Consider the following 71,558-nt stretch of genomic DNA (forward strand, 5'->3'; position numbering starts at 1 on the left):
TCTTTCTCATCCTGCCCCGTAATTCCTCATTTAAAGAACTGTGGTGATTACACTGGCCCACCTGCATGACCCAGGCTAACCTCTTAGGTTTAAGGTCAGCTGATATGCAACTTGAATACCATCTGCAAGCTTAATCCCTGCTCTCGTGAGCTGTAAGATGCTCTGAGTTTCCGGGGAATTATGGCACAGTTGTGCCTTTGAGTGCGTTGTTCTGCTTGCTGCCGTGACTGTCAGGCAGTAATAAAACCATTTAAGCTTCAACCATATCGCTGTCGCAGTGCTCAGTAAAGCTCTCCCTTCTTCCTCATTTCATCTGCACAGACCTCACCTTGCCAGACCTCGTGTCCCTTTCTCTCATCTCTGTTCACGCACTAGGTCCCCTTCTGAACTGCCTGCCCCCACCATCTGAATTCCTCCTCACCCTTCAATCACAAGACACCTCTTTGGTGATGGCATTTCTGACTCTTCCATGCCATTTGTTCCTTCTTCCGTTGCTGGCCTTTCTATACCTCGCTCGTCTATTCCACAAGTATTAAGAAAAAAAATGTATTGAGGAATACACGTGTCAGAAGAATGAAATGTCCCTGCTCCCATGTGTTCTGCATTTTAGTAGTGGAGATAATACACAGGTAAATAAGAGAAATAGTTTCAGGCAGTGACAAGAATTGTGCAGCAAGGGTGGAATTAAATAGAAATTGGGCCTTTCTCCAGAAGGAGAGGACGCTGAGAAACCATGTGGAGGACAGGAGTCAGCTTATGATGATCTGAGGGAAAAGTGTTCCAGGCAGAAGGAACAGCAGATGTGAATGCTCTGAGCTGGGAATGAGCTTGGGAGGTTGGTGATGAGGAAAGGAAGCCAGGGAAGCAGGAAGTCAGAGAGAGTGGAAGGCGAGGTATTTTTTTAATTTTTATTTTTAACATTTTGGCCATGCTCCATGGCATATGGGATCTTAGTTTCCTGGCCAGGGAGCAAACCCCTGCCTCTTGTGGTGGAGCTAGGAGTCCTAACCACTGGGCTGCCGGGCAATTCCCTAGAGTTTTAAAAATAGAAACCAATAGGCTACAAAAAAATTCATGATGACTTTAAAATAAAACTGACAATGGCTAAAACTGAACATGATAAGACTTATTGTTGACTCAAAAATAACAGAATTAAATCTTGGCAAAATGAAAATCTGAAAACTTGATAAGGTAGATGGACAAAATAAGTCATTGACAGAAATCTTAATAGTTGAAACTCTGATTGGGAAAAAAAATAATGAATCAACTCCTTTAAGACTTTCGGGGAGAAATTTGATTTTTATGGAAAGAGTTCCAGCAAACAAAGTGAAAATGGGAACAATCTGAAGTGGTTCAACTTCACCACACACAAAACTGGTCAGTGATTGATTAGTTCTACAATAAATGATTCAAATCAAGTTGGCCTAATGGATTTGTCCAGTTAATACTTTCCTGCTGAAAATGTATCAATGTCAAGATAATTCTGACTAAAATGTACTCATAAACTTGTCAAAGAATCAACTCTCTGTGGGTTTGAAATGACTGCCATTAAAAAATCCTATGGAATCATGCTGGGTGAAGTGAGTCACACAGAGAAAAATGTCACTCCGATGTGGAATCTAAAATAAACGATATGGATGAACTTATTTACAGAACAGGGACAGACTCACAGACATGCAGACAAGCTTATGGTTCCCGAAGGAGAGGGGGCGAGGGTGGAGGGGTGATGTGGGAGACTGGGATGGACATGTACACACTGCTCTATATAGATGGTGCGATCACTCACCCAGAGCCAAACATCCTGGAATGCAAAGTCAAGTGGGCCTTAGGAAGCATCACTACCAACAGGGCTAGTGGAGATGATGGAATTCCAGTTGAGCTATTTCAAATCCTGAAAGATGATGCTGTGAAAGTGCTGCACTCAATATGCCAGCAAATTTGAAAAACTCAGCAGTGCTTACAGGACTGGAAAAGGTCAGTTTTCATTCCAATCCCAAAGAAAGGCAATGCCAAAGAATGCTCAAACTACCACACAACTGCACTCATCTCACACGCTAGCAGGGTAATGCTCAAAATTTTCCAAGCCAGGCTTCAACAGTACATGAACCGTGAACTTCCAGATGTTCAAGCTGGTTTTAGAAAAGGCAGAGGAACCAGAGATCAAATTGCCAACATCTGTTGGATCATAGAAAAAGCAAAGGAGTTCCAGGAAAACATCTGCTTTATTGACTACACCAAAGTCTTTGATGAGGGCTTCCCTAGTGGCTCAGACGGTAAAGCGTCTGTCTGCAATGCAGGAAACCTGGGTTCAATCCCTGGGTTGGAAAGATCCCCTGGAGAAGGAAATGACAGCCCACTCCAGTATTCTTGCCTGGAAAATCCCATGGACCATGGAGCCTGGTAGGTTACTGTCCATGGGGTTGCAAAGAGTCAGACATGACTGAGGGACTTCACTTTCATTTTCAAAGCCTTTGACTGTGTGGATCACAATAAACTGTGGAAAATTCTGAAAGAGATTGGAATACCAGACCACCTGACCTGCCTCTTGAGAAATCTGTATGCAGGTCAAAAAGCAACAGAACTGGACATGGAAAAACAGACTGGTTTCAAATCGGGAAAGGAATACATCAAGGCTGTATAAGGTCACCCTGCTTATTTAACTTATGTGCAGAGTACATCATGAGAAATGCTGGACTGGATGAAGCACAAGCTGGAATCAAGATTGCTGGGAGAAACAGCAATAACCTCAAGTATGCAGATGACACCACCCTTATGGCAGAAAATGAAGAGGAAATAAAGAGCCGCTTGACGGAAGTAAAAGAGGAGAGTGAAAAAGTTGGCTTAAAGCTCAACATTCAGAAAATGAAGATCATGGCATCTGGTCCCATCACTTTATGGCAAATAGATGGGGAAACAATGGAAACAGTGACAGACTGTATTTTTTTAGGCTCCAAAATCACTGCAGATGGTGATTGCAGCCATGAAATTAAAAGACACTTGACCCTGGGAAGGAAAGTTATGACCGACCTAGACAGAATATTAAAAACCAGAGACGTTACTTTGGCAACAAAGGTCCGCCTAGTCAAAGCTATGTTTTTCCAGCAGTCATGTATGAATGTGAGAGTTAGACTATAAAGAAAGCCGAGTGCCGAAGAACTGATGCTTTTGAACTATGGTGTTGGTGAAGACTCTTGAGAGTCCCTTGGACTGCAAGGAGATCCAACCAGTCCATCCAAAAGGGAATCAGTCCTGAATATTCATTGGAAGGACTGATGCTGAAGCTGAAACTCCAATACTTTGGCCACTTGATGTGAAGAGCTGACTCATTGGAAAAGACCCTGATGCTAGGAAAGATTGAAGGTGGGAGGAGAAGGGGAGGACAGAGGATGAGGATGAGATGGTTGGATGGTATCTCTGACTTGATGGACATGAGTTTGGGTGGACTCCGGGAGTTGGTGATGGACAGGGAGGCCTGGCGTGCTGCAGTCCATGGGGTCACAAAGAGTTGGACGCGACTGAGTGACTGAACTGAACTGAACTGATGTATAAAATAAATAACTAATAAGAATCTGCTGTGTAGTACAAGGAATTCTACTCATTACTCTGTTATGGCCTATATGAGAAAAAAAAATTTTTAAGAGAGTGGATATATGTAGATGTATAACTGAATCATTTTCTGTACACCTGAAACTAATACAGCATTGTGAATTAACTATACTTCAGTAAAACTTTTTTAAAAATTCCATAGGTTTTGGCACTATAAATAAAACATACAACAGAAAGTGACTTACTCTATGGCACTGTGAACTCCACTCAATACTCCGTAATGACCTATATGGGAAAAGAATCTTAAAAAGAGTGGATACATGTATATGCATAGCTAAAGCATCCTATATAATTATATCCTGTATAACTAAAACCTGAAGCCAACACAACATTGCAAATCAACTGTACTTCTTCATACATTTTAAGGCTAAACTGGCAAAATCAAAATGGTAAGCTCCAAAGTTTTAAAAATATAAAAATTGATTTTAATTCATATTTTCAAGTATTTTTAATTCATATTTTTATTGTAGTAGTAATAAAAATTTTGAAATATTTTTGAGAATATACAAAGTAAAAAGAAAAAATTATCCATAATATCACTGAAACAAAACTATTGTAAATCTTTTGATATATTCTCCCAATCTTTTTATGTACAGATATTTTTAAAAGATAGTTGTAATGCTATTTCATATGCAATTTTCACACTGATTGTCACTTAACAGTAAATTATCAATATTTTCATGTTATTACTTCACCTTCATAAACATTCTTTTTAAAGACTGAGGAGAATTCAAATTTTCTTATGTTTGAGCAGTTAAAGATTTGCCAGGTTTACACTAATATACTGTTGTTGTTCACTCACTCAGTCGTGCCCGACTCTTTGCGACCCCATGGACTGCAGCACACCAGGCTTCCCTGTCCATCACCAACTCCCAGAGCTTAGTCAAACTCATATCCATTGAGCAGGTGATGCCATCCAACCACCTCATCCTCTGTTGTCCCCTTCTCCTCCCGCCTTCAATCTTTCCCAGCATCAGGGTCTGTTCCAATGAGTCGGCTCGTCATATCAGGTGGCCAAAGTACTGGAGCTTCAGCTTCAGCATCAGTCCTTCCAATGAATATTTAGGACTGATTCCCCTTAGGATGGACTGGTTGGATCTCCTTGCAGTCCAAGGGACTCTCAAGAGTCCTCCAACACTGCAATTCAAAAGCATCAATTCTTTGGCACTGAGCCTTCTTTACGGTCCACCTCTCACACCCATCCATGACTACTGGGAAGGCCACAGCTTTGACTGTATGGACCTCTGTTGGCATTATTATATAGTGATGTATAAACAGTGCTGTATATCATTTCACATAAAGATTTTTCTATTTTTAGGATAATTTTGCTAGGATTGAGCGCCAGAAATGGAGTTTAGTGCCAAGACTTCTTTATTCTTTCAGTTTGGAAGAAAGAGACTGATTTTCACCAGTGATACCCTGACCACAAATGGAGACAGTGAGGAAGCAAATCAAACACCTAATAATTCAGATGCTGTATTATTTAACTGTTACCCTGGGAGACTGTGGTGTTTAAGGGGAATTGGACGTTTTTTGCCAGTTTGTTTTAACTGAAGTGTAGTTGATTCACAGTGTTGTGTTAATTCCTGCTGTACAGCAAAGTGAGTCAGTCAGACACATGCATTTATCCTTCTTCACATCCTTTTCCATTACGGTCCATCATAAGATGCTGAGCAGAGGTCCCTGTGCTGTTCAGTGGGATCTGTTGTCCACCCACTCAGTTGTGTGGCTTTATATATATATCATATACATGTAAATATTAGAATAGTATATAATAGTTTATACCTGCTAATGAAAGTTCTTGTTTTTAAACTTTTATTTTCATCAAACTAATCAATTCACCTATTTTAAGAAATCATATGGCCCTATCTGGCTTATTATAAATAACAGAAGTACCTGGCCCTATTCGCCCCATCCTTCAGTCCCCAGCTTTCAGCCTCTCAGTATCTCCTTCAGTTCAATTGCTAAGTTGCGTCCGACTCTTTGTGACCCCATGAATCATAGCACGCCAGGCCTCCCTGTCCATCACCAACTCCCAGAGTTTGCTCAAACTCATGTCCATCCAGTCGGTGATGCCATCCAACCATCTCATCCTTTGTCGTCCCTTTTCCTCCTGCCCCCAATCCCTCCCAGCATCAGAGTCTTTTCCAATGAGTCAACTCTTTGCATGTGGTGGCCAAAGTATTGGAGTTTCAGCTTCAGCATCATTCCTTCCAATGAACACCAGGACTGATCTCCTTTAGAATGGACTGGTTGGATCTCCTTGCAGTCCAAGGGACTCTCAAGAGTCTTCTCCAGCACCACAGTTCAAAAGCATCAATTCTTCAGCGCTCAGCTTTCTTCACAGTCCAACTCTCACATCCATACATGACTACTGGAAAAACCATAGCCTTTACTAGGCGGACCTTTGTTGGCAAAGTAATATCTCTGCTTTTCAGTATCTAGGTTGGTCATAACTTTCCTTCCAAGGAGTAAGCATCTTTTAATTTCATGGCTATAGTCACCATCTGCAGTGATTTTGGAGCCCCCAAAAATAATGTCTGAGACTGTTTCCACTGTTTCCCCATCTATTTCCTATGAAGAGATGGGACCGGATGCCATGATCTTCGTTTTCTGAATGTTGAGCTTTAAGCCAACCTTTTCACTCTCCTCTTGCACTTTCATCAAGAGTCTTTTTAGTTTCTCTTCACTTTCTGCCATAAGGGTGGTGTCATCTGCATATCTGAGGTTATTGCTATTTCTCCCAGCAATCTTGATTCCAGCTTGTGCTTCATCCAGTCCAGCATTTCTCATGATGTACTCTGCATATAACTTAAATAAGCAGGGTGATAATAACCTGGAATGGGTGAATTTAACTCAGATGACCATTATATCTTCTACTGTGGGCAGGAATCCCTCAGAAGAAATGGAGCAGCCATCATGGTCAACAAAAGAGTCCGAAATGCAGTACTCGGATGCAGTCTCAAAAATGACAGAATGATCTGTGTTCATTTCAAAGGCAAACCATTCAATATCATGGTAATCCAAACCTATGCCCCAACCAGTAGCGCTGAAGAAGCTGAAGTTGAATGGTTCTATGAAGACCTATAAGACCTTTTAGAACTAACACCCCAAAAAGATGTCCTTTTCATTATAGGGGACTGGAATGCAAAAGTAGGAAGTCAAGAAACACCTGGAGTAACAGGCAAATTTGGCCTTGGAATACAGAACGAAGCAGGGCAAAGGCTAATAGAGTTTTGCCAAGAGAACGCACTAGTCATAGCAAACACCCTCTTCCAACAACATAAAAGAAGACTCTACACATGGACATCACCAGATGGTCAACACTGAAACCAGATTGATTATATTCTTTGCAACCAAAGATGGAGAAGCTCTATACAGTCAGCAAAAACAAGACCAGGAGCTGACTATGGCTCAGATCATGAACTCCTTATTGCCAAATTCAGACTTAAATTGAAGAAAGTAGGCAAAACCACTAGACCATTCAGGTATGACCTAAATCAAATCCTTTATGATTATACAGTGGAAATGAGAAATTTAAGGGACAGAGTGCCTGATGAACTATGGACGGAGGTTCATGACATTGCACAGTATCTCCTTAGTATTTCCAAATGATATCTTTATAATGCTATTGCTTTTACTCACAAGTTTCAGGCATTATCTATTGACTTTCTATTGAATTGGCCAAAAAGTTTGTACAGTTTTGTTTTGTTTTTCTGTAAAGATGAGAATGAAATAAATAATTCTCTAGCACACATATTTCTTCCTCCGCACCTTGACATGTCTGGGTCTACTCCTCCCCCCACAACACACATGTAATACCCTCCTCTTCCTTCCATCCTCCTAATCTATGTTACATCACCTTAGTAACCTTCTAGAGAAGATGTCTAGAAAGGGAGTTTTTGGAAAATTTATCTGTCTTAAATTATCTTTATCCTACCCTTGCACGTGACTGATGGTTCAGTTGGGTTTTGCGGTAAAGTATTTTTATTTCAAAAATTGGAAGGCATTCCTCAGGTGTTCAGTGCCACTGTTGAGAAGTCCCATGATAGTCTGATTTCTATGTGATCATATTGCATGTGATCTGATCTTTCTTTCTGGATGTTTTCTATTATTCTTTCTTTGTCCCTGATGCTTTGAAATTTCACCATGATGTGCCTTGAAGTTAATTTTTTTTTTCATTACCTGTGCAGCATAATCTGAGAGTATTATAATCTGGAAACGCTTTCATTTAATTCCAGGAAAATTCTCTGGAATTATTTCTTTGATAATTTTCTTTCCAGAACTCCTACGACATCTCCTGGATTCACCTTTTTTTTTTTTTCAAGATTTTTTTTAATTGAAGGATAATTCCTTTACAATATTGTGTTGGTTTCTGCCAAACGATGTGGACTATTTTTAAAGTCTGTATTTAATTTATAACAATATTGCTCTGTTTCATGTTTTGGTTTTTTGGCTGCGAGGCCAACCAGGGACAAAACTCTTGCACTGGAAAGTGAAGTCTCAACCACTGGATGGCCAGAGGAGTCCCTCCTGGATTAATCTTTAAGTTTTTTTAAAAAAAACTGCTTGTAAAAGTCCATTGTTTTTGTATTTCTGTTCTGCATAATTGTTTCTTTGCTTTCTAATTTTTCCAATAAAATTTTATATACTGTCTTTATTACTCAGTAATTCTTGCCTTTTCTGTTTCTTTTTTGTAGCATCCAGCTCACGGGTGCTCTGTCTTCTCTTATCTCTCCTATGATAAAGTGCTTTTCTTGCTTCTTGTATTGTTCTTAGTTTCTATGTCCTTTCCATATGGTAGCCTCTTCCCTCAAAAGTCTAGTGATCCACTGTTCTCTGTTTATATCTGAATGAAGCATTAGAAAGCTGATGTGTGTGTGTGTGTGTTGGGAAGCTCTAGAGAGCGGCACTGATTGTTATGAAGCCTCACTGGAGGGTGGGATCTGGGTGGGACCTACTGCTTCACGTATGCAAACGTTGAACCAATCCCATTGTTTTCATACTCACCGTGGACTCAAAGATTTCCTCTGGAAATTCCCAGCTGTTGGTTCTACTGCTCACAGTGTGTGCGTTCAGTCATGTCTGACTCTGCGTCCCATGGACTGTAGCCCTCCAGGCTCCTCTCTCCATGGGATTCTCCAGGCAAGAATCCTAGAGTGGGTTGCCATTTCCTTCTCTGGGGGGATCTTCTCGACCCGGGGACTGGACCACAGTCTCTTAACGTCTCCTGGGTTGGCAGGCGGGTTCTTTACCACTAGCGCCACCTGGGAAGCCTGTTGGCTCTCCTGGGTGGTGTTTGTCTATCCACAGGTCTGTCGGGTCCCTGTGACGTTAGGGGAATTTGGACATGTATGAATTTTCAGTGTCTTGATCTGCTGATTGCCCCCTTTATTAGTCAGTCATCAACTGCTGAGTAGCCAATTACCCTAAAACTTACCAGCTTAAATGACGACATCTATTATCTCACATTTCTGCGGATCAGACGTCTGCATGCAGCTTAGCCGGGTTCTCTGCTTCAGGGTCTCCAAGGGCTGCAGTCAAGGTTCTGGGTGTGGCTGAAGTCATCTCCAGGCGCAGCTGGGGGAAAGATCCGCTCTGACCTCACGCACTGCTTGTTGGCAGTATCCAGTTCCTGGCTGGTTGTTGTTCAGCCAGCAAGTTCTTGACCACAGGAGTCTCTCCACAGGGCAGCTCCTAACATAGCTAGCCATTGATGCGGGTGAGCGGATAAGAAGAGCTGGAGAGAGAGTGTGAGGAAGACATGTTCAGTCTTGGATGACAGAATCTCAGTGGCGGCACCCGTTGCTTTGTCATATCCTGTTCTTTTTATTTTTATTTCATAGTGAAGTACCACTGATTTACAGTGCTGTGTTAGTTTCAGGTGTGCAACAAAGCGATTCAGTTACACGTGTACATGTGTCTACTCACTTGTTTTTGAGTTTCTTTTCTCATTTTGGTTATTACAGAATATTGAGCAGAGTTCCCTGTGCTATATATAGTAGGTTGGCTATCTACTTTTTATATAGTAGTGTTTCTATGTTAACCCCCAGTTCCCAACTTATCCCTCCTCCGTATTCTAAGTTTTTAAAATATTTTTTTGATGTGGACCATTTTTAAAGGCCTTATTAAATTTGTTACAACATTGTTTCCCTGTCATGTTTCAGTTTTGGAAGGCTTGAGGCATGCAGGATCTTAGCTCCCCAACCAAGGATTAAACCCACACCCCCTGCATTGGAAGAAGTCTTAACCCGCTGGACCTCCAGGGAATTCCCGCCGTATTCTATTTTTAGAAGCAAGTCACTCTGTCCAGCTCACACTACTGGACCGGGAGGTTGGATTACACAAAGTGGTAAACACGAGGAGGCAGGGATCACCGGGGACTGTCTAAGAAGGCTGCCTACCCCATCCCTACTGATTCTGCTGCAAAGTCTCTGCTTCCTGTAGCAGAGGGCTGGCTTCCCCAGGTTCACTGTGCGCGCGAGTCACCGGGAGCGCTTGTTAGCACGTGGCCCCCATCCAGTAACTGGAGAGGGGGTGGGGTGCCGCAGTTCTTCATGGCGGCCCGGTGGTCTCTAGAGCGCAGGCTCAGTAGCTGAGGCACATGGGTTTAGTTGCTCTGCGGCAAGTGGGATCCTCCCAGATCAGGGATCAAACCCGCGTCTCCTGCGTTAGCAGGTGGAATCTTCACCACCGAGCCCCCAGGGAAGCCCTGGAGCTATATTTCGTACCTGATGTTTCTGCTTTCTTCACCCCCACCCCAGGAAAAATTACTGTAGGTTATTTTTCTGTTATTTTTTAATTCATTTTTTAACTGAAGTGCAGTTGCTTTACAATGTTGTGCTCATGTCGGCTGTACTGCAGAGTGACACAGTTTTATACATAAATACATTTTCTATACTCTGTCCCACTATGATTATCACAGGGTACTGAATACAGTTCCCTGTGCTACACAGTAGGACCTTACTGTTTATCCCCTGCTCCCTTACTGTAGGTTTTTCTTTTCAAACTATGCTAGAGAGTATTGAAGATGATTGGGCGTTTTTATTTATTGAACTGTCAAGCAACTGTTTCTTACTTTTTAAAAATTTGTTTAGTGTGTTATTAAATCAGTGGAGTACTTAACAAAATTCAACTAGGGTGTCCAGATGGCATTAGATATTTTCCGATTGTATTCAATGAGGCCCCTTGGCCAGATGACTTCTGTTGAGGATGGTCTTGGATTTTGCTGTAACGTTGTAAAGATTACACCCATTATGTGTGGATTGCACTCTTCCTATCAGATTCTTCTCTGAGGGAGCTCTCCCATTCCAGTGCCATCAGACATTATTTTGTTAAATAGTTACTTATTTATTTGACTGTGTTGGGTCTCACTTGTGGCATATGGGGTCTTTGTTGTGTCAAGGGGGATCTAACCTCAACAACTGAGCCATTGTTTGGAGTTGGAGCCTTTCCAGGCCCACTTGCTACCCGATTCACTCCTTTCTCTTCATACTGAGCCTCAGAAAATGCCACCAGGCAGAGGTTGTGGAAATGCTCACCTCAAGAAGTACAGCGTCTTACAGAGGACACTTGGAACAAGGTCTGCGAGTCAGGGTGGACTGTGTGCGTCACTGTTCCCGGTTTGAACAACGATAGCGGCGCGATAGTCTCCATCTCACACGTGACTCACAACAGGACCTTGATGGTCCTCTCATGAAGAGGTGAAGTGTGTGTGCTGGTCCTTCAAATCTGGGTGTGCTCCGGACTTCCTTTGTAACTAAAAATGCAGCAAAAGTGGTGTTGCGTGACTTCTGAGGCTCGGACAGAACAGGTGATGTGGCTTCTGCCCTGTCCCTGAAGCACTTGTGCTGGAGCCCTGAGCGGCCCGACGGACGGGGTGCCCAGTAACCCCCCCGAGAGACAGGCTGGGCTGGGCCTCAGGGGGCCGGTTCCTTAGGCCCTGCCCACTGTCTGATCGTCAGGAATGACAGACCCTGAGCCGGAAACGCCCAGCCAGGAGGCCTTCCCTGCAAGTCCTGACCCACAGGCACCACCCAATGTCATGAAGTGATTGCTCCATTTAAAACCACTACGTTCTGAGGGGCTTTCTTGCACTGCGGTAGTAACCAGACTACTCCCTGGAGGAGGGAAGGATGAACTAAAGCATTATCAGTGAGGGGGTCCTTAGCCACTAACAGGAAAGACAGGCTCTGGCCAACCAAAGCAAACTTAACAGGATCCATGCCCTGCTCCAGGGGATCTTTCTGACCCAGGAATCAAACCGGCGTCTCCTGAATCTCCTGAATGGCAGGGGCATTCTTAACTCATAGAGCCATCTGGGAAGCCTCTAACAAGATACAGGTCCAAACTAAGAAGTTGGAAAAAGCAGATGAAAACAGAACAGAAGGAGGGCGACCAAATCAAAAAGCAGAAATCAGAGTAGAACAGAAGACAAATACTGTATAGTGAATCAATAAAGCCCCAAACTGAGCCTTTGAAAAAGCCAGTTAAGTAGATACACTTGTAGTAGGACTAATGGGGAGAGGGGTGGGAAAGCACAAATAAACAAAATTAAGAATGAGAAACCACAAAATTGATGGAGGTTTGAAAGGTAATAATTGAACAACTTTAAATCTGAAAACTTCAATAAATTTGAAAACAAACATCATAGACAAATTCCTAGAATAATAATTCCACGCATCGACTCAGGAAGAATAAGAAAGTCTCTGAAACTGTAATGACAGATATGGTTGCCATGAATTACATGTGTCTTTTGACCCTTGAAACATAGCTAGTGACACTGAGGGACTGAATGAGTATTTTGTTTTAACTAACTTAAATTTAAAAACTGGAATAGCGTAGAGTACTTTCTGTTCAACACAACCTTGACTGTTTTGGTAGACTGTGTTTTGCTTTATTGCATCTCATAAGATATTGTTACTGCATTGGAGGGTGTTGGGTGTGCACCTCATTTCTAGGATTGTGCATAAACACTTCACTCATCTTGGTGTCCATGGATTAATTCAGATTGAGTGATTTTTTTCTATGCACAATGTAATACTGAAATGGGTTTAACTGAATGTTTTATGAAGATATAAGATGAGAAGACATGGATCACATAGTGATGATACCTAGTAATGATAAAAATTCTCCAGGCCAGGCTTCAACAAATGTGAACTGTGAACTTCCAGATGTTCAAGCTGGTTTTAGGAAAGGCAGAGGAGATCAAATTGCCAACATTTGCTGGATCATTGAAAAAGCAAGAGAGTTCCAGAAAAATATCTATTTCTGCCTTATTGACTGTGCCAAAGTCTTTGACTGTGTGGATCACAATAAACTGTGGAAAATTCTGAAAGAGATGGGAATACCAGACCACCTGACCTGCCTCTTGAGAAACCTGTATTCAGGTCAGGAAGCAACAGTTAGAACTGGACATGGAACAACAGACTGGTTCCAAATAGGAAAAGGAGTACGTCGAGGCTGTATATTGTCACCCTGCTTATTTAACTTATATGCAGAGTACATCATGAGAAATGCTGGGCTGGAAGAAGCATAAGCTGGAATCAAGATTGCTGGGAGAAAGATCAATAACCTCAGATATGCAGATGACACCACCCTTATGGCAGAAAGTGAAGAAGCCTCTTGATGAAAGTGAAAGAGGAGAGTGAAAAAGTTGGCTTAAAGCTCAACATTCAGAAAACAAAGATCATGGCATCCAGTCCCATCACTTCATGGGAAATAGATGGGGAAACAGTGGAAACAATGTCAGACTTTATTTTGGGGGGGCTCCAAAATCACTGCAGATGGAGATTGCAGCCATGAAATAAAAAGACTCTTACTCCTTGGAAGAAAAGTTATGACCAATCTAGACAGCATATTAAAAAGCAGAGACGTTGCTTTGTCAACAAAGGTCCGTCTAGTCAAGGCTATGGTTTTTCCAGTAGTCATGTATGGATGTGAGAGTTTGACTGTGAAGAAAGCTGAGCGCCAAAGAATTGATGCTTTTGAACTGTGGTGTTGGCAAGACTCTTGCGAGTCCCTTGGACTGCAAGGAGATCCAACCAGTCCATTCTAAAGGAGATCAGCCCTGAGGGTTCATTGGAAGGATTGATGCTGAAGCTGAAACTCCAATCCTTTGGCCACCTGATGTGAAGAGTTGACTCATTTGAAAAGACCCTGATGCTGGGAAAGATTGAAGGCGGGAGGAGAAGGGGACAACAGAGGATGAGATGGTTGGATGGCATCACCTACTCAATGGACATGAGTTTGAGTGAACTCCGGCAGTTGGTGATGGACAGGGAAGTCTGGTGTGCTGCAATCCATGGGGTTGCAAAGAGTCAGACACGACTGAGAGATTGAACTGAACTGAACTGATACGTATGTAAGTCATCATTGGTCATTATGTTGTAATGTTTATTATTTATGTGTAATATAATGAAATTGTGCTTCTAGTTAAAAAATAAGTATTTAAAAATTTTTGTTTACAATAGAGGCATGATTGGGCAATGATTCTAGAAGCTAGTGCTGTGACCAGAGCAGTAAAGAAAAATAAAAGCCTCAAGAAATTACATCACAGCTATCATGAGGTTGAATAGCAACTGCAATTTGCTGTGAGCAGAGGAAACCCCCAAAGCTGTCTGTTGACATCTGATGATGTCGCTGTTTTGTGACTTACGCGCTGTGTGTGCTTGGGTTTTTGTGTGTTTTTTTTGGTGTTTTTTTTGTGTGTGTGTGTGTGCTTGGGTTTTAAACATTTCCCTGTTTTCATTTCTAGTGGTTGACAGGACAAATATAGTCCGTGAAAAAGTGCTCTGCTGTTTTCAAAAACTTAAGAGTGTAGAGGAAATGCCAACCCACTCCAGTGTGCTTGCCTGGAGAACCCCATGGACAAGGAACCTGGTGGGCCACAGTCCGTGGGTCACAAAGAGCCGGACATGACTGAGGGGCTAACACACACTAAGGGGTTCTGAGATAAAAATGTTTGAGAACTGCTGATCTAGGGCACAGAGAAGGCAAAGCTAAGGTGGAAAGTTACTGAGGTGCTGGGAAGCAGCAGGGCTCATTAGAACAGTTGAAAATGAGGAAAAACGCTAGACATCTCCAATTGGCCTTGACTATTAGGAAACCATCTCGTTCCCTTTCCCCGCCTCCTCACGTCTCTCCTGCACCCAGGCCCTTAAAGGAAGGGCCCTGCTTGACCTGCTGTACTGAGTTTGGGATCAGAGGACTCTAATGGTAGGCTTGTGGTTGCTGTTAAGTAACTAAGTCGCGACTGACTCTTTTGTGACCCCATGGACTGTAGCCCACCAGGCTCCTCTGTCCCTGTGATTCTCCAGGCAGGAATACTGGAGAGGGTTGTCATTTCCTCCTCCAGGGGGTCTTCCCAACCGAGGGACCAAACCTGCATCTTCAGCTTTGGCAGGTGGGTTCTTTACCACAGAGCCTCCAGGGAAGCCCACTGTAGGCGCCCCACTTCTTTATCTGCATCCAGACTGAATGGTCCTGTGTGCAGTTTCCCAGGGCCTCGGTGTCAGTGGTTGATAAGGTGATTTTCTCAGGAAATCTGCCTCTTTTAACAGATCACGTTTGAAGACACAGTCACTTTGGTCAAGAAAGTGATTGTTTTTGTCAGAGGAAAGAGAAAGGAGGAGTAGGTAGGAACCCACTCTGAATAGTCTGGGAATTCCTGTGGACTGAGTCACAGGCTCCATAGGGTTAAAAATGGAGGCTCCTTAGAAGACCGTAGCGAAAAGTGGGCTCCGTGGCAGCTCTGGAACTCTGGGGACCGTCCCCCGGGGCGCTGCTCTGCCCCTCCTCTGGCTCTGAGGAGCCCCACGCAACTCCAGGGGCCAGTGGTGTGGCTGTGACCAATCAGGGCTATCTATGGCTTTGCAGGCTCTGACAGTTAACCAGCAAGCCACACAGGATGGAGGCAACCTTTAAGAGCTGGGAGGCTTGAAGATAACAGATTTTATTTCATAGGCATTATCATGGAAGAGAAACCTTATTTCCATTCTTCTTTTCCAACTTAACTGGTAGCATCTTCTCTATTATTGTTTTAACTGGAGGACAATTGCTTTACAATGTTATGTTGGTTTCTGCCTACAAGCACCCCCATCAGCCATCCTCCCTGTTGAGCCTCCCTCCACTCCTGTACCCCGCCCCTCTGCTCATCACAGAGCACCAGGCGGGGCTCCCTGTTGCACAGCGGCTTCTCACCAGGTATCTATTCGACACGTGATAGTGTATGGATGTCACCGCTGCTTTCTTCATTCATCCCTCTCTCTCTCTCTAAAATATACTCTACTTTTTAGAGCAGTTGCAGGTTCATAGCAACGTTGAATGACGAGTACAGAGTTCCCACAGACCTGTCCCCCGACACACACACACCTCCTCCCCCACAATCAACACCCTACAGCACAGGGGAACATTTGTTACCACCGGGGAACCTATATTGACACATCCGAAGTCCACAGCTTATATTAGGGTTCCCACTAGAGGCGAAGAATCCATCTGCCAATGCAGGAGACATAAGAGATGCGGGTTTGATCCCTGGGTCAGGAAGATCCGCTGCAGGAGGGCATGGCACCCCACTCCAGTATTCTTGCCTGGAGAATCCCATGGACAGAGGAGCCTGGTGGGCTATAGTCCATGGGGTCACAGAGAGTCAGACACGACTTAGGGAAACAAAAACAACATCCATGGGGTCACAGAGAGTCAGACACGACTTAGGGAAACAAAAACAACATCGGAGGTCCTGGAACTGATGCCCTGAGGAATCGCTGAGGGAACCACTGTGATGTCGTCTTTGTGATTTCTGCCTTCTGCACTGTTTGGGTCAGCTTAATTTTACCTATGCAGAAGCAAGTGGCGGTTGACAGAAAATGGAAAAACAAGCTACAAAGTGTAGCCTGGAGGTCTTGCTCCAGCATCGCAGAGGGTGATAAAGCCTGAGCCTGGTGGGCTACAGTCCATGGGGTTGCAAAGAGTCAGACATGACTTAGTGACGTGATTTATCCACTAAACAGCACTGGGCAACAGAATAGCTCAGATTTCTTAATGGATTAAATAGAGGTATAAAAGGCAATGAGAGAGACAGACAGAGGGACAAGGAGAGAAAAGAGAAACTTGACTTGTTGGCTTCAGGAACTGGCAAATTTACCAAAATGTGAAGATTAAGATGGAGTGGTGTGTGTACTCATGGGGTGGTGGAGGGAGAAGGGATGTCTCACACATTACAGTTCCCTCAATGCTGTACACTGAAAATTTGCAAAGAGCAACTGAGGAAGACATTTACATCTACAAGGGCCATCTTACCGTATTTCTATCCACGTTCTTCAGCCCATCTTACTTTTAAAAACATTTTATTTTTTATTAAAAATATTTATTTATTTAGGCTGCCCTGGGTCTTAGTTGCAGCGCATGGGATCTTTAGCTGCGCCATGCCAGATTTATTTCCCTGACCAGGGATGGAACCTGGGCTCAGTGTCTCAGCCACTGGAGCACCAGGGAGTTCCCTCACTTGCGCAATTCATTTAAATTGCAGACATCAACACACTTCCCTCCCCAAACCTCAGCACACAGGCCATGTATTTCGTTTCTTCCTTTTGACAGGAAGAAAAAGGCACCTGTTTACTCCTGAAACTTGAGCTGCCAAAAGGACATCAAGGTGGCGTAATCAAACGGGCTACTGGGTGCAAGCGCCTGAAGCTCATTCAGAACACAGATGTCTGAGCTCTTGGACTGGATGAAGTCACCGAGCGGTGCAGAGGAAGGAGATTCCGGCAGAGGTGTCTGTGGGAGTCCCGACCCCCGGGGCGGTCAGCAGTCTGCCCAGCCTGGATCCTGAAAAGCGGGTCTGCTCCGCGCCACCCCGCGGTCCTAGGTGACCATCGGAGGTGACCCGCGGAGTCACCAGGTGCGGTGGGGGGAAGATGTCTAGGTCACCATCGGGGGTGACCCGCGGAGTCACGAGGTGGGGGGGGGGTCCTAGGTCGCCATGGGAGGTGACCCGCGGAGTCGCCAGGTGAGGTGGGGGTTGCGAGGTAACCATCGGAGGAGACCTGCGGAGTCCTCGGGGGGCGGGGTGCAGGGTTGGGCACCCCCGGCCAGGCGGGAAACCCGGAGGCGCGGTGGCCGCGGGTGCAGGCGGCGGGCGGGGCGGGCGGGAGGGCGGAGTCGCCGCAGCGGCCGGCCGCGGGCGGGGGAGGGTGTGTGCGCGGGTCACATGGTCGCTGCTGCCCTCCCGTCAGCCGCCCTCGCCGCCGCGGTGCGCTGGCTGCAGGAAGCCGCCGCGCCGCCGCTTTGTTGTCGGGGCCCGCGAGGAGCGCCGCCCGCCGCCGCGCGCTCTCCCCGAGCCAGCTCTCCGGCCCCGGGGCCCGGCTGCGGGCCCCCGCGCGCCCCGCCCATGAGGGCGCCCCGCGACCACCGCCGGCGGCGGCCCGGGGCGACGCGGCGCTGAGGCGGCGGCGGGGGCGCTGCCCGCTCTGCGGACGGGCGGCCTCGGGCCTCCCCGAGGGCACCATGGAGGTGAATGCGGGTAAGAGCCTACAGGGCCGGGGGCGCGGCGGCGGCGGGCGCGCGGGGCCGGCGGGCGGGCGAGCGCGGCAGCGGGGCCCCTCACGGGCGGCGGCGAGGGGGAGCCCGCCCGGAGCCTGGCGCTCGGCGCCCCCCGGGCCGCCCTCCCAGCCGCCCGCGGCGCCGCAGCGCGGCAGCCCGGCCCCCCCTCACATGGCCCGGCCGCGCGAGCCACGTGCGCGCTGTGTTTACGTTCGGCGGCGCGCGGCCGCCGGTTGGCTGGGCGGGCGCGTGACGCGGCATTACATAATGGGCGCCGGGGCGGCGGCGGCGGGCGGGGACACGTGAGGCCGCGCGGCTCCGTGACCCACATTCGCGGGCCGCGGGGGCCCCTGGGGGCGGGCGCGCGCCGGCGGGAGGCCCCGCCCCGCGGGAGGCCCCGCCCCCGCGCCCTCGGGCTCTGACGTGGCCGCCCCTCCCCCGCGGGGTCGCTCGCGGAGGAGAGGCCGCGCGTGCGCGCGCCCGGGGGACCCGCGGCCCGGCGGCCGGGAGGGCGCGGACGCCGCAGTGCCCTCGGCCGGGGCGGAGCGGAGAAGGCGGGCCCTGAGGGGGACCCTCCGGGGTCGCCTGGGGACGGCTCGCCGCGGGTGGCGCTGCCTCATCTCCACAACAAAGAAGAACCCTCTGTTTCAACGACCTCCTCGGGGACGCGGTCGACCTTGTGGAACACCTCCCGTGACGAATACGCCCACGGCGCCTGCGGGCCGGGAGCCTCACCCTGGCCGGTCCCGCCCGGTGACCCCCAGTGACCCCCAGGTTGCTGATCTTTCCTGAATCCGATAACAGATCCCCCACCCCCGCCCCGCATCCCCGAGGGCTGGAGATCTTAGTTTCTCAACCAGGGTTGGAACCTGGGCGGTGAGAGCCCTAACGGCTGGACAGCCTGGGAATTCCCATGATAACAGATATGACCTTATTAATCCTTTTCTTGTCCCATTTCCTGTTGCTTGCCCACTAGGGAGCAATATTAGGGTCCCTCCTGCCCTTTTGTCTGTCTCCTCCTCCCCCCCCCCCGCCCCCCCCCGGCAAACCCCCAAGGAGAGCCTTGAATCCAGTGAGGCTGCAGAAGCAGCCCGTGATTAAGTTATGTTCGAAAAACGATGCCCCTGGTAACAAATTGTGAACTTTCCACCAACAGTAAATAATAAAGTCATTTTCTTGTCTGTTAATTACCCGTGGGCCTACATAACCTTGAGGATAGTTTAAGAATTTGAGTAACTGTTAAGGAATAAAACTTTTACTTGCTAGGGATTTCAAGATTACGAAATTCATCCTCATCTATCTCAGTGTGAATGAATTCTTATAGTTTTGAGATCAGATAAGGTTAGAAAGTTTTTCTCAGATTTGAACCTTCCTGGAACATTATCACTGATCTTAATTTTGATTTTACGGTGTGATTACAAACTGTAACCTTTTCTTGGGATGATTGCTGACTCCCCCAACCCCCCTTCCATATCCAGTTCACATCCCTTGGTCCTAGCTCCGTTTTGTTTTGTCCCCCCCCCTCCCCATCATCCTTGTTGCCCTTTGGGATGTGGCATTCAGAGGTGGAAGTCGTAGAACGGTTAATGACTGCTGTAAAGGAGTTGTCTGGCAGGTTGGGCTTTTGTGGCATACTGCTTTGCTGACTCACAGTAACCTTGCCGTCAACTAGACCCTTTTCATGTGAACTGTTTTGCAGTTAAGTTTCATCCGTTGTGCAGATAATTGTTTGACCTGAACTGTAGGAACTTGCAATTATCTTTCTTAAATTTTCTCTTTCTCCATTTGGCTCCAAGTTCAAGCTGTTATCCAGTATAGTGTTTCTGCCATCGCTCTAAGGGAACTTAATAAGCATTCTCTTTCATTTCCTTCATGTATAGCTTGCCCAGGGTGGGGCCAAATTCAGTGCTGGTGGCAGGCCTCTGGCCCCTCCCTTTGGGTTGATATCATTTTATTAGTCAATACATATTCACCCAGTGACCGTTTGGTGAAGCTGCCCTATATATCATGACTCATTGTGTGACCCTTTCTGTGACAAATACAGAGGAGAAATAGTGAAGCTGTGGAAATGGACTCAATACATTTTTGTCACAGATTTTGACTGAAGTTCTTTAAATGCCATTCTACTTGATGTTTTTACTATAAAGAGAGAAACAGTAAGATAATAGGAAGAATTCTAAGTGAAGAAGGAAGTTGCCTGGCTAGACAGTGGAGTTGAGGAGTTCAGAAGGTGGCCTGGAAATAAGAACCTGCAGAGAAATCTGGGTCCACATGACATATTCAGAATTGAAGGACAAGAATCTGGATAGGGAGGGTTAGAGTTGTTTGAACTATTGGGATCCAGCTCTCCCAGGATATGATGGAGAGTGTCTGTGGAGCGTGTATGTGACCTGTATGGGCCCTGTGCGTGTGTTACTACTTGGAGCCGCCCCTTAACGCTGTCGGAAGGTGCTGTTGCCACTGTGGAAGGGGAGGGTCTAAGTTCTGTGAAGTGAGTACCATACCCTTAGGGGCAGGTCCGTGAAATCCCCGTGGGGAGCACAGACGAATGCCTGTGCTGCAGGCACAGTTGGGGTTGAAGCCCCCGTCACTCCTAAAGGTGTATGCGAGGCCTGGGGGTCCTGCCCCTGGGGGTGAGGGGACGCTGAGTAGATGGGCGCAGTTTGCGTATAAGGGTCAGCAGAGCCTCCCAGTTTCATCATTCCTTTTTTTGAATCTTGTTGCTGGTCCATAGGGGTTCCCCCCAGGCTCTAGATTACTCTTGTCCCCCTTGTCCCCTCCCCACCTTTCCAGCAATTTACTTGGAGACAAGAACTGTGTTTTTCAAAATGAGACCTATTTGTTTTTGTCTTCTTCAGTAGTCTCTTCCGTGGCACAGCATTCAGTCACTCTCATATTCTTTAAAACTCCGCGTATATTCTGTCACCTTAGCTCTCGACCCTTGGCTTCTACAGCACCCTTGTACGCTCAGGACTTTGTGTGGACTGTGGCTCACGTTGTGTTGGGACGAAAGGTCGACAGAGCTGTCTCCCCAGGTCTGTGAAGTGCTCTCAGGAGGGCACCATCTTGCTCTCTGGAGCCCAGACAGTGGGACCCAGCCGGAAGCTTAGGGCTTCGATAGGTCCACTCTGTCATACCGTGAGTAGAAGTTATTGAAAACCTGCTTTTAAAATGAGAGAACTCATAAAGCTTCTTGAGTCAACATGTTTTGTTCTAAGTCACAAGGCAAAAAAAAAGTCCAGTCGTGACCTGATCTCAAGCGTGTATTTTCCAGGATGGTGGGCAGAGGGAGTGGGGTGGTGGTGATGTTGGGCCAGCCTGGAATCTGGGTGAGAAAAGCCCAGGCTGTGTGAGGACCGCGAGTGCCTCCCAGCGGTACAGAGTTGGATGCTGACTTCTGGATTGTCTGAAACTGACCACTGGGTAAGCCCTAGCCTGGGAACCTGGCCCAACTCCAGGATTCTTTTCAACTAAAAATAGAGACAACTCAGCCTCAGCTAATTTTAGCTTGAGGCATCTGAGAAGTATATTCTGCCTGTTTTTGGAGGTGTTGGGACTTGCTGGTTCAGGGATTTTACCTTCTTGCATTTTCGTTAAAAACTCTCTCTGTAAAAAGGCACTTATTTTAATAGTTCCCTTTTATGAACATCATTTCATTTCAATCTTATACTGACTCTGGCAGATATTCCCATTTTGTATTAATAGAAGATGACCTCAGGTTTAGAGAGATTGGAAGTAACTTGCATGCCAAGGGCTTCTCAGTAAGAGGTAATAGTCTGTGCTCTGGAATCGACGTTCAGCCCTGGCCCTGCCGCTTGGTAGCTGTGTTAACCTCTCTGAGCTCCTCTTCTGTAAAATGGAATAATGGAAGTTAGTTGTACAGGGTTCTTATGAGGACTAAACGTGGTGTGGAATCATGTCATTTCATTCTTGACGTTTTATTTACTTTTGGCCAGGCTCCGTTTTTCTTACTTTTGCGTGGAGTTTTCCTGGCTGTGGTGAGTGGAGTCACTCTTGGCTGCGGTGCGTGAACTTCTCATTATGGCGGCTTCTCTTGCTGCGGGGCACGGGCTTAGCGGTTATGCACACGGGCTTCGTTACTCTGCGACAAGTGGATTCTCCCCAGACTGGGGATAGAACCCGTATCCCCTGAAAGGCAGGTGGATTCTCAACTACTGGACTTCCAGGGAAGTCCTTATTTTCAATATTCTTGCTGACTTGTAGTCTTCACTTCCCTTCTTCATTGGATTGAGGAGCTGCTAGATGTACATCTTACCTTCTAAGAAATTAAATTTTAACCTTCTTGGGTTGCTAATCATCAGGTTGGCAGCGTGATGTCTGGTTGATGCTAAGACAACTATGTCAGTGTTGAAGGTCTTGCTTAGAGAATGTAGCTGCTCCTTGACGGGTCATCTTTGGTTCCATGGTTCCTGGCACAATTGCTGGTTGTAAATTATTATTGATTCCCTAAAAGACAGGAATTGCATCTTAACTGAATTGATAAGAGCGCACTAATTTTTCCTGGGTTTGATTTTGGAACTTTTGCAAAGGAAGGTGTGTTTTGAGTAATTAATACCTCCCATTGCCCGGTCAGCTTTAAAACACTGCTCAAGCCATCAGAACAGCTCAGATCTCCACTCAGAAGAGCTTGTGGATGTAAATAGCTGCCTGAAATCCTGGCCCTGGAAAGGTCTAACTTCCTGACCTTTTATCCTCTTGAGACATTAGTGGATTTGCTACCTAAAGTAGTAGTTTAGTCTCTAAGTCATGTCTGACACTTTTGTGACCCCAGGAACTATAACTCACCAGGTTCCTCTGTCCATGGGATTTCCCAGGCAAGCATACTGGAGTGGGTTGCCATTTCCTTCTCCAGGGGACCTTCCCGACCCAGGAATCGAACCCAGGTCTCCTGCGCTGGCAGGCGGATGCTTTACCCCTGAGCCACCAGGGAAGCCTCCCACTAGGTAAAGTAGTCCTTTAGAAAAGATAAAAAGCCGTGAGCGCTTCCTTTGGGGATGTGTTGAGGACTAAGGATAATCTTTTTCTTTGTATCCTATTCTCAGTGGAGTTAAATATGAAAAAAATATCAGTTGCTACCACCCGAGATTTCTAATGTGATCTTCAAATCTAAAATTTTATGAAAGCAGTGGTGATTTTACCTAGCAACATGACTTTTGAGAGACTTCAAGGTTGAAATCTTTTTCCTTTGGATTCACAGTATGTTAGGGATATTCAGGCAGTTAGTGAGAAGACCAGCCTTGAAAATTATGGGCCAATTTGTGCTTGAATTTACTAATTGTAACCATTCTTAAACTTCTGCCTGCAAGGGCTTGCCTTGAGAGCTTGTTCAAAATGCTCATTTCTGGACTTCCTGGGTGGTCCAGTGGTTAAGAACTGGCCTCACCACGAGCAACTGAGCCCGTGAGTTACAGCTGCTGAGCCTGTGTTCTGAGCCCAGGTGCCCTTGAGCCTGTGCTTCGTAGCAAGAAAGGCCACCGGAATGAGAAACTCACACCCTGCGACCAAGAGTAGACTCTGCTCGCCGCAACTAGAGAAAGCTCAAGTGCAGCACAGCCGAAAGAAAGTTCCTTCCTCAGGGTGCCTTCTCCACTCGGGGCAGGGTCTTGGAAATGTGTATCTTGAGAAAAACACTAGGCGGTTCTGATGCGTATTTTACATCATCTCTTTGGATAGTGAGAATAAACTCAAAGTTAGGTCTCTTTCTTGTGTTTGTGGTATTGAAGAGTCTTCAGATTTTAAAATCAGTGGTTAGATAAAATTACTGTTACTGAGATTACCCTTGGTTGCTTTTTCTCCCATTGAGTACAGATGAAGTCACTGACCTGTGACAGTGACCCTCAGACTTCCCTGTGCATCGGAATAGTGAGGCCTGAGAACCTGCATTTCTAACCGAGTTCCAGGCGATGCTGAAGCCACTGGTGCAGGACCACACTCTGAGAGTGACTGGTGTGTATGGGTAGGGACCAGGTTGCAGGACAGGTATCAATCCTAAAGCTTGGGCTTCACTCTGGGCAGGTGGGAAGTGCAGGTTAAGGGCATCTGGAAGTGGGTCAGACTTCAGGAGAAGCGGATTCATGCCTCCAGCTTCAGTGCTGATGTCAGGCGTATGCTTCTGGAATGGAAAAGTGGATGGAATTGTCCACGTTGTATTTTTTGTCTTTTTAAGACTCAAGTGCGGATAAACAACAAGGTCCTCCTGTATATAGCACAGGGAACTATATTCAGTATCCTGGGGTAAACCATAATGGAAAAGAATTTGAAAAAGGATGTGTGTGTGTGTGTGTGTGTGTGTGTGTGTGTGTGTGTGTATGTAACTTACCGGGGTCCAGCCCCAGTGGATCCAGGGAATTCGAAGCGAGGACGGTGTTGGCGAGGAAAGACTTATTTATTTATTAATATAAGATTAGATTAGGGAGAAATAGTGTAGTAGGAAAATTAAGTGGAGAAAGAAGGCTGAATAACTTGGTTTACATGGAAAGCCAATAAAGTTCCAGACAAGGAGCTTGCACCATCTACGTTAGGCCACCGGCGTCCTCTTGAATATCGGGGAGTGCCCCGCCTTGGGCTCCCCCTCGTGTGGATCTTAAAAGCCGGGACAAGTAAGTAGACATGGTGAGCCTCCATGCCCCAGATGGGAATTCAGCCAGAAATTAGAGAGGAAACACAGGGGAAACCAGTCCAGTGACTGGCCCGTCCTCTATTGTTCAGAGGGCCTTTTATACTTTTTGATTACACATAGAGATCAATGGGTAACACAAAATTATGCAGTGTTAGCAGCCCAGACTCTTACCAAAACCAGGCTTTTCTCTCTGCATACCTAGTTGTATACACAAGTCTTAGGTGATTTACATCATCTTCCGGCCAAAAGGGCCAATTAACATGTTACAGCCTTTTTTCTGATAAGGGTTTGTCAACCAGAAGACTTACTTGTGTTGATCTTCCCAAAGTCTGGTGCCACTCTCAGAAAGCACTAAATAAAGTTACATTCTTACATAGCAAAGATACAGCAACTTATAACAAGTAAAAGGAGTACAGTGATTTATAACAAAAGAAAAGTAATTAACTCAAAAGTCTAGTGTTGCTAACATCAAAACTACTATATATCTTTTTCCATATCCCGTTTACATTGATTAACATCCTCCCAGGTGCCTAAAAGATAAAGAATATGGAGGCCTGGCAGTAGTCATTGAGCCAACAGTAAAAACCCTCTACCAATATGATTTTTAACTCTTTAGAAAATGCTCTATGTCTTTAAGATGCTTTAAGCTTTGTGCCTCTTGCGGTTGGGGGGCTATAAGCAATTCATAAGCTGTAAGAGGTCTGGGGGAACCTGTCAGGCAAGCTAGAGAGTTATCAGAGGGGGTTTAACTGAAACATCCCTTTCAAATGCAGAAGACTAAAGCCCTGATTTGACTTTTTCCAAAGAATATCAGAAGAGTGGAAAAGCAGGCAGATTCTTATTTTTTGGGGGGGTGGATGCTCAGGAAATTCCAGGGGGATCCCCTGAAGCCTAATCACGTCCTTGCGTTTTGTCAGGCTTCCTTCCTCCTGACCTTGTCACGGGCGGGATTCCTCACGCTGGCTCCCGGCAGTAACTGAGTCACTTTGCTGTATAGCAGAAATTAACACAACATTGTAAATCAACTGTATTCAATAAAAAATAAATTTCAAAGCTGTACGAGCAAGACGATTAAAAAGACTCAGGTGCCTCTGGCTGCACTGTGCGTTTTAAGTTTGTGTATGACGAACTCTGTTGGGTTTCTCATGACACAGCTGGCGCCTGCTCTCACTTCTTTTCTGGGTTATAACCAGAGCACTGTGGTTGAGGCTCTACTTCCTAGCGGCTTCCGAGTCTGGATTTGTGTAATTGGTACTTAAATACATGTCTGGTTCCTAACGTCATCATGACAGACTAAAAGTGACTTATCCCCCTGCCTTTTTTTTCCTTCTCTGTAAGTGGAAATGACTTTCTGTTCTTTGGAATTGATTTGGCCTTAGCATTTTGCTGTGTGTGTGTGTACATGTGAATGACCTATAAAGTCTGGCTGTTATTTAAAAAAAAACTGGGGAGTCTTTTCCCTTTAGCAGACAAAGCTTTTATTTCAGAGTGAATGCTTAAATTGCAGTTGTTACTTTGGAAACCTGTAAAGTCCTCTATTTCAGAATAGTCATCTCAGGTTATTCTCAGAAATGTCTGTTTTACTTGTTACTGCCATGGGGTCTCAAAAGAATCCAGTGCGACTTAGAGACTCAACAACAGCAGCAGTAATACTTTATACTGTTTCGGATCTGCCCATGATATTAGATGTGGGCTTTACAAAGGCAGAAAAGTAGGTATTAGAAATAATTTATGTCTTGGAACTTCCCTGGCGGTCCAGTGGTTAGGATTCCATGCTTCCACTGCAGGGGGCACCAGTTTGATCCCTGGTCAGGGAACTAATATCCCACATATCACATGGCACAGCCAAAAAAAGAAAGAAAAAATTTATCTCAGACTTATATCTGTAAAGCATGTATAGAGACTTAAAAGACACTCTACACCTAGGGGCTTGTAATCTCTCTTGTTGAGAAGTAGATGGAAACAGGTAAACAGTAGGTTTAAATAAGAGTTCAAGACAGTGATGGAAGAGAGATAATTAACGTTTGTATGTGATGCACATTGAAAAAAGCCAATCAATGTTGGCCGATGATGGAGGAGAGAAGAAAAGAAACCACAGGCGGCCTTGGCAGAGAAGATGAAAATTACTTGTTTGGCCTGGGATTTGGAAAAATAATACTTCTGACCATGAGGCTACTCTTGCAGCGTTTTATCACTTTCAGGGAAGAAGTTTGAAATTATACCCTGAAATTATACCCTGCTATTTCTTAAGCTGGAAGGTTCGCAGTCTCTTAAGAGGTCACAGCCAGTTTCAAGGGGAGTTGTGGAGTTTCCCTAATGAAGTGGTACAGAGTGTTCTGAAGGTAGCTCTGTGAAGGGGGAGTTAGCTCAGAGCATGCCTTCCGCCTTCCAGCCTCTTGGACACTCACTGTAAACAGTGAGTCAGGAGAACAAGCGGTGCGTCTGGGTTTCTCAAGAGCTGCTTTGGAGGGGAGTGTGTCTGCAGATCTGATGGCAGGAGGAGGGAGAAGGCAGGTGCGGAACTGGGGTTCAGTGGGTAGTGGTAGAGTCTTTGGGGAGCATCAGAACACAAAGACTGTGAGAGCAACAGCTGTGGAAGGCTTTGTGTTTCCAGATAGATTCCTTCATCCGGGGTTCCAGACGTTACATCTGTGCCTGACTGACCTGAGCTTTAGCCAGATGCTGGGGCGTGGGGTGGGCAAGCGATGAGCCCGTTGCTCTGGGACGGCGTCACGTGAAGGGATAGTGAAGGAAGCAGAGAGGGGGCCAGAACCAGATTTCCACGCGGCCCAGGCAGCGTGACGACTGGCTTTATGTCACTCAGGAAGGTCTTGCATCCCCTTTTAGGAGGAGTTTGGAAAATGGAAAGCTTTTAAGTTTGGATCGGGACATGCTGAGAATAACAGAGCCAGTGAGAGCCTGCCCACTTTTAAACCAGTGGGGATTTCATAGCTTTGAACTTTGTGGAAGCAGGAGTAGTAGGAAATAGGGAAGAAAATAAGCTACTTTTCCCTTTTGCAATAATTTTGATCATTAACCTGTTTTCCAGTGTAGTGACTTTACTGCTGAGATTTTCGAAAATAAGAAATATGCGTTATCACGTGTCTGATCACCTGGCTCCCCCCTGTTTTCCAGGAGGAGTGATTGCCTACATCAGCTCGTCCAGCTCAGCGTCCAGCCCAGCCTCTTGCCACAGCGAGGGCTCTGAGAGTAGCTTCCAGTCCGCGTCCTCTTCTGTCCCGTCTTCTCCAAACAGCACTCATTCTGATAGCAATGGGAACCCCAAAAACGGCGATCTGTCCAGCATTGAAGGCATCCTGAAGAATGATCGAATAGATTGTTCTATGAAAACCAGCAAATCGAGCGCCCCTGGGGTGACAAAGAGTCACAGTGGAGTGACAAGTGAGTGGTCTAGCTTTCTGACAGTTGATGCCACTAATTGCAGGTGGGGCTCACTTTATCACCTGTTCACATGGTGGGGACCATTTTATTTCTGGGTATACTTTTCACCCCCTTCTGGGTAATTATAGTTCAGTAGTTATTCAGAGATCAGTGATGACCTTAATTAAGAGTTACAGCCCAGGGCCTGTCTTAGTCGGCTCTCTGTGGTGAGGGGGTCTGTCTGCCTGTTTCCTCTCGGGAGCCCTCTTACCTTCCACTCTTGTCTTCCTTCTGCACCCCTCCTGCTGAATCTGGTTCTGGAATGGAGCACTCACTCAGGGAAAGGCGTTTGCTTTCATGAAGCTGGCACTAGGAACGTTTGGAGGATTGGAATATCCCACAGAGTGGTGGGAATGTGGCTCCGTGAGTGAGTGCAGAGGTCACAGGCTGGTTCAGGGTGGGGTCAGGAAGGGCTGGCACCTGGCTCTGCCCACAGGTGGGTCGGACTCTGCCCACAGGTGGGACTCAGCCTGTGGAGACCCCACTTAGCACCTTTGTTGGTTGACGCCCCGGCACTGATTTCTTTACTCTTAACCCCATAGAATTGGTTTCTTAGTTCTGATTGCATATCTGATGTAGAATAATTCTAGATTTACAAAATTTCAGTGTCTGTCCAGGATCTTCAGCCCTCTGAGAGAGTTTTGGCCCTTTTGAGAGAGTGCCATCAGGCATGATTTCTTTTGGTTCGTCAATTTGGTATAAAGATTTTTTTCTGACAGTATATATTTGTATATTTTTAAAAGTACAAGCTAACAAAATACAGGACTCCGTTGGAAAGAACCAGTTTCAGCTTTTCTTTTAGCTTTTCCCTTTCGTGTCTATTTTTGCTTCAGAATTCAGTGGCATGGTTCTGCTGTGTAAAGTCTGTGGGGACGTGGCCTCAGGATTCCACTACGGCGTTCATGCTTGTGAAGGCTGTAAGGTAATGCATGCTTTCATTTGTTTAAGCTGCCTATTCTGGGATTAAAGAAATTACATGGTTGATAATCCAGGAGGAGGAGAGAAGTCAGCTACTCCTGAAAGTTTTGAGCATTTTATGTTGTGTACAAACATAACTCATTTTGAAAAGCATATTTTAAAACTACATTTAAATATATGTAGTATTTCTTTTTCCTTTAAGATTTTGATCAAAATAAATGTGTTATCTCAAACTTGAGTCTGGTGTGAAGTGTTCACTCACCGGCGTGTCAGGCACTGTCCTGGGTGGGAGCGGAGGGCAGGGAGCACGCGGGTGGGGCTGCTGCCTTCTCGAGACTTAGAGTAAACCAGGCTTGGAACAGATCTCATCAGGTCCTTTGACACGCCGACCTGTCAGGTGCTGGGAACGGGGAGCAGTTCCTAGATGCTTGTAAAAATGTGATACCCTCGGAAGCGATGCCAAGTAAGTGGAAGAGTCTCAAGTATAAATTGAGCCCTGGGTGAGCTCATTTGTAAGTTGTGTTAAGTATTCCTGAGTCAGGTAGCTCCAAGTGAGAAGTCTGTACTTCCTGCTCACATCTAGGGAACCTCTCTTCTCATCTGGTCCTTCCTCCTGAGTGTCTAACACTAACGCGGCTGAGACTGTGCTTGACTCTTCTCTGCCTGAAAGGTGGAAGCAGGGACCCTGTTGGGCAGGATGTGGTGGGCGAGGAAACAATGACTATCCATGAAGGGGAAATACTTTCTGGGGTGGCTCTGGATGAGCTGTGAGTGTTGTAGCTCTTACATCACAGGACTTCTGTACTTTAGTCAGAAATAGCACTTTTTCATTGTGTTAAGAATTCTATAAACAGTGTTTCTTTTTTTTCTTTTTACAAAAGATATGAAATAACTATGTTTATAGCTAGAGAAACCAAAGCACAAGCAAATGAAACTAAGTGCATATTCTTGATAAATGCCACACATAATTGCTTTTAAAGATCTAGCGCAGATATCATAGTGCCCAAGTATAGTATTACAGTAACAAAGTATAAAAATGTTATATCCCACAATCACTAATACAGATTCATCCAATAATGTGGTTAGTTAGGACAGTCAAGGAAACTGCAGTTTAAAATAATTTTGGTGATTTTGATTTTCCTGAAAAAGTCAAGTGGAGGTCTTTGCAGACCACTCACAGGACATGAACTTGAATTATTTGTGTAGTAAATACAGGCAGCTGTGTGCGCTCATCCAGCTGGGAGCTGTATGTGTGTGTGTGAGACACTTAACCTGTAGCTGATAAGTAACCCGGAACATCTGGAATGTGTAAGGTGTCAGCAGATGATAATCCAGGAAAGACCAGGTTCTCCTAACGTGATCCTTGGATCTAGCGAGGGAATTTCGGTATGGAACGCCATTCTCTGTCATCTCGTTGAGGGGGTCCTTCTTATTGCAAGAGTTTGGGAATGTGTAAGTGACTCCAGTATGAGCTGGAGAGCATGGCTGCAGGCCCGGCTGGCAACAGGTGATCGGAGTGAAGGACACGGGGGCTTTGGCAGCACTGAGACTCTGAGAGGGAAGGGGGAAAGAGCTCTGCGTGGCCGGCAGGCCCTCGCGGGCACCGCTGAGAGCTCGGTGACGATCTGAGTGTCAGTGTTGTCTCTCCCCTGCTCCAAGCCAGAATAACTTCTCAGGTCCCTGGTAGCATACTGGCTAATTAGGTGTGGGGGACGCTTAGAAGGAGTTCCCCTGGATGTTTCTAATCAGATCCCTACATCTTCCTTTGTTCTTAGGGTTTTTTCCGGAGAAGCATTCAGCAAAACATTCAGTACAAGAAGTGCCTGAAGAATGAAAACTGCTCTATAATGAGGATGAATAGGAACAGATGCCAGCAGTGTCGCTTCAAAAAGTGTCTGTCTGTTGGAATGTCGAGAGATGGTATGTTCCCAGTGTAGAGAGTGCTCTTCTTAAAGCGTATGGGGCTTGGCTTTATTCCTCAGTGTGAACCAGAGCTGTGAGTCAATTACCAAAGGCCCCCTTGTGCTCAGGGTGAAGTGGATTTTCAAAAACACATTTTGTTGTCTTACAGGATGCCAAATTGATTCAAGTCAAATTTTAGCATCATCATCTCAGAAACAGCTTTTGACTCACTTCTTTTTTTGTTTCTTGCCTGTGAAAAGACCCACTTTTCCTCTGTGTGATGTGAACACTTTTTCTTTTTCAAAAAATAAAGGTGCAGTTTTTCTTGATATAGGAGTTCTTGGCTTTTCCCCCTGATTTCTTTCTTAGTCGTTCTGAGGAGCCCATTTCTCCCTCTGTGAATTAGCACTGTGACTTCTCAGTCCTGAGATGACACCGTGCTTTTCGGCACCGATTGTGAGTACTTTCAAAGGTGATGCAGAATTGAAAGGCACGTCGTGGTCTGGTGTGGAGGTGGTTGCTCGATCCTGGTGTGCTCCACTCCCCTGGGAAGCAGAAGTGGTGGTGACTGGCGGGACCGTCAGTGTCCTGTGTGGACGACGTCACTAGGAGACCCAACTCTTCTGTAGGGCCTGGGGAGTCTCATTCTCTTCCAAGTAACATAGCTGAGGACTGTGAGGCTTTCAGAGGGGTCAGGGTAGGAGTTCATTGAGAACTGCTAAGAATGAGCCTTGTATTTATCTAGGTAAGGGTGATTTAAGCAGTCCCTTAGGTTCCTCTAGCTAGTATGTACTGACACAGAAATACAGTGTGGGAATAAGTACGTTCTTGAATGACAGGTTTCAACAATTGATGTTTTATGTTTTCAGTTGCTTAAAAAAAAATTTTTTTTTATGGCTCTAGAAATACTAATCCAAACTTGATGGATATTGTGGTTTCTACAAGAGTAGAAACGGTCATCAGTCGTGCAGAGGGGAGCGAAGGTAGACTGCGCAAAAGGACAAAGTCATGTCTGTGGTTGCAACAGTGTAGGAGGCTGCAGCTGCAGCAGTGAGACCTCCTTGCTGGGTGGATATATTGAATTTTTAATATCTGTGTATAAATACTAGAATAGAAGGAAGCTTTTCTTTCCCTCAGGGATAGGAATGTTGGAGACAGGACTCATTCTAAGACTAGCCTCTAAGATATTGCAAATGAATGCTTTTATTTTTGTTTCATTGATTTTAATTAAAATCCAGCCAGTTTATTTTCCAATAACTACATTTCTATCGACTGTGATTTTTTTTTCTTTCTTTTCTTATAAGATTTTCTCTTAAGAAGTTGGAAAAGGTGATCACTTATTAGTTGGGTCTTGAGGATAAGGTTACAGAAGTGAATGGACAGAGGTCAGGAAGTGATTGTACCTATCCATGCAGTGTTGATGGATGTGGGTAGCTGAATGCCTTCCTGAGGACACAGCCTTCAGCCTTGTTAGTAAGGTGCTGTGTGGTAATGCTGGTTTGTTTCAAACTGATTTTCATTAGTTAATTTCAGTTTTTTTTCTTAGACTTTGCTTATAAAATACCCAAGAAGTCTTCTCTTTAGCTTTATTTTGAGAGAAAAGTGACACATTTCTCTCCCACTCCCGCTTCCTGTGGTACCTCAGAAACATAGCCGGCAAGTTTAGAATGGTTTTTGGCCAGACTCAAGTGGGCATTCTTGTGTGATCAGAAGCTGTAGCTGTCAGAGCCAGTTCTGTGTTACTCTTCGGAATAACGGGCCTTCTTTAACGTGTGGGTGTTGGATCTCTTTTTCTGCAATAGCCGTGCGGTTTGGGCGCATTCCTAAGCGTGAGAAACAGCGGATGCTGATCGAGATGCAGAGTGCCATGAGGACCATGATGGACAGCCAGCTCAGCGGCCGATTGCACAGCGACCCTTTAGCAGACCGTCATGAGCAGATCGCCTTGCCAGCCCAGGAACAACCGCGACCCAAGCCCCAGCTGGAGCCAGACCACAGCAAAAGCTCTTCTCCCTCCTCCTCCGATTTCGCGAAGGAGGAAGTGATCGGCATGGTAACCAGAGCGCACAAGGACACCTTCATGTATAATCAGGAGCCGCGCGAAAGCTCAGCGGAGACCGCGGTGCCGCCGCGAGAGCGGCTCGCTAAGAACCTGGAGCAGTACAGCGTGAACCACGAGCCCTGTGTGGGCGGGCCGCACGGCCGCTTCCCCTGTGCCGAGAGCGCGCAGCATCTCGGCGGACACTACAAGGGCCGGAGCGGCGTGCACTACCCTGGCGGGCACGGCGTCTGTGTCGCCGGCGGACACTGCGTGAGCTTCTCCGGTGCCTATACTCAACGAGTGTGTGATAGAGTTTCCATAGATGGGTTTTCTCAGAATGAGAACAAGAACGGTTTCCTGTGCAACACTGGAGCGAGAATGCACCTGGTATGGTGAAATCACGTTTTTTGCTCACTTTGTGTCGAGGAAAAATGTGAAGGCTTGCTTTTGTTCGGAGGCCATTCCAACTTCAGAGGCAGGGGGTGAGGGTCAGGAAGGCTGGAGATTTATTAGAATCCCTTTTGCGTGGTATTTTAGATCAAATATTTTGAATAAACAGCATTTGTGGAATGACCTGATTGCATACAGAGCTAGGTACACAAGCATGTTATTTAATTGATATTATGATCAGAATTAGGATTTTATGTAAAATATGGGTTATGAAGAATCGATCCTTTAATTCTTAGAAAGCCCTTTCAAAATGCAGGTATTCAAGTTAGTCTTGGCCTTACTAGCATTGGGATTTCCTCAAGGGACTGATCCTATAGCTCGCCACAGTCACTGGGATGGAAAGTGTCTTCTTTAACCATCATGATATAAAAAGGTCTTTGGATATAGAGCATGGGTGTTTCATGGTTTGAAGACTTGGGAATAGTTTAAGATAGTCCGCTGGTTTCTAAGAATTTTCTCAGACTTTGTCCTGTGGGATGAGTCAGTGTTAGCGTCATTTAAGTGTTTCATCAAATCCAATAGTCTGCGTGAAAGCACGCTGTTTATGCTCAGCCAGACTTTCACCCAGAGCAGCAGTCCCGAGGCTCTGTCTACACCATCAGGCCCTTTGATAGTGCTTGGTGTTTTCTGCAGCTGGGTAGTTCAAATCTTCTTTTTTCATTTTCAAAATAGTTGACTCTACCCCAATCCTAATGTTAAGTGTGTTTTTTTTTTTTGGTCCCTTGAAGTTGTTTGATTCCATGGATCTGGAAGGTAACCTCATTTTCTTCAGGCTTAGTGACTGCCGTAAGGAGGGGAAAATATATAAAGGTTTAGGTTCTCATTTGTGATGTTCTCCACGGTTATGGAGCCACCCCATTTCTGTATCTCCTGGGTTTGGTCTGCACGTGAAGGCTGATTGTGGCAGCGTGCACAGTGCGTGTTTCGTGTCTGCGTGGTGTGCCAGGGTGTCCCCATCACCCCCAAAAGCATCCCTTGTGCCTGTTGGCAGACAGCCCCTGCCCCAGGCCCAGCCCCAGCCACTCAGCTACCTTATGTTTCTATAGATTGTGCACCAGGGTTTTGAACCAGCTTGTAACCGATGAACTTTTTGCTTAGGCTGCTACTTTTACGATAAGTTGACTGCTGTTTAAATTAGGCCGCTCTGAGACTTTCTGTCACAAGGGGAGCAGCCAGTAGAGAAAGTGCTAGCTAATACCAGTAGATTCTATGGTGATGGAGTGTATTTTCCTGTTGGGGTTTCCACTGACTGATACACTACCTTTGAAGTTTGTTTCCCACCTCTCATAATCGAAGATTTCTTCTGTTTTGTGCCTATTAGGTTTGTCCGATGAGTAAGTCTCCGTACGTAGATCCTCATAAATCAGGGCATGAAATCTGGGAAGAATTTTCCATGAGCTTCACCCCAGCAGTAAAGGAGGTGGTGGAGTTTGCAAAGCGCATCCCTGGGTTCAGAGACCTCTCGCAGCACGACCAGGTCAACCTTTTAAAGGCTGGGACTTTTGAGGTAGGTTTTTATTTATCTTGAATGTTGTTGATACAGGGCAGGGTGGTATTTTATTTTCATTCTTTTCTCAACAAGTGTTTGTAGTCTAGAGGCTGAAACTACCAACAAAAGCATGACCATCCCAGGATCTTGGGGAGAGACAAGGTAAACTCTGCGTGACTCAAGGCTTGAAACTCAAACATGCTGGGTTCGCAGCACAGAAACTCCCAAGTCCTGGAACTGCCTCCAGGTGTGAACCTGGCAGGTTCTCTGGAGTTAGACACCTACCAAACGCCCAGCCCAGCATCTCCTGGGTTCAGTACCAGACCAAAGGGCAAACAGATCGTGGTTTTGTCTCTTAAGAGATCGGGAAATATTTGGCCAATGTAGCAGATATTTCATATGTGCTCCCACAATCCTCTTGGCCGCGTCAGAGTCCTTGGCTGCTCTTTTGACTCCAGCTTCTCTTTCTGGGATGCCGTCTCCTGGGCCTGGGGCAGCTCTTGTTGCCAGCTTGAGTAGGACCCAGACAGAGCTGCTCCCTGTGCTTGGCTAGGTGCCTCTCATCTGTTGGCCCGGGGCTTCCCTGCCGCAGCTGAGGTGGCCGAAGGCACAGGACTGGCCTGGAGCTCACGTGGGCATTGTCCTGAAATGCAGGGGAGGGTGGGAGCTGATGTTGGGCGGCCCCAGCCTTTGATCCGCAGAGGAAGTCGGGGGGGGAGCTTCATGTCCTTGGATGGCCCCACGTGGCCCAGATCTGGGTTGTGCTTGATGTCAGGTGGTGTCCAGCTTGGTGACACGTCCTCTGCTACAGACTTTTCTTTTATCCCATTTCCTTCTTCCTCATGCCTGTTTTCACACATGCACCCCCCACAAAACCCCTTGCCTTTGGCTCTGTTCTCTGGGCCTCTTGGACTAGAATAGAGACGATGGTGTTTTCATAAATAAAATAGCTGTGATGTAATTCCAAAGAAACACCTATAGGTTAGAATTTTCAGTTTAAAGGAAAACATTAGACTTAAGGGTCTTTGGCTGCGTTGGGCCTTTGTCGAAGCTCATGGGTTCCTCTAGTCAGAACATGTCGGATCATAGTTCCCTGACCACCATGTCCCCTGCATTGGAAGACAGACTCTTGACCAGTGGACCTCCAGATTTAAAGTCAGAAGGGGATGTCGGAGATCAAGTTCAGTTCACCCAGTTATGAGGTTATATAACCATAGCCCAGAGAGGTGAAGAGACTTTTCTTTCCTGGGTTACCAGTATATTCATGACAATCAGCATTAGAACACAGATCTCATAATCCAGGACGTGCATTCTGTTCCCCTTATGATCTATCTGGAGACAGCTGGCTGCAGAGCTAGCGCTGTCTTCTTGGAAGGCTCCCCGTCTCTCGGGCTGTCTTCTTGGAAGGCTCCCCCTCTCTCGGGCTGTCTTGTTGGAAGGCTCCCCCTCTCTCGGGCTGTCTTCTTAGAAGGCTCCCTCTCTTTCGGGCTGTCTTCTTGGAAGGCTCCCCCTCTCTCGGGCTGTCTTCTTGGAAGGCTCTGTCTCTCTCGGGCTGTCGTCTTAGAAGGCTCCCTGTCTCTCGGGCTGTCTTGGGTGAAGCACGTCTTTGCTTGGGAGCTCTGCAAAGGGCAGGTGTTCGTTCAGCGTCCCTCTGGTTACGCGAGAAGTAAGGGACATAGTCGTTTGCATTGACTAGGGTGGAGCGAGCCCTGCAGGTCTGCAGTGACTCTGGTTTGGATCTCCATCATAGCTTGATATCCAGAACACCTGCTGTAATAGTTTGTGTCTCTTTGGGTTACCGTTTCTTGAAATAGACTAACTAGAGTTCATCTTTGCTTGTCTACATTTGGTGTTTGGATGTTTCCAAGTGTTGTTGCATTGAAACACTGCTGTTTTTACTTCGGGCTTAGAGATCGTGTGATGTACGTAATGGCTTAATAGAGTTTCTTTAATACCTTTGCCCAGGCCCAGTTTCAGACTTCTTGGCATTATTGCCTGTTTTAATTTGGGGTTTTTTGGCATGCTTTAATTTTGAATCTGCATTTCAGAATCTTTGTTAATAGCCTCAGAGTACCATAGGCATTGACTGTTTTGCTGTTGGTGACTTGAATTTTATTTTTTGATGCCTCTTCCTAAAGTATTGCTTTGATGGAGAATTTGCCTTAAGCAAATGGTTCTGGGTAAAAATAAAATTTTTCTTCTACAACTTTTAAAAATACGTAGGATATCTCTTAACTGACTTGAATACTGAGTTATTTTCTCATATTACGATTGAACTGCCCCATATACATTTAAGTCTTTTTCTTTTTCCAGGTTTTAATGGTACGGTTTGCATCACTGTTTGATGCAAAGGAACGCACTGTCACCTTTTTAAGTGGAAAGAAGTATAGTGTGGATGACTTGCACTCAATGGGAGCAGGGGATCTGCTAAACTCTATGTTTGAGTTTAGTGAGAAGCTAAATGCCCTCCAACTTAGTGATGAAGAGATGAGTCTGTTTACAGCAGTTGTCCTGGTCTCTGCAGGTAAGGAAGCCTGTTCACAATCGTGCCACACCTGGAATGTAGTGAGCGGCCTGGGGACAAGGCTGCAGTTGCCTAGGTTCTGGCCGGTGTAGAGGGACGAAGGCCTTAGGGAAGATGCTGAACTAGGGGTCTGTTATTTTTGCATGATGAATTTTTTTTGCCATGACAGTAAAAGTCAAAAGTGCTGTATAGTGATAAGCACATGTTGAGATCCGGGCCTCATGTCCACCTCTCTTAATCCTTAGCTTTTGTTCATATTTCTTTTTTAAAGTCTTAATATCTCATGGATTTATTTTTTGCAAGACTGTGTATCACCAGGTAGGTGGTGGTAATCCAAATCTAAGTTTTAATTAAAAATACCATGTGGGTTACTTGAAAGTGTTGTAAGTATCAAGATGTATGCTATTACTGTCTTTTGTTACAAAAATCAGAATTAAGAGTTGCAGGCTTTCATTCAGCTTTGCTCCTGAGTTCTCTGGGTGGCTCGGTAAGTATCCGTCTCTCTCTGGGTCTTGGTTTCCTCCTCCTCCTGGGAAAGGAGGCGATTGTGCGTGGGAGCCTCACGTGCCGTTGGCGCAGGGCAGGTGCGAGCCTCTGCCTGAGCGAGTGCTGCGGCTGCTGTGTCCCAGCATTTCCTGATGCTCGTGAGGCACCGACGGTGTTTCCCAGTTTCTCTGCCGCCTGGTGTTACATTGCAGTTGTTTCTGACCCACGTATCTCAGCTCAGACAGTAAGAGAGGGATTACCTCTAGTAAGAAATTGGGACTGAGATGGTGACTTCCTTGGGAACGTGTGAAAAAGTGCCAGCCATTTTTAGGTATCCCTGACTCTATTTTAAACCATTCGTGGAGAATTAGACAGTATTTTGACGTGACTTACTTTAAGTTTCCCATTGACTTCGTGCTGTGTAAAAGCCCTTGTGCTGAGCACAGGGAGGGTTGTGAAATGTGAGTATGGCCCCTGGTTACGGGCTGAGCTGTCAATCAGTGACTCTTCACACCAGTAATCCCTGGAGAGGGTAAGTTCTTTGTGTATCTTGAAGGGCCCATTGCACGTCAGTGGTTAGGCCATTTGCGAGCACTGTTTGGCCCCCTTTTCTGACCTGCCCTACCTGGGCTTACAGGATAATATGATGGACCGTGTCAGGGAGGGAGGCCTGGTTTCTCAGTAGCCTTTCAATGCCTCTTGCTCATGTGTGTGTTCAGTCACGCGTCGCGTGGGACTCCTTTGTGGCCCCGTGGCCTCCGCTGTCCGTGGGATTCTCCAGGCAAGAACACTGGAGTGGGTTGCCATTTCCTCCTCCAGGGCATCTTCCTGACCCGGGGACCAAACCTTCGTCTCTCCATCTCCTGCCCTGGCAGGTGGGTTCTTTACCACTAGCGTCACCTGGGAAGCCTCTTGCACATAACCCACCGTTTTGCAGAGTCTCTTGATAAGTAATTAGTAATAGTTTGAGTTGGCATCAGGTTAGTAAATCTATAATCGTGAAACTACAGGTGATCCATACCCGCTAACTTCTTTATCTAGTGAATGGGCCTGGAGTTCGAGGTGCTCAGGGTGACAGGACCAGGTTGAGGACCGCGCGGTACGTTCCAGCTGGAGAGAGAGAACCAACACAGAGAGCTTTGTGTTCTAACCTGTGAGGCTCTGCCTGCGGTAGATGGGCGTCTTGCGAAGGAAGAAGGCTTTGCGGGCAGGATCGTGGTGGAGTGGGACCGTGCGGGTGGACTGTTAAGCCTCCCCAGAGGAAGGTGAGGACGGCCCGAGGGGCGGGAGGCGGGAGACGGGGAGCCCCGGGCTGAGTGACCGCTGTGAGCGCCCAGCCTGGGCGGCAGTGTGACTCCACAGTGGGGACGCCCGGGCGTGAGCGCTGAGCTGCTGTGACGTGGGCCCTGTGTTTATCCTGGGGCGCCGGATCGGCGCGCCTGATCCGTCAGCTGGAGGGTCGGCTTCACAGGCTGTGCGGGTGACTTGAGGGGTAAGGAGGCGGGGAGGAGGGGCTGCGCTCCCCGGCCAGGTCAGGGGGGATGCGGCCGGCGGGAGGGTGCTCCCGGGGCAGTTCACGGGGAGACGGTGGCCCCCCGCTCCTGGGGCAGGTCAGGGGGGATGCGGCCGGGGGCGCAGGGGCACTCGCCAGGCACCATGCTCCTTTGTAGTTTCCACCAGGAATGTGGTTCTCTGTTGTTTTAGATTTTAACTTGGAGAAAGCCTTGTTTTGTCTTCTAATCATAAGAATAATACAGGTTCTTTGAGAAATTAGACAGTGTCAATACTAAGATGAAAATAAGGGGTGATAATATCACCACCAAAAAAGAGCACCGTTAACCTTCGGGATCTCTCTCTAGCCATTTACCCACCAACCCATTTGTCCCTTTGCCTGCTTGTGGATATATAGTGCTAAAGGAGAAAGACAAATTGTAAAAAGATACGGCCTTCTCATTTTTGTTATGCTTATACATGAGGATATACAAGCAACACAAAAATATCTGCATCTTAAAATGATACATTTTTCTACTTGATAATGTTCATACCAAATTTAAATCTTTGTCACTTAAAAAAGGGCTATTGTTATTTTTAAAGCAGGAAAATAAATTCCAGTAATGGTGGAAGGGTATAAAATGGAAAGTCTCTTTATTCTCCTGCTAGCCTATTCTTCAGGCTTATTCTGATGATTGCTGATCAACTCAAAATACTATCCTTATGCCTTTTTATTTAGTAGATGTAACGGATCAATGATAGCTCAGCTGGTAAAGAATCCGCCTGCAATGCAGGAGACCCTGGTTTGATTCCTGGGTTGGGGAGATCCCCTGGAGAAGGGAAAGGCAACCTGTTCCAATATTCTGTATAGTCCATCGGGTTGCAAAGAGTCAGACACGACCGAGCGACTTTGACTTTTCAACTGATAAATGAAAGCACTTTCTCATTTTTCCCTCTGAAAAATGTTTGTTTTCTCCCTGGTTACTTTAGTTATTTAATGACTGTGATATGCCCCCCACGCTGTTCCTTTGCTTGTCCGTGACCCTCAGGAGTTTGGCTCACGCGTCCTCGCTGTCCAGGGAGGCGCATCCTACTTTTTCTGCAGCCTGACTTCTTTTGTCCTAGCGTTTCTTCTGTGTCCTCAAGAATGAAAACATTTACATTCTGTTCTAGAGATGTGACTGTCTTCCGTGCTTTATCAGTTGATCCTAAAAATTGAACAGTAAAGCATCCGTATTTACGTGTTATGATTACAGGAATAGTGCTCATAGTGTCCCCTCAGTGGGGCCGAAAGGGTAACGAGGCAGCATAGACTCTCCCCTAAACCTGTGCTTCCTGACTGGAACGTTCTGGCGTCAGGTAACAGATGGATTGTCTTTCTGCATTTTCTGCTAGCTGCTTAGAATTAAGCAACGTTATGGTTTGCTTTATATTCAAAATAGCTTTTGTTTTTCTTAGAATGTACCCTTGGCTTCTGGTTTTTGCTCTGTTTTGGTTGTTGTCAGACGATGTGCTGGTTAATGGTCTCGTTATGTAATTTTGTCTTCACAACAGACCCTGCATGTGAGCTAGGACATGCTATCCTCAGTTACACGGGCGAGGAGGTTGAGGAACGGCAGGGGCGGGGGCTTAAATAATTTGTCTGAGGTTACATTTTTAATAATCGGCTGATCAGGCATTTGCACCCCTACTAGTCTAGCTTCAGAAGCCTTCCCCCTGTACTGCTTGTTAACAGAACAGCTCTAGCTGCCAAGAGAGAGAGAAGTCTCAAACTCTCACTTGCCTGAGTGATAGGGAGGATCTGGATGCCGTGAGGAGAAGAGCAGTTGCACCCGGAGGGTTAGTTCTTTTTCAGGCTGTGTGGAAGGGCAGAGTCCCTTCCAGGTAGAGGTCAGACTGACCTGCGGGTGTCAGGCTGGGCTCCTTGGGGTGTGGGTGTTAGTTGTCCCCATGGGGGGCTGGTGGAGGGGGTTTCACGTCCATCTCTAGGCGGACAGTCAAGGAGGAGTTCTCGCGAAATGGTGAAGCTAACGGCAGTACAGCTCGCAGAGCTGGAAGAGGAGTTTCCACTTTAGTGGGTTCCTCTAGTGTTGCAGTTGCTAGGGGACTGTTTATGATCAGCTGGGTTTGTAGTAAGGTCCTCTGGCCTCGAAATCAGGAAACCGTGGTTTTTTATGGGTAACGTTCTTAGGTACAGTGAAGGGAGTTGAATAGAGAGGCATAGGCCACAGAAAGTCAAGATAATCACTGGAGGATCAACCACAGATAAAACTAACTCAAATGTCCTTTTCCACTTACTGTTTGGTACTGGTATGACTGCCATCTAAACTGGTTTGTTTTGGGGGATCATTTTCTTTTTTCCCCAGTTGTTGTTATTGTAAATTACAGAATATGTAGTGTAAACCAGCTACTTTCTTCTGTCAAAATACCAGCTCTCTAAATACGAGGACGTGCAGTTTGTCACGGTGACTGCTTATTCCCTAGCACCATAGGAGTAACCTGGAGAAGGCAATGGCAGCCCACTCCAGTATTCTTGCCTGGAAAATCCCCAGGACAGAGGAGCCTGGCAGGCTCCAGTCTATGGGGTCGCAAGAGTTGGTCGCAAGAGTTGATCGCAAGAGTTGAGCAACTACTCACATACCGGTAACCACACTCATTCAAAAGTGTTTGGTGAATGAATTCATGAATTGTAAGACTGTTAAAGAAAACAATTGCTTGAACATTAAAGGCAAGGGAGGGTCTTGGAAGCATTATTACAAAGTTTTAAGTAGTTTTCCAGAGATGATCCTGTGATTGTATGGCCAAAGTCAGGTGTCGAGAGAAGAGATCTTTTGTCCATCTTGCAGTTTTGTGTGGAAAGTTGATTTCCCTCCCTGCCACCCCAGCCAGTAGTCAGCATTCAGTTTGTTTCTGTTTCTTTAATAATTAGCACAGTTGTGGCAATAATCCACATTTTATTAAATGTAATACGAAACTGTTTTCATCGTTTTTTTTCTGCATTGAGTTAACCAGCCTCCCATCCTTTACTATTAAATTTTAGTCCTTGTTTTGAGCGTTCCCATTCCAAGTGGCCTTTTTCAGCTACCAGTCACAATGGAAGACCTCCCCGATTTCCTTGTTAAAAAAAATGAAACAAAGGCGTAAATGGCCAGAGAATTTTGCTTCTTTGAAGAAGTTTTTTTCTTGCTAATTACAGCCCCCTCTTCTTGGAGCCATTGAATATTTCTTGTGTACAACTGTCTCCTGTTGTAAAGGGAAGAAATAGCCCTTGCTGATGAAAAAAGTCCATGGTTTGTTTCTTTTAAAGGTAGTTTCCTTTATTGCTGATTTATATTAAATCACTAACTTATTAATATTTTTGTGTGATGAATTTAATAAACACAGTATGCGAAATGAAAGTAAATGCAACTTAATACAACTATTAGTAGGGAGTTGGTGATGGACAGGGAGGCCTGGCGTGCTGCAGTCCATGGGGTCGCAAAGAGTCGGACACGACTGAGCAACTGAACTGAGTTGAATAGATAATAAAGTTGCGTGCTATGTTAGATTCCTACTGCATAACAAGTTACCTTGAGATTCTGGGGCTTGAAAATGTGTATATTTATTCTCTCTCAGTTTCTGAGGGTTGGGCTATGGGGGCCTCTGGCTCAGGGTTTCTGAGGAGGTTGTGTTCAAGCTGTCGGCCATCCATATGAAGGCTTCACTGGGGCAAGATCGATCTCCAGGCTTATTCACGTGGTCGTTGGCAGGAGTCAGTTCTTTGCAAGTTGTCCGACTGGGTGTCTTGGTTGCTGGCTGCTGGAGACAGCCTGGGGCACATCTCAGGCACTCCACAGGGCATCTGGCTTTCCTCAGAGCGAGCAGTGAGAGACTGTCTGAGGTGGAAGCCATGGTTTTTCCTGTGATCCTGCTTTCAGTAGTGAGTCTGGCCCACTCACGGGGAGAGGGCTCCACGCGTGGGTCCCGGGTGCCTGCCACCCGTGGTAACACACAGATGTGGAATGTTCCGTATGAGGTGAAAATACACTTCCAAACCACATGACTCATCTCGTTTTGCTCATTAGAAGCAGTTGAAATTAGGTGGCATCGTATTTAAAAAATCAGAACCTCTAGATTTTTGTGAGCAAAGATACCCAAGCGGTATAAAGCATTTTAATTTATCAGGGGCACTATGTGACACGTTTTATAATAGGATTAATAGCTACGAACATTTGCCATTGGGCTTTAGTAAACTGTGTCAGACATCTTTTGCCTTTGTTCGCATGTGTAAAACTTGGTTTGAGCTCATGACTGAGACTGACAAGTGCGAGTTATGACTGTTATCGTTAGTAACACTGTCGTCTCCTCCTCTCCGTCTGCTCCTCTCTCTCCGCAGATCGATCGGGGATAGAAAACGTCAACTCCGTGGAGGCTTTGCAGGAAACGCTCATCCGCGCGCTAAGGACCTTAATAATGAAAAACCACCCAAACGAGGCCTCTATTTTTACAAAACTTCTCCTAAAGTTGCCAGATCTTCGCTCTTTAAACAACATGCACTCTGAGGAGCTCCTGGCCTTTAAAGTTCACCCCTAAGGCCTTCGCTGACTCGGACACGAACCGACGCAGGCTAACTGTACATTTTTGCTGGAACGCCGATCGCTCTGTGCGTGCGGTCCGCGGCGGTGGAGGGGACCTCGGCGACGGCGAGCGCGCAGGCCGTCTGCGCCGCCGGCCGCCGGCTCTCCTCGGCCCGGGCTGGGGGCTGCGCGCCGGCCGCGAGACCCGTCGGCTGGGCGGCGCTCCACTGGACGAGCTACACTGAACTGCAGTCACACTGAATGTTAGACTCGCTCATCTGCCAAAACCAAAATCCATTTCGATCTCCCTGTGACGTAAATGTAACGCGTAGCCACGAGTTCCTGAGGCCTGAAAGGCCCCCCTCTGTGGTGGAGGGTCTCCCGTGGGACGGAAACTGGATTTCCGCGCAGGACTCTGCTCTGCCGGCTGAGGCCCGCGCGCTAGGGGAGCTCGGCGCGGGTGCCCGGTCATCGTGAGCGCGGCCGGGAGGCTCCCTGCGTGCAGAGACCAGAGCCGATCCTCCCCCAGGCCCGCCCCACACCTCCTAACCAACGTCTGTAAAGCATCCTTACCTCTTGGGAGATAGGCACTATGTAAATACGGTAAAATTTTTGTTATAATTATTCATGATAATTATCTTTTTTTTTTTTAAACTTCTACTCTTTTCTGAGAAATCATTTCAGTCCACACCAATCTGCTATTCAGGGTTCCTGCATAGGTGTGGGGTATCCTCTGGCACACACATATTCAAAGATTATGGGTACATCAAATACATAGTATGTGTACATAATATCTATGTGAATATAGTTATACATAAATATATCTCTTCACAATATTTTAAACTGTGAAGAACTTTATCATACAATAAACTTACGAGGTGTCAAAAGACCCAAATTAGGTGCATTTTACCTGTTGATAACATAACCGTTGCTTTAAATGTCTAGAGAGTAGAGAGCTGAATTTATGCTCCATTTTTATTTAAGCACCACTTAATGTAAAAGTGCAACAGGCAGTTGAATCCAGATTTTCAAAAAATACGTAGTTTAGAGTTCATCTTTAGTAAAATTTCTGGTTCAGGTACTGGTCATTTAAAAGTTCATTCAGATTCATTGCTGCCCCCCACTACACATGCTTCAGCTTGATGATAGACAGCTTGATTCTTTCTGGAGAGCCAGTGTTGAAGAGAGCAGTTTCGCATGTTGATGTGTGCCTGTGTGTGTGAATGTAGGTGTGCAAGTGTGTTCTGAAGCCACTGGTTTTGTTTTTTTTTTTTTTCCCCCTAAATAACACTACAGGGATTTTGTCAAATTAGATTTAACCTATAATTTGAAAAATCATTTAGTGTGTGACCTGCAGGCTTAGGAATAGTCCAGTCAAAGACATTTCATCCTTATTTCTGTTCTTGGGCTTTATTAAATAGGTAAGACTGGCATTTTTGTGGCAGCTGGAAAAATCACCAGAAAGTTGAGGATCTTATGTATGTTTTTCTGTTGCCCTGGAAGATAGCGGCTAATTGGATTTTTTGAGTGAAGATTGCCTTCTGTATAATTTTCAGATTATATAAAATTACAAAAATGAAAAGGTCCCCTTTACTATCTCAGCCTGTTACTTTAATGACATGTGAGCAGAATGCCTTATTTTGTAATCTTGTTTAACTTGTTGCTACTAGGACTTGAATTTCTGTGGCACTAGTTAAGTAAGTTAAAAAAGAATTAAACCCTCTCTTTATTAAAGAGGAAAGGTGATGGTGATGTCTGTAGTACAATGTAAACCATAATTGTGATTTACCTTAAATAGGTATGACTTTTATGGGATATACAGTATAGTTTTTGTGAATTCTTTACATGATAGCATTATCTTTTTATAATTTTTTTCCGAAGATAAATGCATAGTTTTCTTCTATGGGAAATAGAAACAGCTTTTTGACGTAATACTGAGAACCTCAAAGACCATGTTGTTTCTTAATTTTTGCCTTTTGCATAAGCCTCTTTATAACATATATCTTTAAAGCAGTTACTAAGTCTTTAGGAATGTGTAACCAGAACTATGTTAGTATTGCTTATAAAACTTTAGTTAGGTTCAATATATACATGTATACATCTATATATAGGTATAGAGATTTGCATTTTGTCTTGTAAAATTTTATTTGAACAAATTCTTCCTGTAGGTAATGGGAAACAAATTTAATAGTTCATATACCACTCTTAGCATTTCGATATCTGAAGATAGCCCACGATTGAAACTTGTAATTCTAAAGTTAAACCAGCAGCCTACTACAAGCACATTCTTTGATTGAGTCATTGGTTATAAACTTACTATTGATAAAAGCGGAGAAGACAGCCAGTTTGGGGAACTTCTGAGTTGGTGGGACACTGTCGATTAACAATGTACTGTATGAATTAAGTGATGCTTTAACTCTGATTTTACATTTTAAAGTTAAGACATGGGCATTATGTCAGCAAACTTAAGGGCATTATGTCAGCAAGCTAAAACATTTTTTTCTTGTGCTTTTAACGTATCTCTTTACATGATCTGAGAGACGATTCAAGCCTTTAGAGAGAAATAGCTGAGGAAAAGGGGAAACATCTTCTTGGGATGAAGCTTTTCCTTATGGCGATGATTTAATTGCAGATTCAAAAATCAGAAGGGAATTTCAGTGGATTAAGTGTATAGCTTCCGTAAACACATTTCAAGAAATTACCATTGTAACTTGATAAGATACGATTTATTTTATGTAAACATCATTGCAAAGCAAGGAGTAGAAGCTCAGCTAGATTTATCACTGTGCACGAGAGTAAGTACCTATCTCAGTTATTCTTTTTCTTTTCCAATATAAAGTTTGCTGAATGTACAAGAAGAGTTTATCACTTAGGGTATAGAATTTTTTAGGGGGTGGGGGTGGGGCTCTGTCAGGCAATTACCTAGAAACAAAGATTGTCTTGGTTTGATCTGAAATGTAAAACTTGAAGCTATTCTTGAACTAACATGGAAAAATAAAATGGCTGTTGTTTAAAAAAAATGATAGAACTATATTGTTGACAAGATATGAATTAAGTTTATTTTCTACAAACTGTTGTTGATGAAGACATGGATAATACGTTCATGTTTCTGAAAAGTAATCTGTACATGGCGGGAGGGAATAATAAATATTATTTCTAACCAGGTGTGGTATTTGGTATTTTCCTATCCTGAGTTTCTGTAAGACCATCTATAATTACCTTACTGCATTCCCTCGAGCAGAGCAGCGTCTCTTTTATGTAGATCTCTGATTCAGCTTGGGGTAGGGTGGGATATAAATATGTGGGACTTTTTTAAAAAGGAGACTTCAGAGTTTGTTTAGAGATTCCAGAAAAGACTGTTAGTTTTCTATGATGTCAGCTGAATGGAGGTTTGCTGTGTGAGATGAGGTGGTCTTCCTGGTTAGGGAATGTGGAGAGGCGGGGTGGGGGACCTGGTGTAGACAGGGCTTGGCCGTGACCGTGAACCGGGACGGGAGCCTCTGCACGACCACCGCCTCCTCTCACTTTAACTAGGGGGTGCAGCCATACGGGCCACTTAAACCAGCAGTTGTTTCCAAGACTGGTAACATCCCCTACTTTGCTGTGAATGTTAGTTGATGTCAGGTGGGAGGCATGGGCTTCTTGATGAAATGAATGTGGAAATACTGGGGTAACCAAGGTTACCGAGATGTGTTTACGGCACTCGTGTTCTCTGACGAGCAAATGTGTGTGTGTCCTTTAAGGAAGGGTTTAGGGGGATGCAGATTTTTTTCCCAAATGTTCTCCACCAGATAAACAACACCCCCTCCACCCCATTTTTTTTTTTCTGTGCTGAGCTTTTCTGAGGCTTTTTGGAAAGGGTGCTTTCAGGAGAAAAGTCCCTGGTAACCCACTTCAAGTTTTGATCAGGATGTTGGTCATATTCTGTTGAGTATTGTACAAATTTACATCGGGTTTTGCCCCTTTTTTGCACAGGATGAGAACCAATGAACTTGAAATAAACGTGTGGTTGATGGAAAGCAAAACAGATGGAAATCTGTGCAAGTTTTGGAAATACTGCTGCTGAATGACTGAGTAAAATCAGCCAGTTCATGGATCGGGTGTTAGTTTTAACACTCACTCAGGCCTATTAAAACTTGTCACATGTGCTTTTCTTAATTCTTAGTCTGGGGGCTTCCCTGGTGGCTCAGACAGTAAAGAGTCTGCCTGCAATGCGGGAGACCCGGGTTCAATCCCTGAGTCAGGAAGATCGCTGGAGAAGGAAATGGCAACCCACTCCAGTATTCTTGCTGGAGAATCCCATGGACAGAGGAGCCTGGCAGGATACAGTCCATGGGGTCACAGAGTCAGGCACGACTGAGTGACTTCACTTTCTTTCTAGAAGTTGAGGAACAGCTATGGCCTGTGTCAGAGTCGCCCTTCATGGTGTGAAAGTTGCTGGCCGTGGGGTGATTTTTAGACACCAGGGTAGTAGAGTCACTTAGAACAACACTTTGAATCGAGCGTGTGTAGAAGCCATGAGCGCAGGCTGGGAGGAAGCTCAGAGCCTCTCCAGAGCCCGTTATGTGGGGCACATTCCCCAGAAGGTGATCGTGCTCTCAGGATGAGCATTGCCCCCGCATTTTAACACAGAAAACCAAAGAGAGCGAGCCCAGTGTTAAAGGCTCCAGTATAAACCCAGGATAACTGTGTTCTTAGTTGCTTGCTTGTGTCCCGACTCTGCGAACCCATGGACTGTAGCCCACCAGGCTCCTCTGTCCATGGGGTTCTCCAGGCAAGAATACTATAGTGGGTTGCTTGCCTTCCTTCTGGGGATCTTCCTGACCCAGGGATTGAACCTGGTTTTCCTACGTTGCAGGCAAATTCTTCACTGCCTGAACCACCAGCGAAGCTGGCACATAGAACTGAATATGACCTTCTAAGGTGTCTGAGGTAAGCTGTTTTCTCATCTGTTGCTTCATTTTTCTCTGAACTCTTCTTATCCTTAACCTCAGCGGTTCCCCCCGCCCCATTACTTTGTTGCTTTGCTTGTACATTTTCATCTGTTTTTCCCTCCTACAAGAGATTTTTCATTTCCTGTGCAGATTCTGCAGTTAAACACAAGTAGGGTAGTTTCCAAACTGGAAAGCACCCGCACTTGCCTTCTGTCTTGATTATTTTTCTGTGGGCCCTCTGCCCCCCACCATTGCAGTGGCTGCTCTTTTTCAAAGCTGTTTTGTCGGACAGGATTTTTGAGGAATAAACTGATGGTTTACTTCTTCATTACTTACAGTTACTGAACATCTGTGTCTCAGGATTCTTTTTTTTTTAATGCAAAGTGAGGTTCCATGAAAATCCAGGGCGCCAATCCAGACAATGTTCTAAAGGTGTATGCCTGTGGAGCAGGTGGTCCCCAGTCACAGCGGCCGAGTCCTGCAGGGGCTGCCCTCGCCGTGCTGTGCAGGGCCAAGCTCGGGGGCTCCTGAGGTCTGGTGTGACCTGGTTGGTAGAAACAACCATTATTAAAAATTAAGTTATGTAAGTTTACAATTGAGTTATATTTGAAGGGGTAATACTCAAAGCTCATCTCTCCCTAGTTATTTTAAATGTATTATTAATAGTTTATGTATGTGTAAGTGCATGGTGGGAATCCTTTATGTCAGCGTGTTTCTGCACACCTTCCCATCTCCCTGCCAAGGGATTATCTGTACCATGAAAATCTGCACATGCTCTGAATCAGGGCTTGATTTATTGTTTTGTTGATTTTCTAGGCTTGAGAAAGTGATGGAGAAAATGATACAGATTAAACTTAGAAGTGTCTCACGTCTGTTGCCGTTAACCATTGCAAATAGCATAGAAACATGGAGAAATAGTCCAGTAGTTGAAAAGTATTACCTGGTTCAGCAAAGAAATTTCTCACACGATTGATAAACAAGTCAAGTTCTGATGTTGTTTTTATTGTTTGTTGTATTGGAAGAGAGCATGGCAACCCACTCCAGTATTCTTGCCTGGAGAGTCCCATGTACAGAGGTGCCTGGTGGGCTACAGTCTGTGGAGGGTTGGACCTGACTGAAGTGAAGGAGCAAGCACACAATTATTGTATTAATATATTTAAAATATCAATCAGCACGCTGGAACTACGTTTGTCAGTTGCAACTTTGGCAAAAATAAAGGCATGCAATCTGTGAGAATTGTGTATATGGAGTTAACGGTAAAGAGGATCGTACACTTTATATAGCGTGTGCTGTATAGCCTTTCGGTAAGAACAGTAGATGAACACTCATATGTATGATACTCCTCCTCAGGGAGCTGGCTGTTAAACACTCCCAGCACACCACTATTACTTAACCCCAAGAGGTAATGCTGTTTTTCTAGATGAAGAAACCTAGGCTAAGAGTTTAGGTAATTTATTCACGTTTGCACAGCTACTGAGTGCAGAGTCAGATTGCAAAACCCAGATGTCTGGGCCTTGGAGTCTGCTCTCCGCTGTTCTGTGTGACAGAGAGGCCAGGGCCTGGGGTCCCCTCCTTGCAGAGTGGTTTTTAGTAAGTCTGCTTGGCTCTGTGCAGATGTGGGCTGTTGAGAGGGGCTAAAGGGGAAGCTCTTAGGCAAGGAGTCAACACCTAATAGTCTAATGTTATCCCCTCAACCCTTCAGTAAAACGTTCTCTCTTCTGTAAAAGGACGGAGTGGTTGGGAGACTAAATGAGAGGTAGTAAAATCTTTGCCAACAGTGAAACCTATTTGGACATGAGGTCACTGCCCGTAAGCAGGAGGAGGAGAGAGGGGTGGGCTGCAGGGGAGGAGGCCTGGGGGTGCTCTCTCGGGGCTTCTCTCAGAAGCCCTGGGCTGGAGTGAGGAGAAGGGCGCTGAGCGGGTGGCTCCTGGTTTACGCCTCCTCAGCTGGAAACTGCACTGTCGGGAAGGCCTGACCCGGTGGGGACCGCCGCCTTCGCACACGGCTGATTCCAGTAACTTCCTCAGGAGCATCTGAAGCAAGGGCCAGAGGATGACCAGGTCCGTGTCCTGTCACCTGCCCCTCAGGGAGGGTCCTCAGTCTTCCGGTCGGTGCTGGCCTTGCCCACGGGGGACTTCTACCTCAGGCTGCGGTCGTCGGCTTCTTGACGGTACAGACACCTTCCGTGTCCCAAAAGGGAAGCATTCCGTGTCTCTTAGTTTCGAATGTTCTCAACGTTTACTGAGGTTGGGGGTTGGAGGACACCTTTCTCCTCACACTTTGGCTCTTCGAGGAGCCGAGGGCGTTGAGCCCTGTGCCCTCCAGCGTGGCTTCCAGGGCTGACCTTTGTGACGCGATGTTCTGGAAGCACCACAAGAGCCGCGGGAGTGGTGACCGCTGGGCGGCTGGGCAGAGGCCGACCGGCCGCTGCCTTTCGCTCCAGGTCACCTCTCGGGGCTCAGGGACAAAAGTGTGCCGGGCCTGGGGGTGTGTCAAGGAGTTTCATCCCCCTGAGGTTCCAGGGAAGCCAGAGGAGGGCCCAGGGCGGGAGAGACGCCAGGAGCGCCGTCGGCTCGGGCTCCTGAGTTCTCAGTGAACCCTGGGCGCTCCATCAGACTTCCTGCGCAGCAAGCAGCGCTTGCCTCTTCGGTCCTAACCAGAGAGTAGTTTTTATAGTAGAAGGGTAAAAGAGTGTAAAATATCTGCTGTTGATTCTCTCGTCGCCTCACCTACATCCTTTTAATTTTACTCCAGCCCTCAAGGAATTCAGAGAAATTTTTTACCGTGTAAAACCAAAACTTCCAGCTACTGTCATTTTCCAACACTCTTAGCTGGTGATGTCAGAATCTTACAGGGCACACCCGGACGCCCACAACCGTGCCTTACCACCGTCATTCTGTACTTCTCACACGTCTGTCCGCCCTTCCATTCACCCGTCGATCTTGATTTTTTAAAGATCCTTTTGCTCATTTTTGGCGGTGCTGGCTCTTGGTTGCAGAGGGCGGGGGCTCCTCTCCAACTGCGGGGCGCTGTATTTGCATAGCTGAGGAGCGCACGCTCTGGGGCTCCCAGGCTCTAGGGCACCGGCTGGGTGGCTAGGACGCCAGGCTCAGCTGCTCCACGGCACGTGGGATCCTCCTGGATCCGGACTGTGACCCCGTGTCCCTGCACTGACATGCAGATTCTTTACCCACTGAGTCACCAGGGAAGCCTCATCGATTAAAAAAATACTTTAATAGAGTAAACTGCAGTCATCAGGAAAGTGCCCCCTAAGATTTTCAGCTTGCACACAGTTCAGTAGAGTTGAATATTAATTCACAGTTTGTTCCTTTGATGTAAAGTTTACAAGGAAATGCACACATCTTTGGGTACAGTCTCCACTCTGCGTGACAGGCATTTTGCCCCTGCAACCCCCAACCCAGCTGAGACAGAACGTTACCGTCACCCCCCGAGTCTCCTTGTACCCCTTCCCAGACAATCCCCGCTGCTAGGGAGACAACAACTACTGATCTGAACATTGCTGCATGGTATCCCTTTGTAGGGGTGAACTGGTGTATTTTTCCTATTGATGAATATCTGGTCTTTTCCAGTTTGGGGTCATTACGGATAAAGCTGGTTATGAGCACTCCTCTGTATTTGCGTAGCTCTATAGAATGACTTATCCTGGGGTAGAATTCGAGTTAGGTTCCAAGAGTGCAGGAAGCAGCACATAGTGGAAAGTACAGTAAGCCTCCTACGGACAAAGGAGCTCCATCCTGAGAGCACATCCATAAGTCCAACTTGCTCCTAAGGCCAACAGAGTTAGCCTAGGTAGCCAGCTACCACAGTCAGCTCTATACTGCTGCTTTTACATTTGCTTCTGGACATCCTGGGCTTGAAATAAAGATACTGTGCTCCTGTACTCGGGGCAACACGTACAGCAAGCACACACACAGCCACTTGCAGCGGACGCACACAGGTGACTGCACAGCAGACACGAGAGCTGAGAAGCGACTGGGCGTGAGAGTGCAACTTCACATCTGTGAAAATCCGAAACCCAGGGTTCGCATCTAAAGTACTTCCTGTATGAGAAACGGATTTAAAGCCTGAATTAGTCGTTTCTGTGTGGGGTCTCATGGAAAGAGCAGTGCATCAACTAGAAGATACTTAAGACTTACCCAAACGGGATGAAAGCAATAAGGATATATGTTACTTATTTCCTGCATAAGATCTCTGGAGGCAGGGCAACTCCAGGCTTGTTCAGTGGCTCCAGGCGCCATCAAGACTCAAGAGTACCCCTCACACCCATTAGATAGCTGTTGTTTGCTGTTGTTCATCAAACAGAAAAACAGTAAAAGAAAATACGTGTTGTTAGAGATGTGACGCTTCGGAACCACTGTGCACTGTGGGCGTTAATGTTAGGTGGTGCAGCTGCTGTGGAAATGGTATGGCAGTCCTTAAAACTTTTAAAATAGGATTACCATATGGTCCAGCAATGTCAGTTCTGGGACTATACCCCTGAAGAATTGAAAGCAGCATCTTGAAAAAGTAATTGTACATCCAGATTATAGCAGCCTGTTTTCACGGTAGCCAAAGGGTGGAAGCAGCCTAAGTGTTCATGGACGCCTGAATGGATGCACAGCACACGGTTTATGTGTATGTGATGGGAATACGAAATGGTTATAATTTTATATGATTTTTACATTATAAAACACATTATATGTATATGATGGGAATACCATTCAGTCGTAAAAAAGAAAAATTCTGGCACATCCCACAACCAGGATGAACCCTATGCCGAGTGAAATAAGCCAGTTATAAAAGGACAAATACTGAACAATCCCACTTATATGCTTGGAGTGGTCGCATTCACAGAGAGAGAAAGTAGGAAGCAGAATCGTGTTTGGGGATGAAGGGTCGGGGTGGGTCAGGATGGTGAGGTACCTCAGAGCTTCAGTTTTGCAAGATGGAAAAAGTTCTGGAGACAAAATCGTAATTGAGAAAGGTACATGCACCCCTTTGTTCGTAGCAGCACTATTCACAGGAAACATAGAAATCCCCCGAGTGTCCGCTGGCAGGTGAGTGGATGAAGAATACATGGTACATCTGTACGATGGACTATTACTCATCCGAAAAAAAAAAGAATGAAATGATGCCACGTGCAGCACCATGGACGGACCTCGAGATCATCATCCTCAGTGAAGTCAGAGAAACACAAACACCATGTGATTCACTTGCATGTGGATTCTAAAATATGACAGAAATGGGCCTATGACACAGAAACAGACTCACAGACACAGAGAACAGACTGCTGTTGCCAAAGCGGGCGGGAGAGGGGTGGGGAGGGCGGCTGGGTCAGCAGATGTGACCTCCTTACACAGGAGGGACAGACCGAGGCCTCCTGCCGAGCACAGAGCACGATACCCAGTAGCCCGTGGTAAGCCACAGCGCAAAGGAACATGAAGAAGAGCGTGTGTGTGTTTCTAACGGAGTCACTTTGCTGTACAGCAGAAATTAACCCAACATTGTGAAGCAAGTACACTTCAAAAGATGGATACGAAAACAGTTCTGGAGACTGGTTGCACAATGATGTGATTGTACTTAACACTACTGAACGATGTGCTTGAAAATGGTTGATTTTATGATATGTGTATTTTATCACAATTAAAAACAAAACAACAAAAGAAGTTTCTTTGTCATCTTGCGCATGTTTGTAACACTGCAAGTGGGCACCTTGTCAGGCATCACGGCAGAATTACTATGTCCAGAGGAGAAGAGGAGAAACATGCCCCTTGTGTGTGAGGGGAAATTTCTTTCAGAAGGAGGTCCTGCAGACTATGTGTCTCAGCTGCCACTGGCCAGTTGGGTCTCATTTGGCAAGAGAATCTGGAAAACAAACTTTGACTCTCTGTGGAGAGCAGCAGGCTCTCCTGGAAAGAACAAGGGGCTGGGGGGCAGCTGTGAGGCAGGAAACCAACGGTACTGGCTTCTGCACGGGGGCCTGTTAGGGCGGAAGGCCCTCCTTCTTGAGCTCACCAACGACGGCCTCGGCCGGTGGTGGCCAGGCCAGCCTCCCTGTGGGTGCAGGAGTGAGGCTGTTTCGTTGCTGTTGCTTAGTTGCTACGTCGTGTCCAGCTCTTTATGACCTCACGGATTGCGGCATGCCAGGCTCTCCTGTCCTCCACTGTCTCCTGGAGCTTGCTCAGATTCATGTCCATCGGGTCGATGATGCTGTCTAACCATGTCTGCTGCTCTTCGCATCAGGTGGCCAAAGTATTGGAGTTTCAGCTTCAGCATCAGTCCTTCCAGTGAATATTCAGGGTTGATTTCCTTTAGGATGGACTGGTTGGATCTCCTCGCAGTCCAAGGGACTCTCAAGAGTCTTCTCCAGCACCAGTTCAAAAGCATCAGTTCTTCAGCGCTCAGTTTTCTTTGTGGCCCAACTCTCACATCCATACTAGACTATTAGAAAAACCATAGCTGTGACTATACAGGCCTTTGTCAGCAAAGTGACGTCTCTGCTTTTTCAATGCTCTGTCTAGGTTGGTGCTGTTGGCTCCCTGCTAATAAACACAGGACTGAGCCACAAGTACAAATGACGGCCGCTAGCCTGCTCTGTTTTCCGCACTCTGCTTTTATTCCATAGCAAGAGAAGCTATTTTTTTTTTTAAAGGAATTTTGTGACCCTGCTGATTTCACACTGGTGTCTTGAAATTGGCCCCAGTGGGAGTGTTGATATTGTGGAAATCAGTAATACTCAGCTTAGGGCTCCTTCCACCACAGGTAGCAACACACCGCTCAGAGCTTTGGATACTGGCCGTGCGGTCCGACGACAACAGCCGAGGAAAGAGGCTTGTGCAGGCCCTGGGAGGAGTCCAGGCCGCTCGGGCAGGGGGCTCAGATCTGGAGCTGGCCTAGAAGTGCACGCCCTTGGCGGCGGAGGGGCCAGAGGAGGCACAGGCCTGGGCCTTCTGGAGTGTGACTCGGGGGCAGGGCCCAGAGTCACCTGGGCTGTAGGGAGGTCAAGAGAGGGCGATCCTTCTGTCCCCTCCCTCCCGTCCACTGTCTCTGGCTGGATGGGGCAACACCTCCTGATGACCTCCTCAAGCCGGTGTAATAATAGGGAGGAACAACTCTGAGTCCACACGAGCTCTGCTTCTCTCCTTTTTATTGGAGTATAATTGCTTTACGATGTTGTGTTAGTTTCTGCTGTACAACGAAGTGAGTCAGCTGTATGTACACATAAATCCTCTCTCTCTTGCGCCTTCCCCCTCCCCGCTCCCCACCCCTCTAGGTCATTACAGAGCACCAAGCTGAGCTTGCTCCGCTTTACAGCAGGCTCCCACTAGCTATTTTACATACAGCTGTATACGTGTCGCTTCCAATCTCCAATTCCTACCCCCTCCCTGCATCCCCACATCCATTCTCTTCATCCATATCTATTCCTGCCCTGAGTATAGGCTCATCTGTACCATTTTTCTAGATTCCACATACATGTATTAATATGCAGTATTTGTTTTTCTCTTTCTGACTTACTTCACTCTGTGACAAACTCTAGGTCCACCCATGTCTCCACAAATGGCACAATTTCATCCTTTTGATGGCTCAGTAATATTCCTTTGTGTGTGTACCACATCTTTATCCATTCATCTAACCTTTGTATTCTATTGCTTTTGCTTTAGGTTAAGAATGTTGCCTAGAGCCTGAAATAGACAGGACAGCCCATTCTCAAGGCTCTGACCTTTAAGGGGATAACACTTTTCCAGTTGTATAGCAATAAAAGTTTCAGAATGGAGAATTACATTTGTCTTGGTGGAGGTCTACAGGAACATCGTGGCCAGCCCTCCATGGACAGCTGCAAGAACAAAGGATTCCTACACAAAGAAATTTGCAGAAACCAACCATGCCCCTTCCTCACCTTGCCTTCAAAAATGCTTTGCTGAAACCCTTTGGGGAGTTTGGGATTTTGGGGGGCATGAGCTCACTGTCTCCTTGCATGTTCCTGCGATAAACCTTTCTCTGCTCCGAACTCCATCGTTTTGGTTAGTTTGGCCTCGCTGTGTGTTGGGCACATGAGCTGGGGTTCGGTGGCACGGGGAGGACTGAGCTCAGACCCCGTCTGCCCGCCCCCCCCACCCGATGACCTTGTCAATGCAGGGAGGACTGCTGGTCTTACTGCTCAGAACCAAGAGTCGCCCATGGCCGGGTTGTAGCAATGGACATGGCTGCCGTGTCCTTAGGATTGAGACGCTGTACCTTTGTGATGTGACTGCCCCTGGGACGAGCACACCCGGGCAGCCCACCTCCTGTTCCGGCACCCGAGTGACGCTCAGGCTTGAAAACTTCCCATTTTAGACTCGAGGGGAGGGAGCAAGAGGCCTCCTATCTTGATTCTGCCTGACTAGAGATAGCCTTAATCTTGACTTTGTACCCCGTAAGACAGTGGTTCTTTGGACGCGGTCCTCAGACTGGCAGCCCCAGCATCACCTGAGAATGTGTTAGAAATGCAGATTCCAGGGAATTCCTTGGCAGTCCAGTGGCTAGGACTCTGCACGTTCACTGCCCAGGGCTTGGGTTCCATCCCTGGTTGGGGAACTTAAACCCGGCAGTGTGGCATAGTACGGCCATAAAAGGAAAAAAGAAAGGTAGGTTCTAGAGTCGCCCCTAGAGCTCCTGGACCAGAAACTCTAGCTGGGACCTACCAGTCTGTGTCAAGAAACCCTCCGGGGTACTCTGCAGCAGTTGAACGAGCTCTGCTGCTCAGCAGCCCACTCCAGTCTTCCTGCCTGGAGAACGCCCTGGGTGGACGAGCCTGGCGGGCTACAGTCCTTGGGGTCACACGGAGTCGGACACCACCAAAACGACTTAGAATAGCTCCAGAATACAGTCTGGTGCATTAGTTTGCAGGGCTGCTGAAGCAGAGCATGACAGACTGGGCGTTAACCCACAGAAGCTTCCTTCTCACCGTTCCGGAGGCAAGTCTAAGATCCAAGTGTCTGCGGGCCTGGTTCCTTCTCTGGGCCGTGAGGGGAGGATCTGACCGGCCGCTCCTGTGGGCTCTAGACAGCCGTCCCCTCCCTGTGCCTTCATGCCAGCTTCCCTCTGTACTTGGCTGTGTCTGAAGTTCTCCTTCATGTAAACATACCAGTCAGATGGGGTTAGGCTCTACCCTAATGACTTTGCTTTCATTTGCTTTCATCTTTAAGGATCGTATCTTCAAATACAGTTACATTCAGAGGTACTGGGGATTAGGATGGAACGGATGGATTTTGGGGGGGACACGATTCATCCCATGGCACTTGGGAAACCTTGTCATATAATTTATGTATCTATCTCCCCGCCCCACCCCCTGCCCCGCACCCTCCCATTCCCCAAATGCGAGCTTGTAGAGGTCAGAGGGCTTCCCAGGTGGTGCTAGTGGTAAGGAATCCACCTGCCGATGCAGAAGACACAAGAGATGTAGGTTTGATCCTTGGGTCTGAAAGACCTCCTGGAGGAGGAAATGGCAACCCCCTCCAGTGTTCTTGCCTGGAGAATTCCACGGACAGAGAAGCCTGGTGGGCCACAGTCCAGGGAGCCACAAAGAGCTGGACACGACCGAGCAACTGAACACACACACAGCACACAGAGTTCAGGGACGGTCTTTGTTTTTTGCGTTTTTATTTTTTGGCCCCACCACGTGATATACAGGATGTTAGTTGCCCAACCAGGGATCAAACCCACATCCTGTCCAGTGGAAGTGCAGCATCTTAACCACCAGACCACCACGGAAGTCCTTCCCTGTTCTTACAGCTCTGTGCTGTGCTGTGCTTAGTCACTCAGTCGTGTCCGACTCTTTGCGACCCCATGGGCTGCAGCACGCCAGGCTCCTCTGTCCTTGGGGATTCTCCAGACAAGAGTACTGGAGTGGGTTGCCATTCCCTCCTCCAGGGGGATTCTCGACCCAAGAATCGAACTGGGGTCTCCTGCATGGCAGATTCCTTACCAAGTGAGCCACCAGGGAAGCCCTCTTACAGCTATATGTCTTACAAAATGCCCAGTCGTCTTTAAATAAATGTTGTTTAAATTGGTTGACTATTGGTGGAGGAGCTTTTTGATGTTTTATTGGGATTATAATCTTAAAAAAACACTTCTTGGTGTGCAGAGCACACATGTCGAAGCTTCGTTGGGTCTTAGACTTTTCCAAGGTGGTCTCCTGAAGGCACTTGTTGGGTGAGGTCTGACCTCTTCCTGTGGACATGGATCTCTGAATTGCCTAATCCTGCTCGCCTTAGTGCAGTGTGTGTGTGTATACAGTGGGCGCCTTCTTCTGGGGCCATCACAGAGGCATGACATCTAAACTCTCTCAGAAACTTGTTTGTTTTCTTCTTTTCTGAGAGCTTTTGAAAGAAAAGAGAAAAAAAAAAATAGCCCTGCTTCATTCACATATGGCAAAGGATTCCAGATATTTTTATTTTTCAGTACTCAAAGCCAGTTGGTAAGAAATAATTGTCACTGAGAGGTAGCACACTATATTTGATAGGGATTTTCTATTGTTGCTTTTCATTTAGTTGACAGCAGAATTACAGATTGCCATGGTAACCTATCCGTTGCCCAAACTGCCTGGGTCTTAAAGACGTAGACACCACATTTGGTTTTATTCCATAGAGTGGACATTGTTGTAAAACAGAGCAGAGCCAGGCGAATGTGGAATTAGGGCAGCCATCCTATCCTGCTCCCGCCTCTTTCCTTCCCTTCCCTCTCGTGGTTTCCGTGTTTACCAGGCCCCTGAATAGCCCAGTGTTAGAAATTGTATAATTTGGTCTCCGGAGTTCCTTCAAGAAAACAACCAGTTTGCCGTCTCCAGGCAGGTCTGTTACCTCTGTTGGTAGATACCACGTGGGAGCTAAGGCGTTCTGGGGGTGGCTGGCGTGGAGGTATTAAACTCCAGCTCCAGTTCAAGGCTGGATACATGATAAACTTCTGTGACCACACTTTCTTCATTCAGATAGGACATAAAAGAAGGATCCAGAGAAGCGAAAGAAGAGTTCTTGAGACATTTTCACACTCAGGGGAGCCAGAACAGCCTGGTGGATCTGGGGACCCGTTCTTGGCTGTGCCAAGAAACTGAATTAGCCAGCTAGGCTTGAGAAAACACTGGGGCTTCCGGCAACTGCTCTAAGCAGACTTTCCACTCTTCTGAGCTTTGCCCGCAGTCACATGTGTCGTGTCACAGAACTAATTACAAGAGATCCTGAGAGCCAAGGGGAGACTGATCACCTGAGAAGCTAATTCCAGGAGCAGAGGATGAAGAATGAAATGAAACAACTTCCATTCCTAAATCCCACTCTTCTCTGTAGAAACTGTAATTGCCCGAGGGTTGCTGGCTATGGAAGTTTAGATTTTACTGGGATCTTTCTGCTTTCAGTCTTGCTTAATTTATTTTCAGGCTTCAGACCATTGTTCAGTGCTGACTTTTATGGCTGCTTTCTGGGAGGAGGGGGTTTGGGGTGCAAGCAGTGCTTTTTATTTCATGGGGAAAGTGGGAGCCACTAAGGGAACCCTGACTGTCCCCCCACCATCTCTTGCAATGGGGAAATTTTGGCTTTACCCGCGACTTCTTTGAGAATGCAGAGCGATCTCAGACCTTCTCAGCTGGCCCCATTCATGAAATGAATGATGACGAGAGCAGGAATTCAGGCTGGGGAAGGGCTTTCAGACCACCTGCTGCAACAGTGCTCAGGGCCTTCTCTGCCAGGACATGTGCAATGAGTGTTTGAGTTTGCATCCTCCTAAAAGCTGATGACAGGCTTCCCAGGTGGCTCAGTGGTAAAGAATTCGCCTGCTGATGCAGGAGACTTGGCTTCGATCCTTGGGTCAGGAGGATTGCCTGGAGGAGGAAACGGCAGCCCACTCCCGTATTCTTGCCTGAAGAATCTCACGGGCAGAGGAGCCTCGAGGGCTACAGCCGGTGGGGTCATGTAAGAGTTAGACAGGACCCAGAGACTAGACCAAAAGCTGAGGACAGGATGTTGGGTGCTGGGAAGGGATGTCAGGAAGCAGAAGCGAGGAGGAAGAGTCGGAGAGGCTGTGCTCAGGAGCTGGCCGCCCCCAGGCCAGCCGCCCCACCGTGGCAGCACCACCTGACAAGGCTATAGCGCTGTCCCCGCAAGGGGCGAGGAAGTTGGGGATTTATCCACTGATGCCATCTCTTTTGGTTGGGGCTTGCTCCTCAGGACTGAGCTCCTTCCCCCAGCCCAGGGAAAGCCCTTGGGCTGTGAGACAGAGCGGCCTGAGCCCCCACGGAGGGTCACGGCCAGCAACCCCCCGAACCACCCACCCTCTGGAGCCAGAAGGGGCCACGGGAAGAGCAGCAGCAGCATCGGCCTCCAGGGTGACTTCCAGCTACAGAACAGACTGGCATCTGGAGTTCTTGGGGTGGTTTTAGTCTCCTTTGCAAATCCTTGGCATCGAGAGGTGGGGGCTCAATGGATTCTTCCCCAGAATCCAGGCAGGCTTGTGACTGCTTTCGTCAGGAGACTAGAACAAAGTGAACTTGTTGCCAAAACTTGGCCTCTGTTCACTGGTGCCAAATAGAAACAGTTTGGGGTGAAGCAGGAAGAAATAGCTTTATCGCTTTGTCAGGCAGAGGGGGCCACAGCAGGCCAATGCCCTCAAAACTAAGTGCCCCAACCCTAGAGGGGGTAGTGGAGAGTCGTGGTGTTCGAGGAGCAGGGTGTGGCCATCTCGTGGATGCTCTTCTGACTGGCTGGTGATGATGCCGTCGGGAGTCAGCATCATCAGCCTTCTGGTTCCGACCCATCTGGGGTCTGCAGAACAGCTCAAAGGACATGGCTCCGAATATTACCCGTAGCTCTTGGGGAAGAGCTAAAGCTCGTCGACTTTAGTCAATGGTTAAAGTATTATTAATTTATCTTGCTTGACTGTTTTCCTTTCTTTCTGCATTTTCTCACTTCTCTGATGATTCTTTGACTGAAGCTTTCCTGCAGACAAAAGGCAGGTGGAGGACATGGGTGGAGAGAGAGGTCTATTCTGGGAAGTCCCCATAGGGGCCTGCTCAGTCACAATCTCTGTCATTTCCAAGATTACATCATCCAAAGCCGCGCCGCCTCTGCCCTGGCTGCGAGGATGCTTGCACTGGGGCTGTCCTGGGGCCGCCGCGAGGGAGGGGCCGTGGGGGAGCTCTTCAGTCAACAGCCCCCACTGAGTGCCCCTCTGATCTGCTGGCTAGGGTCAGCTGCTGGCTGTGTGGGTGGACCACCTTGGCCGTGTAGCCCTGTTGTACCTGCAGGTATCTGCAGTTTCAGCCAGTATCTGACTGCAGCCTCTTGTGGGACCCCCAGTAGAAACGTCCTCGTCAAGCTCTGCCTGAATTCCTGACCTACAGAAACTGGGAGCAAAATAAAATGATTATCGTTTTATACGCTGACATTTGAAGTACTTTGTGATGCCGTAATAGTAAGTGGAATAATGCTTACGCGGCTCCTTTGGGGGCACAGCCTGTCCCTTCTCAGAGAAGGCTGTGGAAGCCGGGGGTGCACATTGGCAGGTGTTTCCAGCAGAACCATTAGCAGTCCTCCAGCTGCCTTCTGAAGAGGCGGCAATAATGGGAGGCAGTATTTTGAAAGGGGCTTTGTGAAGAGTCCAGTGGCGCCTTGCACTCACATGGTGCTTTTTCTCTCCTTACCATGGGATTCTCCAGTGTCATCCTATTCCATTCAGTTGCAGAGAGGGTTTATAGATTGTACTCTCTACTGCCTCATAGAGAAGCCATTTCATTCTCTATCCAAAGCAGCTAGAATCGAGGACAAATGGGAAAGGAGCTCTAGAGGGGGAGGGACTGGTTTTACTAACATCTACTTTGTTTTAGAATCAAGGACAAAGGACAAAAAAGAAGGGGGAAGGACTGATTTTTCTAATTGGGAAATCCTTCCATCACATGACTATCAAACGCGGACAAAAATTTAAGAACTGGAAGTTCCTTGTGGTTGCCAAGGGGGAGGGGTTGGGGGAGGAATGGATCCAGAGTTGGGATTAGCAGATGCAAATTATTATATATACAGTGAAAACCAGCAAGGTCCTACTATATAGCACACGGAGCTATATTCAATGTTGTGGGATAACCACGAAGGAAAATAATATAAAAAAGAATGTATATATATGTACAACTGAATCACTTTGCTGTACAGCAGAAATTAGCACAACATTGTAAATCAACTATATTTCAATAATAACAAAAGAAACTGATGTGCAGTAAGGAGTCAAGAGTATGGTTTACAAACTCTGGGACTCTTTGAGGGACCAGGAGAAGAAAGTTCTCTAACATTTGAGCCTCAGAATCACTTGAGCCTTGAAACAACTCCTACAGAAGAGAATGTCAATGTCATACAATGCAATACCTATAACAAACAGGTTTAAATACATTCAACATGTGGGTTCCATATTGCTTCATAAGGCACTCGGATTTAGAAATAAAGGAGAAAACCCTTAAGAAAATATGTTTTAATACATTATTAAAAAAATGTATTCAGTTCAGTCGCTCAGTCGTGTCTCTTTGCGACCCCATGAATCGCAGCACGCCAGGACTTCCTGTCCATCACCAACTCCTGCAGTTCACTCAAACTCATGTCCATTGAGTCAGTGATGCCATCCAGCCATCTCATCCTCTGTCATCCCCTTCTCCTGCCCCCAATCCCTCCCAGCATCAGGGTCTTCCAATGAGTCAACTCTTCGCATGAGGTGGCCAAAGTACTGGAGTTTCAGCTTCAGCATCAGTCCTTCCAATGTACACCCAGGACCGTTCTCCTTTAGAATGGAAAAACAACAACAACAACAACAAAACCCCAAACCCCCACATTACAGCAAATGCTTGCTGGGGCACGTGCCTTACTGAGATTATAAACAAACAGATCATTTGCCTTGTGAGATGATACATCTTCAGCATCTCAGCTGTGGGATAGGAATGTCTGGTTAGCTTACTTGGAAATATAACTACCAGGAAACAAAACCTGTATAGAATATACTATGGACGAGTGCACTGAGATAGCAGAGCTCTGTAGAGGAGCGTCACTTTATAACAAAATACCATAGTCTGGCTTGAAAACTGAAAGTGAAAGTTAGTCTCTCAGTCGTGTCTGACTCTGACCCCATGGCCTGTAGCCCTCCAGGCTCCTCTGTCCACGGAATTCTCCAGGCAAGAACCCTGGAGTGGGTTGCCATTTCCTTGTCCAGGGGATCTTGCCGACCCAGGGATTAAACCTGGGTCTCCTGCACTGCAGGCAGATTCTTTACTGTTTGCACCACCAGGAAAGCCCTATACACTGGCTTAAACAACAGAATTGTATTTCTCACAGTCCAGAGGCTGGGAGGTCTGAGATCAGAGTGTGTGCATACTTGGGTTCTGATGAGTGCCCCACCATCTGGCCTGTAGACACTGGTTTATGTTAACTGGGGAGTGAGAAGTATTTTGAATGTTTAGGGGGACATGGTAACACATTTCAAATATTTAGATGGTGAAGAACAGGGAAGCATGGTGGGCTGCAGTCCATGGGGTCGCAAAGAGCCAGACAGGACTGAGTGACTGAACAATAACCCTCGTGAAAAAGGAAGGGGCTTCCACAATGGCTCAACGAGTGAAGAATCTGCCTGCAATCCAGCAGACAAAGGAGATGCAGGTTCGATCCCTGGGTTGGGAAGATCCCCTGGAGGAGGAAATGGCAGCCCACTCAAGTACTCTTGCCTGGGAAATCCCATGACAGAGGAGCCTAGGAGGCCACAGTCTATAGGGCTGCAAAGAGTCTGAAATGACTGAGCAACTGAGCACACAGAACACAGTGGGAAAAGTAAGCCCTGCAGTGCCTCAGCAGGGGGCTGGACAATCACAGACAAAAGCTGTAGAAAACCACAGAAAGCTGTGGGCGCGTGCTAAGTCACTTCAGTCGTGTCTGACTCTTGGTGATCCTGTGGACTGTAGCCCACCAGGCTTCTCTGTCCATGGGATTCTCCAGGCAAAAATACTGGAGAGGGTTGCCATGCCCTCCTCCAGGGAAGCTTCTAGATTCGGGGATCGAATCCGTGGGTTTCTTAAATGTCCTGCATTGGCAGGCGGGTTCTTGACCACTAGCACTATCTGGGAAGCCCCATAAAAAGCTGAGTTGTTTATTATAAGAAGGACCTTTGGAATCATCTGGGCTCCCTGCCTTATGAGGGCGTAGGTTCCATATCATTAGCTGGTTCTGAGGGAAGGGTCCCACCCCGCTTGTTGGCCATTCTCTTCAATGTGGGGCATGCGTATTACTAGTAAGTACTGAGCAGATAGTGGGGAAAAGTATAGTCCTATCATCCTGTGGTGTGATAGCTGGAGAGCTGCTGGCGATCATGTGGCTTCTGCAGATTAGGGGAGAACTGCGCCAAGAAGATTACACTGAGTATTACTCTGAAGAATCTGCAGCTGGGATGAAAGCATGGCCACCCAAGTTCAAGTTTCTCGTCCTCTGGGGACCAAAGGCAGGATGACAAAAGGCAGGCTACTTCCCATTTATGCAGCAGGGGGCGCTCCAGCACCAGGGATTGCATAGAAAGGGTCACTCGTGAAACAAGGACTTTTTGGTTAATGTTTGTTTTTCAGGCGAAAAAGGAAAGCTGTTAGGAAAAATAAACAGTTTATCAGGCAATGCGACAAAGACGCTGGAGAGGAAAGACAAGCTGTCACTTCAAGGATAGGAAGAAAAATCCCGTCATTTGTAGAGGCGTCACATGCTGTGTGAGTGCCTTGTAAGGAAAGGAAAAAATCATGAAATGAGGAAGCAAAGAAAAATGGCAGAGACAAAAGATAAAATGGAAAACAACTGAAATCATTTTCAAGCAAAAATGCATGAGTACAGCCTGGGGAGGGGGATTAGGAGGAGGACTGTACAACTGGAAAAAAGGAAAACTACTTAAATATAATTGAGAATCATTCCAAGTATTCAGATGTACTGTTTACTTCAGATGCCAAATTTCCTGCATAATTGGTTTCAGCTGCCCAGCCGGCATCGGTTTTTGTTTTGTAGCTTTCAATATTTTGAGGTCTTTCAGCACAGAAACTTCTGCACCTAACAAGTGCCTAATTTCTGGACCAAAATTGCTTCACTGTTTCCCAGATCTTCAGGTTAGGAAAACAAAACAGCTGAATTAGGAAATAAGTTTTAGTTAAAAGGGTTGGGGGCAGGAATAGCTACATTAAAACAGTATTCATTGTGAAAATGGTAGAATTTTTGAAGTGTCATTTGTGCTAAACTCTCACTGGGATTAGGGAAGAGGCTCCCAATTTAACCACTTTCTCCTCTGTGCCACTAAAGTGACTTTTCTCAAGAACTCTCCGTTTCTCTTTTTGTATCAAATCAATAGCTTGGTGAACCTCTTTTTAGAATGTTTTTAATGCAACATCATTTCACCTCGTTTTACTCTTTCCTGTGGAGAGCTTGAATCAGCAGAAAACGTTAAATAATCTGAAAACAATCCAAGAAAGACAAGGAGGAGCAAGTGTCAGATTGGTTATTAGCATCCCCGCCCAGTCTATGCAGTCAAGTAAACTAATGCAGAGGCAGAAGGACCGTACTTGTGGTTCTGAAACCTTCAGCGTGTGTCAGACTCACCGGGAGCGCCGGAAAACAGACTGCTGGGCTCATTCCCAGCATTCCTGACTCAGGACCTGTGAGGCAGGGTCAGAAAGTGTGCATCTCTAACAAATCCCAGGCGCTGCTGGTGCTCCCGGCCCAGGGACCTTGCTGTGAGAACCACTGGCACATGCATTTGCTGAAAAGCCTTCTGTGTGATTCGGCTACGGCTCTGCTATGCAGCCTCCTACCCAAGACAAAGAGAGGACAGAGGCCTTATTGAACACCTACTGTGTGCCTGGCTCTCTTCTGGGTTCTTTACATTCTTCGTCTTCTCACTTAATCTTCCCTATTGATTTCCCTTTTCCACTCAACATGCATAGAACCCAAGTTTTCAAGAGATGGGGAATTTCCCAAAGGCAGACACCCAGCAAGTTGCTGAACTGGATTTGGACATAGGTGTGCCTGACCGCAAAGACAGCTTGCCTCAAGAGGACTTCAAAACACTCGACACTGATATATCAAATTTTCACAGATTTCACTTCTAACCGACCACAAGCAAACTCCTTAATTTCTGGACGTAAGTGCTTCCATTTCTAAGGAGCATAGGTATCTGTCTCTCGGGCTAGCAGAAGAATTAGGTGAAACAATGTATGTCAGAGTGCCCAGCGCATAGCAAGTCTCATTAAAGCTTAACTCTCTTCTTTTCTTAGAAATGCAAGTATTTAATCCAGGTTCATCTGAGACATAAGTGAGCAGATGTAATGAAAATAGAGACACTCACATTCTGATTTGTCCCAGGGAACTTTGTACCTCAGTGAGAAGGAAAGTAGCCATTCTGTCAGATGACAAGACCTACACAAGTCTTCAACATTTTTCTTTTTCTAGTGGAGAACCCCACTATATGTGCCGCATGTCACCCAGCCTCTCTGATAATAGTGGCTGTCTGTCCTGAATAACCTATTCTCACCAATGGCACCAAAAGGAACTGGATACTCTCCAGACGAGCTCTCTAGAAGCCACATGTATTCCGGCTACTCTCTTGGCTTGGATTCCATCTCCTTCCTACACACCGTCCCTTGTAATTCCACTTCTGTTATTTCTAAGTCTGGGTTTTTTGTTTTGTTTTGTTTTGTTTTTTTGACTAGTCTTTCTCCTGGATGTGCCTCACATTTTCCTGTTTTTTGGCACCCCTAGTGAATTTTTAGATGTTGACCATATAAGTGATACTTTGTTGTGTGTTTGGATTCTGTTGTCTAAGCAGAATGTTGATGTTTGTTTTGGTAGGCAGTAAACTTACTTTGCAGATCAGCTTGATCCTTTCTAGGTTTGTTTTTAAGCTTTGTTGCATCTGGTCTACCCCCCACTAAGGCATGACAATTTTGAGGTCACTCGGAAGGTCCTTGAACAATGAGTTCTCTCCATTCTGGCGGGGGGACTCAAAACATCTCCCAGCCCTAAGCTGGCTCTGAGAATGGTTCAGCTTTGACCTACTCGGCAGTCATCGTGTCTTTGTGGCGCTTTGCCTCATGGCTCAGCGGTAAGGAATCCGCCTGCAATGCAGGAAGCACACGTTCGATTTCTGGGAAAACCTTTCCGGGTTCCAGTAATTTGACTTAAGGACCGCACTGTCATCTGCTCATTTAAGCTCATTTTGTGCTCCTTTATGGGGCTTCCCTGGTCTCTTACAAGGTAAAAAATCTGCCTGCAGTGCAGGAGACCCGGGTTCCATCCCACGGTTGGGACGATCCCCTAGAGAAGGGGATGGCTACCCACTCTAGTATCCTTGCCTGGATAACTCCATGGACAGAGAAGCCTGGTGAGCTACATCCATAGGGTCGCAGAGTCAGACACGACTGAAGCAACGCGGCACTGCGCGTAAGCTCCTTTCACTTACCCCCTACCCCCACCAGAACTACGAGGACCTTAGGGAGTGACAGCGAGAGCCCAGCGCCTCCGGCCCTAGGAAGGTACTGAGGAAACAGCAGGCGCTCAATAAACGCTCACTGACAGTGGGGCAACTGCATGCAATCGTGACCTTCGACCTGACGGTTCGCCAAGAGCGCTCCTCACTCAGCCTTACTCACGTTAGCCTCCTTCTCCCTGGGCTCTCGTACCTGAGAACAAATCCCTGGAAACCCTGCCTCTCCCCGCTACCCTTCACCTGCAGTCGCAGTCTGCGACTCCCCCTCTCTGCAACGACACGAGTTCAGTGCGTGTTGCGTCACTTCCGGCTAGAGCGTTGTGGGGGGGCGTGTTCTGCACCCTCTCCTTCCGCTTCCGCCTGGACTTGCGGGCCCTTGAGGCGCGAAGCCCTGAGGTGCGCGCAGGGGACGAGGGCCAAACGCACTTCCGAGGTGAGGTGTCGTCAGCACAGCCGAGGGGGTGCTTGTGAGAGCAGCTGGTATTGCTGCATCTCATGTCCTATTGGAAAAGTGAGGCGTATTTTGCATCAGGTCCTACACCGCCCCCTTGGTAGCTCCAGTGGGCATCTCGGGAGGCCCCGGACCCTGCCTCTCTGAGCCTGAGCTCGCGGGACATCCCCAGCACGAACCTGGTCCTGTGCGCCTCGCCTCAGCCAGAGGGGCAGCCGTCCAGCCATTCCTGGCACCTCTTGTTCTTTCAGCCTCAGCGTCCAGTGCACTGTCACCTCAGGCCCATTTACCTTCCAAGTGTGCCATCGTCTGCCTTCCCCCGTGTCTGTTTTCAGTCCGACCACTCTAGGCCTAGCCTCTGAGAGGACCGCCCTGCCACCGTCCACCTTCTGTTTATCCCCTGACCCAGGACTGCCTCTGAACCAACCCATTTTTCTGCCTTGCAGCCACGCTTGATCTTTTCAAAGCCAACGTCCCCTCCGAAGTCAGTTCCCACTCTCTGGAATTCTCAGAACATAAATAGCATTTTTTAGAAGCTCTGGTCACAGTAGTCGCTTTTATTTATCTGTGTGATTCTTAGATTTGATATCTGTTGTCTCACCTGTTAGCTCTGTGAGAACGGAGGGATGCATGCATGCTCAGTCTTGTTGGACACTTAGTGACCCTGCAGACTGTAGCCCTCCAGACTCCTCCTTCCATGTATTTTCCAGGCAAGAATACTGGAGTGGGGTGCCATTTCCTACTGCAGGGGATCTTCCCAACCTGGGGATAGAACCTGAGTCTCTTGCACTTTCTGCATTGGCAGATGTGTTCTTTACTACTATGCCACGTGATTCTTAAGATTTAATATCTGTTTGTTCACTTGTTAGCCCTGTGACAATGGGAAAATTCCTTCTTTTTTGGTGCTTACCACTAGATCTTCAGTAAGTATTTCTGTCCAACTTAAATGTTTTCTGAATAAGTATCCAGTTGTTCCTAAAATATTTCTTGAACAGTCTTTTCTTTATTGACTTTAAATGCTTTTTTTCCTCAGGCAGAGGATTATAATCAGTTTGTCAACTTTCATTAAAAAATATTGGGACTCTGGGTGAATTTGCATTGAGTTTATGGACGAATTTGCAAATAAAATGTCTTTAACAAAAATTATTCAGGGACTTCCCTGGTGGTCTAGTGGTTAAGACTCTGGACTCCCAAAGCAGGGGGCACAGGTTTGATCCCTGGTCAGGGAACTTGATCCCACATGTCACAACTAAAGATCCTACATGCGGCAACTAAGACCTGGCACTGCCAAATAAACAAATAAAAATATATTTTTAAAAAATGATTCACGTTTAGGAGCATGGAATGTATTTCTCTTTATTCAGGCTACATTTTAAATTCTAAAGTAATTTTTCATAGTTTTATTCACATAAGTCATATATTTCTTTTAAAGTATATTCTTAGATATTTAAAAATTTCCTTTGCTACAGTGAATGGAATTTTTTAAAATTATAATTTCTAATTGCTGGTATATAAGAATGTGTCTTAAAAATTTTTTTTTGTTTATAATTCTTTTACAGTGTTTTCTTAATTTCTGCTCTATAGAAAAGTGACTCAGTTATAGATATATACACATTCTTTTTCAGACGCTTTTCCCGTATGTTTTTTTATAGGGTATTGGATATAGTTCCCCGTGCTGTCCAGTAGGACTCGGTTGCTCGTCTGTTCCATGTCTAATAGCTTGTATCTGCTACTCTACTCTGCCCTTTCCCACCCCACCCCCACCTTGTCAACCACAAGTCAGTTCTCTGTGTCTGTGAGTCTGGTTTGCAGATAAGTTCATTTGTGTCATCTTTTAAATTCCACATATACGTGATATCACATGATATTTGTCTTTTTCTGACTTACTTTAGTTAGAATGAAAATCTCTAGGTCCATCTACGTTGCTGCAAATGGCATCATTCCATTCTTTTTTATGACTGCGTAGTTAGTCCATCACATACGTGTGCCACATCTGTATCCACTCGTCTGTGGGAGGACATCCGGGGCACTTCCATGTCTTGGCTTTTGTGAACAGTGCTGCAGTGAACGTAGGGGCGCGTGTATCTTTCCACATTGCGGGTTTCTCTGGGTGTGCGCCCGGAACTGGGGTTGCTGGGTCATTGTGGCGACTCTATTTTTAGTTTTTCTGTGGAGCCTTCTTACTGTTATCCATCGTGTTGGCGCCAATTCACATTCCCACCAGCAGTGTAGGAGCATTCCTTTTTGTTCCAAGAACATGTTTGTTTTTTTTTTTTGTTTATTTTACTGGCTTAATTACTGAATTCTATTTTCATAGTTTTTCGGTTGCTGTGTTTGGGTTTTTGAGGTTGCTTTCTGGAGTATTTCCTTCTAGATTAGTGACTTTTTATTCCCACTGTACATGTTGTGTCATCTCTTATTTAAAATGGCCACCATCTGCATCCATACAGTATTTAAAAACAGTGGAGTTAAGGGGAGCCAGCTATAGCCTGGCAGGTATTTCTTGATGTAGTGAAGCTTACAGCATAGACAATGGAAGGACACTGTCCCTTCTTCACCAGTTCCTTTTTGCAGCTTTTTCTCTGGT

At 46.5% G+C, this 71,558-nt stretch overlaps 1 protein-coding gene across 1 annotated transcript; it reads left to right on the forward strand.

The window, feature by feature from the left end:
- Positions 17,997-47,248, forward strand: NR1D2 (nuclear receptor subfamily 1 group D member 2). The gene is made up of 8 exons (XM_018041999.1): positions 17,997-18,127; positions 27,923-28,189; positions 29,062-29,150; positions 30,922-31,066; positions 32,851-33,476; positions 34,861-35,046; positions 37,342-37,552; positions 43,905-47,248. The coding sequence occupies exons 1-8, from the start codon at positions 18,112-18,114 to the stop codon at positions 44,099-44,101; spliced, it is 1,737 nt and encodes a 578-aa protein (XP_017897488.1). The 5' UTR covers positions 17,997-18,111; the 3' UTR covers positions 44,102-47,248.

The sequence above is a fragment of the Capra hircus genome, chromosome 27, assembly GCF_001704415.2.
Source record: "Capra hircus breed San Clemente chromosome 27, ASM170441v1, whole genome shotgun sequence".
NCBI classification, from domain to species: domain Eukaryota; kingdom Metazoa; phylum Chordata; class Mammalia; order Artiodactyla; family Bovidae; genus Capra; species Capra hircus.

What these genes read in the sequence shown, in the direction of transcription:
- NR1D2 (XM_018041999.1), top strand. An exon ending in ATGCTTGTGAAGGCTGTAAG is followed by an intron (nt 29,151 to 30,921) that starts GTAATGCATGCT and finishes CTTTGTTCTTAG; the next exon opens with GGTTTTTTCCGGAGAAGCAT. An exon ending in CTGGAGCGAGAATGCACCTG is followed by an intron (nt 33,477 to 34,860) that starts GTATGGTGAAAT and finishes TGTGCCTATTAG; the next exon opens with GTTTGTCCGATGAGTAAGTC.